Raw genomic sequence first — 60,174 nt, 5'->3', positions numbered from 1 at the left:
AGCAGAGATCGGTGCTCCGAGCCTTGCAGTGCTTAACCACTGACTGGCTGATCCAGGAAACAGATCTGGATAGACGCATGGGGGTAGGCGCTGACTCTGAGGACATCGGTGCCTCACATTAAAATTTACTGGGACAAATGAAGGGATTTCTCTGGGGACGTCAGGCAGTCCTTGCTCTCAGCTTCTCTAGCAATAGACTCAACAGATGGAGAGGTCACAGTGGCTTCTGTGAGGCTCTTCACTGGCTGACAGCATGGTTCTCTCATTCACCAAAGCAGGTGTTGTGCTACCTCTGCTGATCCTCCAGTGTGCCAACAACAGAGTTCCCTATGCAGCCATGTTCCGGGAGAATAAATGAGCTGACTGCATCAGGTTCCTAACCGAGCAGAGGGAGTATCTTCCTCACAGTAGTGAAGTTGCTCTGGATGCAGGCTTGCCTGTCCTGCCTGCAGGACCTCTCTCTGTCAGAGAGCTCCTCTACAAAGTAACCCGGGAAGGCTCCACCCATCTGAGAAAGAGAGTCAGCGTGGATGGGCTACTGAGGCCCCTAGCTGAGGCCCGGGAAGGGCAAAGCAGTGGACCCTGCAGGTCTTTCAGGGGTAAGGAACGAACAGCTAGACCAGCGGAGCTGCTGCTTGGGAGTAAAGAGAGTTCCAAGTGGGCGGTGGCTTAGGGGAGTAACCGCACTGATGAAAGAAATGGAAATTCAAAGTCCATCCAGATTGGTTCTGGCTAGATGTAACTTAGTAGCAGAGCCACCTGTCTGGTATAGTTGAGCTCCTTGGTTCCATCAAACTGGAGGGGAGGGGGCGAGAGAATAGGAAGGGAAGAAAGGGGAGGAAAGGGAGGAAAGGGCGGGGAGGGGGTAGAGGAAGGGAAAGGAGTAGACTGGAGGAGAGAGAGGAGTTAGGAATTAGAGTGAAGAAGGGAAGGGGAGAGGAGGGGAAGAAGAGAGGTGTGGGGGCGGTGAAGAAGAGGGAAGAGGAATCAAGGGAAGTAAGCCAGGCCCATTCTTGATTACCGAAAGAGTATACCTCCCAGGGTTGGATTTAACCTGTCTTAGTGGGGCTGTGAGGGACAAGCAAACTCACCCATTGCTGAAGGAAGCAGAAAATGTCATGGTCCCCACAGGAGGGGAACAAGGCAATAGCTAGCAAAATTACATACACATTTACCCATTTCTAGGAATCTCTCCCAAAAGTACGCTGCCAAAAACCTGAACTGACACTGGCACAAAGCTGTTTGCTGCCAGTCTTGTTTATGCTCACAGAAGACCCAGAGGATCGGCACAGAGAGAACTGCACCGCTCTGCCGAGGCCCTGGGGAAGAGGTTGGAGTCTGGACAAAACGCCGGGTGATTAATTTGTTTTTCACTAATGTGTGCTGAGTGCCTGCGATGTGCCTGGTGGTTTACACGTGCCAGTCCACTTAAACTGCTCAATCTGTAGCAGCAGTCTTTTACGCACGAGGTCTTAGAATATATCATGAAAACATAACCAAAAATGGTGAAAACTCTGTGTAAGATGTTTACCGAAATACTCTTCTTTGGAATTAAAAAATACATTTCGTCAAAATTATGCAGGCACTTGATAATTCCACCCTGAAACACCACACACACACACACACACACACACACACACACACACACGCGCAAAATTAAAACTATTAACTACATTGGTACCAATTGCAAAAGTACATGCAATGAGTAATGCTACCCAGAATCCTGTTCTGCACCTCCCTGCCCCCAGTCTAGTCTCCAAGGGCAACCAAGCCCTTTGAACAATTCCAGTTTTATATCTTCAAGGGGTTGCGTCTACATCTTTAAATAATGTGTTTGTGTGACTCTGACTTGATCGAGTTTAGATGTTATGGATTGGCTTCCAGCTATAAGTTAGATTAGGGCTTCTTCTAACGCAAAAACAACGTATTTCTCTCTAGAGACCCAGGATGTGGCCTTGGGACCAGCAGGGAGTGGGTGCTCCGTGAATATTGGTTAAATGAAGTGATAGCCCAAGGGGTTGTGGTAGGGGGAAACATTGGAAGCACAAAGGAAGATGGGGTGAAGGGGCGGAGTCCCTTTCTTTCTGACAGGACCTAGACTTTATTCAGGGTGACTGTGTACCCAGCCTCCAATGATCCTCTTGCAGAAAATAGAGACCCAGTGTCCAGGTTCTAGCCAAGGAGATAAGAGTGGGTGCTGGATGAAACCCCAGGGAAAGGGTTTCAGAGGAAACTCAAGGCAGGACACCTGTCCTTCAATGTTGTCAGTCTGTCTCTAAATTCCTCCTTCCTGGACCAAAAATCCAAATTGCAAGAGGCTTGGCAGCCATTTTGCACTCACATTCTAAAGACAGAACAAAACAACAGAGTCCACTGTGTTTCTGAAGACAGTATTCCATTCTGCAGAGCCCTGGACTGCAGATCTATATATTATGCAATCTTGGGGCTAAGAGTGCTTTGGTTTAAAGGCATATAAAATAGGCTTTCCGTTGGTTGCTACAGTGTATCTTCTTCACTGAGGGAGACGGTAAAAGAATGACCCAAGCAGTTGTGGTTGGTGCAAGGGGTAATTTCAGCATCCGCTCCAGTTTTGTTTACTTCTAAGATTTTTGCACAACAGAAAGATTAAAAGGAGGTTGCATGGCTCCCTTCTATTTTTGTATATTTCTAAAATTTTCCACCATAAGAGGCTTAACAGAACAGTGGAAGTAAACCATGTGTCTGAATCATCGCTGTGAGATGCAGACCAGAAGGGAGCTTTAAGGCACAATGGCAGGTCATAGCCAGGTTGTCGCTATGACATGTGATAGACTGTAGAAGTATTATAACTGGGGCTAGAAAGATGGCTCCACACTAGGGTACGTGCTGCTCTTACAGATGCCCTGGGCCTGGATTCTAGCAACTGCATGATAGCTGATAACCTTCCTAACTCCATTTCTAGGGAATTTGAGGTCCTCTGACCTCTGAGGGCACCAGACAAACGCACGGAAGACATACAGACCTGAGAGCAAAAGACTCACAGAATAATAATAATAATATTTTTTTAAAAATCTAAAAAGTGTTATTATTACTATTCCTAATGTTGTTGTATGTGTGATGTCCATGTATATCTATGCATACCACAGCTCCAATGTGGAGGTCAGAAGACAATTTTGTCTAGTCAGTTCCATCTTTCCTTCTTTATGGGGTAGAACTAGCAAACTCCCTAACTTTTCTCAGATACTATCATCTATGGATCCCTGGCTGGCCCTGAACTTTAAACAAGACTGACCCTTAACCCAAAGAGATGTGCCTGCCTCTGCCTTCCTAGTACTGGGGTGAAAGGGATATGCCACCACACGTGGCCCCAGACTTTGTAATTGCTATTTAAAAAGTCAGCAATTTGGACTGTTCCTCCTTCTCAGTGTTTTCCATTGATGCTGACATCTAAATCCTCACCTCAATTTGGGGGAAAGGTACAATGGCTTGAGACTCTTCTCTTTTTAGGCAGATGAGCTTATTAACTCGGCTTCCATACACTAGACACACAAAGTAAAGGAAAACGATTTTGTTGCTAGGTTTCTTATTTTAAGACAAAGACCTTTCTAGCTCTGTTAAATCAATAAACTAGTTGGAAGCTAAAGCAGAGGGTATAATCTCCTGCTGAGTCCACAGATGAGCCAAGCGAAAGCTGGTAGAATCAGTCTTCATGCATGCATGCATGCGTGCGTGGGCCACATCTTGGAGTTTGGTTCTCCAACAGTTGCGGCAGCAGAGTGGTGTGGGCGGAGCCCACAGCGCGGCTCCTCCTCCTCCTCCTGCTGAGCTGTTTCCCTCTTTCCACCCAGTTTCTCTGGTGTCTCCGGTGGGGAGTGCCTATGGTGGGTCACAGGCCCCCAGGAGGAGCACAAACCCTAGATGCTGTAGGAGTTAAACGTTCCAAATAGAAACATCACACACGCCTGGGAGCCAATGGACCTTTCTCCCCTCTACAGGTGAGCAACTCTATGCTCTGTATTATGGGATTAAATAAAACAAGTCAGAAACCCAGCCTTCATCTGGCTTTCCCTCTTCTAGATCCAGCAACTCACCAGTTGACTGCTCCTCTCATACCTACTTCTTGGGTTTCACTTCTTAGAAAACCTCTCAGTGTTCTACAAACAGGGACAGCTGGTCAGCGTGACAATTCCTCATTCCTGCACCCTGACATCGCCTACTAAGTAAATCTTCACGGAGGCGACTTCTTGACTCAGGCTGTGTTTTTAAGGGAACCCAGACTATGACAGGCAGTTCATCTGAGTCACCACGGAATGCCTGCCTCTTTCTGAAATATTTCTAACATACTCCGTACAACCCTGTACAGGAGCTTCCAGGAGCAGCTGTTGATCATCTATCTACACAGCATCAGCGGTGAAAATAGTGTTTCCTGGGCTGATGCTGGAGGCGTGGCCAGCTGCTCTGTGTGTGTGTGTGTATGTGTCTGTCTGTCTGTCTGTCTGTCTGTCTGTCTGCCGGTCTATCTTGTCTGTCTGGAGCTCAGAGGTGGAGTCTTACTTTTGAGGCCACAAGTCATCAGCAGATTGAATGAACTTTGTGTATCTGTCTTCTGGAACGACTGCATCTAATTTCTGGGTTATAATGTTATCTGATTAGAAGTTAGAGTGGTTTTTTTTTTTTCTTTCTTTCCTATTCCAATTAAGACCCAGCTAAATCAATTTCCCCCAGAGGCTCCAAGGAAGCAAAACTATCCTGTTCTTCACCAGAAACAGGAAACTTACGCCCCCTAGGGGATAAATAAGTGTATGACAGTTCGGGGAAGCCAGTGACTCACCCCCATCTCAAATATATGCAAGATTTTTTTCCTTTTCCTTCTCTAGGGAAAAATCCTATTGCTTAAATTTTATATACACAGATATTGTAATAATTGATTTTGCTTAACGGAGAAGTTTTCACCATATGTGATAGCCCAATGACTTTGAATGGACCTGAACCGCAGGGCTTGAAGTACAGAATCCAAGGTGATTCTAGAAAGCCAATAGGCATTGAGCTTATTTGTTTCTGGAAGACTGGCTTGGATATGCCATAGGCGGGGAAGAGATGTATTTGATATCAAAGATAGCTTGAAATTAATTAGACCTCCTCTGTGGACTTGTAGGCTGCTATAACTCCCAGCCTCTGTGGATTTCCCATTTAGAGTGGTTTTAAGAGACCAGTAAGAGCTCCCATAAATCAAGGATAAAGAGACTTGATGTGTCCATGGGGTGGGGTGGGGGTAGGAGTGCAAGTGGTAGGGGGTGGGGGAGGTTCAGAAATGAAGCCAAACCTCTGATACTCAAAGAGTGAAAAGCCCTTCAGGCTGAGGGAACAATAAAAGGAAATCAAACAGCAAACCTCTGCGTTTACAAAGAGACTCGAGGTGCAAATTGTGCTCTGTAATTTATGTTAATACATTTAAAAAGATTAAAGAAATTAGTCTTCAAAAGGATGTATCTTTTAACAGTTTTCTATTTAGAAAAACGAACCAGCTTGCAAATGAAAAAGAAGAAGTTGCCCCATTGAGTTAAAACCTTTGGGTAAAAGGTAAATTTCACATTTTTATAAGAACAAAACAAAATATTGTGTGTGTAAATAATCCTGAAAAACAAATTTGTAAATGCTAACTTAAGGAGGACTGTTCTTGCTTTCAAATCTAAGCCCCTTCTTATTGTTGTTGTTGTTGTTTTTTGTTTTTTTGTTTTTGGTTTTTTTTTTTTTTTGGATAGAAAAAGAAAAGAATATCTTTGGTTGAATAGCTTCAAGGTCCCCGCCTGGTTCTAAAATAAATATGCATGAAGATAAGCCCCGATAATATGTAAATTCGGTCAGGTCAAAAATTGGTAGTGTAGAAATTTTAGAAAACCTTTTAGTACTAAGACTTCTAATCAAGGTTTAAAGGATTCTGGTACAGACGTCTTTGATCCCAGCATTCAACCGTCAGAGGTAGGCAAATCTCTGTAAGTGCCAGTCCGATCTCCATATAGTTCTAGGCCAGGCCAGCTCGGGCTGCATGATGACTCCATCTCAGAAATAAGGCAGATAAAGCGCTTGCCTTGGATAGACCGCTTTGACTCGAGTGGGAGGAGCCAGGAGATGGAGATGGGAGAGAGTCTCCAGCAGTATAAAGGCCAACCAGCCTGGCACACACGACAGGGACCAGCCAGAGCCTGTTTCAAATAAGGCAGAAGTGAGGACTGAAATTTTCTTATCTGAAATTGTCTTCACATGAGTGCTATGGTACATATGCATCCAACACACACACATACACACACACACACACACACACACACACACACACACAGAGAGAGAGAGAGAGAGAGAGAGAGAGAGAGAGAGATCTATTACAGTTGTTCTAGAATTCACCTTGGACATCAGAATTCAAAGATGCTTATGCCCCTTCTATAAAATTTAATAGTATTTGCAGATAAACACTGTGTGCTTTAATCATCTCTAGATTACAATGACTCATACACTGCAAATGCTATGAAAACCATTGCTAGCCTGTATTTGTTAGGGAATAGCAACCCCCCCCCAAAAAAAAATTCTGTACATGCCTGAGAACCCCTGCCTTTTTTTTTTTTTTTTTTTTTCTGAGAAAGAGTTTCTTGGTGTAGCCTAGCCCTGCCTGTAGACCAGGCTGGCCTTGAACTCAGATCCACCTACATCTGCCTCCCAAGTGCTGTGATTAAAGGCATGTGCCACCGAAGTCCAGTGAGACACATTTTTTTTTTCCTGGATTGTGTGTGTGTGTGTATGTATGTTCATGCACACTCTGGATATTTTCAGCCTGCTATTATAGTAGGATCCACATGTCTAGAAGCCATAGTTACAGAGAGACAATTCTTATCTAAAATAAATATAAAGAGCCCTAGAGCTCTGACGTCAAACGGCCTCAGGCAGGTGCTTCCTCCAAGTCTGTGGAAGACAGGACTTCCTTTTGCTGCCCGGGCACATGACATATGGCCCAGTTTATAAATTATTGAATGCACAGAGATTCTACAGTCTTCAGTCAGAATTCTGTTGGGAACCTCCAAGTTGTCTTATCTCCTCTCTTGTTCCTGTTTTAAATTATCGGGACCCTGTGTAACTACCTAGAGAATCTCTGGGTAAATGACAAATGGTAATTTACAGAGAGCACTGACATCGTTCTTCAACTTATTAGTTCCCTTCCCTCAAGCATGTTTTCCTCTTCTTTGGCTTGATAACTCACCTTTCTGGGAGGCAAGCTCTGGGAAGCAAGATTCTAGTCTGCATGAAGTTTTAGACCTGGCTTGAAAGATGTCAGTGCTCCGAAAGGCTTTGTTAAATATGCACTGCGCCCTCTCGTGGCTACAAGTGCTCGCTGTAGACTGGAAATGCTAAGCACAGGCTCCACTGCCCTACATCCCAGAGCAGCAAGTAGGTCTCTAAGCTCCTAGGCGTCTCCTGACGCTTGACTCTTCGGATTCAAAAGAACATTTTGTAACCCAAATGTAAAACGACTCTAACCCACACGTAAAAACAGTAAAAACTGTGCCATCTTCTCCCAAACACACCTACTTCAGCCAGTCTGTTCCTCAATAGCTTTCTCTTCACCTTTTTCTAAAGTAAAAACGGGATCTATTCAGTTTAGATTTTAACTCTAACAGAAAGGCCTGCTTCTGCTGAGTGGGCATCTGGAATTTTAATTATCTCAGCTTTCCCCGGGTCACAGGGCAAAGACCTTTCGCCTTTCTGTGGTATGGGCTTACTGGAGCTATTAATACTGTGGGCTCTGCAACTCGTATCGGTCCTTGAGTACTACTGTCCTTCAGATATTGGTTTGGTTTGACCGAGAACCTTAGCAGAATCCTAACATTTTGGGTACCCCGAAAAGCTCCTAATGTGGAGGAGGAGCGAGTTTCAAGTATGAATATGCATCTCCTGTAACCCGTCTCAGTTGAGGGATATTTTAAACGTGTGTAACAGAAGCCCTCACAGTGAGAGTGGGCTGCCGCGGAGCAGATTCATTCGAATTCAGCCTACTGGTTCAGATTTGCTGTGTTTTGAAGACCAAGGAAGAAAAGAAAAAGAATAAGAGCCATCAAATCTTGCTCAAGCATGCCCTTTATCAGATGGAGTTCTGGTTAATTGTCTCCAGGTCCCCTAGGTATCTCCTAACAATGCACTTTCATCAGTTGGGATTTAGCCGGTAGATCTCTCAAAGCAACAGACATGAAGTTGGGAAAAATTAAAAACAACAAAGAAATTAAATGACAGTGCATGTGCATTTAGTAGTCTTCATTAAAGCAAAAGCTTTGGTGGGAATGCACCATGAATTTTAGTTAAAAGAGAACTGTGGGTCTTCCTCCCACACAGTAGAAACAAAAATGTAAATGTGATATTTTAGTTCCTGAAGGACCTTAGGTTTCAATTTTTAATGTTTGAAGGAGGCAAATGAAGTGCAATATACAAATTCCATGGTTTTTTTTTTCAGTTACTGACATTCAAGAGACAGTGAATGCAAACATGAGTATTCTGCTAGCTGAATTATTCTGAAGAATCAATATTCTATAAACTGGTTCTTCTAGGTTCGTATAATACATATTCAAAATATTCCACTTGAAGTAAATACTTTTGTCACTATCTTTCTCTTAGGATCTCTTATTATCATACCTGCATGCATCATGCCCCAAACCTTCATAATCAAAATGATTGATTTAACAGTATTTTTCTAAAATTTAGAAATGTTTCTCAATCATAAATGATGAGATAATGACGACGATGATGAGATGATTATGATGATGACAACAACGATGACGACAATTTTTGGATTTTCAAGACAGGACTGCACTGTGGCGCCCTGGCTGTCCTGGAACTCATTCTGTACACCAGGCTGGCCTTGAACTCACAGAGATCTGGGATTAAAGGTGTGTGCCACCACTACTTCCACAGAAACAATGAGACAAAAAGTTACTCCTAATTACCTGGAGACCTTTTTGTTGTTTGTTTTCTGCGACAGGATTCCTCTGTGTATCTGGTGGTACTGGAACTTGCTCTGTAGACCTTGAAGTCAGAGATTCACCTGCCTTTGCCTCCCAAGTGGCCACCACTGCCCTTACCTGAAGTCTTTTAAAGAAGCTAAAATCAAAAGAAAAGTAACTATGCAAAAACTACATGACCCTCAGGGATGGTGGGGCATGCCTTTAACCCTTGCCCTGGAGACGCAGAGCAGGTCCATCTTTGTAAGGCTAGCCTGATCTACATAGTGAGTTCCAGGCCAGTCAGGGCCCCTGGAATGGAGAGCTAAAAGCAAACAAATAAAACCTTACATAAGCCCAGACATGTTTCTGACCCATGTATTTAATTTTCTCTATATACACACTTTGGGTCTCTGACACTTTCAAATTAAGACCATAATACAAGTCCATGAACTCTTCTTTGTAACATGCTTGATTATATCCATTAAAACTTTCAGACCAGCAGTTGTCATTGATTGTATTGGTATTACCACACGGGAGTGTGTGCACAGCCTGAGGCAAGTCATGAGAAAAAACCGACTCTAAGCAGCAGGGTGGGATCAGGAGGGGAAGCAAGCAAGGAGAGAGCCAGGCATCTTGGTGCAGACACTGCCCGGGGCCAGAGCTGTGCGCTTCCCAGGTGATATCAGACCTGGCTTCCTGGGGAGCAGAAGTGACACGTTTATTCTCTTGACTTCCATCCTCCTTTGGTTAAGGGCTGTCCTGGGGAACTTGAACCATCCCACACTTGTGGGTCGCACAAATATGAATGCAAAGTGGCTTTTCCCGGGTGTCCTGGGCCTCCATGTGAGAAAGCCTAAGGGCAGAAGGCACTGATTAGGTCATGAAGACAGAGCTTCCACAGATGGGCTATGTACAGAGGGACCCATTGCCGTAAGAGGACACAAAAGAATGATGGGTAACGATGGGCCAGCAAAGAGGCCCTCATCAGAAACCAAATCCAGTGACTCTTTGATATTGGGCTTCTCAACACTCAGAACAGAAAAACAGGTGTGTTATCTTGTTTTATTTTTACAAATTCTTCTCTCTCTCTCTCTTGGGGTGTAAGTGGAGGTAGTTTGGTTATGTATGCCACAGGACAACTTTGAATGTTGTTCTGCAGGATTGGTTTACCTTGGTGTTTGAGGTAGAGTCTCCATGGCTAGGGCTCTCCAGTTAGGCTGGGCTGGCTGGCCAGCAAACCTCAGAGGTCACCCCGTCTGTGCCAGCCTGGCACAGGCACTATAAGTACATGCCATCATCCCCAGGACTGGTTTTTCTTTAAGATTTGTTTCATTTGTGTAGTGCTTTGCCTGCCTGTGTGTGTGTGCACCAAGTATGTGCATGTGTGCCTGGTATCTGTAGAGATCAGAAGAGGGCAGAGGATCCACTGGAACTGGATTTATGGATTTATGAGCCACCGTGTGGGCACTGGAAACCTAACCGAGGTCCTCTACAAGAACAAAGGCTCTTAATTGCTGAGCCATCTCTCCAACCCCATCTATCCCTGGCTTTTCAGTAACCAAACTCAGACCCTTGTGGTTGTGTGGCAAGAACCTGATGGAGCTGTGTCCCCATGCCCAGTTCTTGTTTCTAATCCTCCCAGATCATGATGGCTTCTTTGAGCATTCTAAATGAACCACGAATCTCATTACACTCATGTTACCTTCTTCCAGAGCTACCTGAAAATCAGCTTCCCATGATTAATTACTGAGTAAGTTGCAGTGTTTACTGGACTCACTGATAATCAACTGACATCCTTTAGTGCCCCATTCATATGGTCTCCTACTCCAGCAGCAGGCCCTGTATCTAGAACCTTCAGGAGCAGGCTGGATTTTTTCCCTAAGCCATCTTTTAGTAATTCCAAAAGAATTAGTTGGTACCAAGGATTTTCTTTCTTACTTGTCTGGTGATTTTGAATGAGAAATGTCTCCCATAGGCACCTGTAGTCAAGCCCTCAGTCTCCAGTTTGTGGTGTTGCTCAGAGAAGTTATGAAAATTTCAGGACTTGGAAGCTTGCTGGGGATGGGCTTTAGGAGCTTACAGCTTGGCCCCCCTTTTAGTGTCTCTTAGCTGTTGCTTCTTCTTCTTCTTCTTCTTCTTCTTCTTCTTCTTCTTCTTCTTCTTCTTCTTCTCTTCCTCCTCCTCCTCTTCTTCCTCCTCCTCTTCCTCCCCCTTTTCCTCCTCTCTCTCCCTCCTCCTCCTTTTCTTTTTCCTCTTCCTCCTCTTCTTCCTTCTCATTTTCCTCCTCGTCCTCATCCTCTTCCTCCTCCTCCCTCTTCTTCTTTCTCCTCCTTCTTCTTTTGACATTTAAAAAGAATTTTAATTTTTGATATTTTTATTTTTAATTAATTATTTTATTTATTTACATCCCAAATGTTGTCCCCACCCACCCAGGGAAGGGGGATGCATGGGCATCCTCTCCCAGGTTCTTTTTTTTTTTTTTTTTTTAAGATTTATTTATTTATATGTAAGTACACTGTAGCTGTCTTCAGACACTCCAGAAGAGAGAGTCAGATCTCGTTACGGATGGTTGTGAGCCACCATGTGGTTGCTGGGATTTGAACTCCGGACCTTCGGAAGAGCAGTCGGGTGCTCTTACCCACTGAGCCATCTCACCAGCCCCCTCTCCCAGGTTCTTAATCGCAGTTGAGCTGTGACCTCCCAGCTTCCTGCTCCAGCTACCTCCTGGCATGTCTTCCCTGCCTCTTGAGCTATAAACCAAAATATACTTTCTCCCTCGGGTTGCTTCTGGTATTTTATGGTACTTTATTACAGCAACAGAAAAGTGACTAATCTACCCTGTATGTATAAACTCTGTGCTGCTCCCATGGATGAAAAAAAAAAAAAAGACTTCCAGGTAAGTTTAGCACATGTGAAGTGTTATCAGAACTTAATACTTTAAAGAAAAAATATATATATATATACACATATTGGATTTTCGAGACAGGGTTTCTCTGTGTAGCCTTGGCTGTCCTGGAACTCACTCTGTAGACCAAGCTGGCCTTGAACTCAGAAATTCGCCTGCCTCTGCCTCCCAAGTGCTGGGATTAAAGGTGTGCGCCACCACTGCCCGACAAGAAATATATTTTCAAGGCTATGGTGTAAGAAAAACCAACAAGACAAGAAGAGAAGCCAAGCTTCCCCCCAGGCCAAGAAGCAAAGTCTGCTTTTGTACAAGGGGAGTGTTGGCTGCCCAAACACATTTAATAAGCAGATGCACTTTTGAGGCTTACCCAGTGCAAGTGGTGATGCACCGTCTGTTGGCAGAGTTCTCAAAGTTTTCTGAAGGTTTATTTTTAAGCTTAGATCACTCTCATCTATTATTAGTTGCCTCTCATCATATAGGATCAGAAAAGATAGTGAAACTTTACAATGGAGTTAAAAAAGGATGAACCCCTCTGGGAACCTAGACAAGGGGGACCAGCTGCCCATCCATAGCTCTTGCCATACACTGAAAACCAAGGACCAGGACTCTTCCCACATGACCGGTCTCAGCAACATTATCATGATTTGGGGTATATAATTTAGCTTTAGGTTCATGTGTTTGAAGACTACCTGGCAATGCTTTTTGGGGTGTGGAATCTTTAGGAGTTGGACCTAGTTGGAAGAAGTTGCCTGCTGGGGTGGCAGAGCTTGCAGTATAGAGTCCAACTCTTGTTCCTGATCACGCTCTACTTTTGGAACTGCCTAAAAGAAAGCAAGCAGCCTGTTTCCCCTGCCACGAACTCAACCACTCCTTCCTCTGTGCCTCTGTCACCTTGATGCATTGGACTCTCAGCCAAAATAGATCTTCCTTCTCTTAATTTGCTCATCAGGTAGTTGGTCACAAGAAAAATGACAAGTACAGAAAAATGTGGCTATTGCTATGATGAAACCTGACCACATGGTATTAAACAGCTAGCTCCTATGAAGTCTTCAGTCTGTTACTGAGGAGAGGGCTAGCCAGCACTATGGACCTCTGAGAGTCCTGACTTCTCACTGGGTTGAGGATGCCACATATTTATTCTTTGAGGTCATCCTTGATTTGTCCCATTGACTCCTCTATCACAGCATCAGTCAGTTGCCACGTTACTTTTTGAGACAGTCTCTTGCTGAACCTGCAGTTTACCTAGTTGGTCACCCAGCAAGTATCCAGGCTCCTTTTATTTTTTTTCTCCACACTCAGTTCTGGGATCACAGGCACACCCTGCCATGACTGGCTTTTTCCACAGATGCTGGGAACCCAAACTCAGGTCCTCAGACTTGGGTGGCAAGTGCTTTGCCAACCGAGCTACCCCCAGTGCCTATGTATTTTTATCTAAAAAGTCTTCTTGGCTCAATGAGAGTATCGGCTAGTTTATAAGGTACAACATATAAGTTTCTAATAGGAAAGGAGTAAGACATAAACATATGTCCAATAAGCTCAAAGGAATTCTTACTGTAAGTAGGTAGGTCACAAGGGGGTCAAGAAACATGTTGATTATAACATGGTTCAAAACTTTGACTTTGGGATTTTCTTAGAGAAAGGGGTCTAGTCCTTTGTAAGTTTAGTCAGTTGTGTTAAACTTCTTGACTCTCAGCCAACATGATACTTAAACCAGATCCAAGTGGTGGGCTCTTTTTCTGTGTCCCCTCTCCGTTAGTTCCACTGTCATCTTAGCCTACTTCAATAGAACTTGTCTAAGTTGTGGTGGTTTGTGTAGGCATGGACCACAGAAAATGATGTGTTTAAATGCTTGGCTCACAGGGAGTGGCCCTATTAGGTGTGGCCTTGTTGGAGGAAGTGTGTCACTGTGGGCACAGGCTTTATATATGCTCTAGTTATGCCCAGTGTGACTCATAGTCTCTTTCTGCTCCTGCAGATCAAGATGCAGAACTCTCAGCTCCTTCTCCAGCACCATGTCTGCCTGCATGCTGCCATGACGATAATGGACTAAACCTCTGAAACTGTAAGCCAGCCCCAATGAAATGTTTTTATTTATAAATGTTGCCATGGTTAGCTGGGTGGGGGTGATGCATGCCTTTAATCCCAGCACTTGGGAGGCAGAGGTAGGCAAATCTCTCTGTAAGTTTAGCCAAAGCTACATAAAGAAACCCTGTCTTGAAAAAGATAATAATAAAAGAGTTGTCATGGTCATGTTGTCTCCTCACAGCAATAAAGCTCTAACTAAGACAGAAGTTATGAAAAAAATGTCATTGACTTTTTATTCATGTAGTTGTTTGTGGGTGTGTGTGTGCAGGCACATGCACAGTGACATGTGTGTGGAGGTCAGAGGGCAACCTGGAGGCAGTGTTCTCCCTCCACCATGTGAGTCCTTCTGATGTAACTGATGAGAGTTAGTTAGTTAATTGGCAGATGTTGCACTATATTGGTAGCCCTATCTTGAGAATGAAATCTGTAAGGTGTTTGTCACAGTGAGTGCCCGATATACGGTTAGTAACCAGTTCGCTTTAACTGTTCATATTTGCTATAGTTTGAGGGTGAAAGCTTGAATACTTAGTTCCCAGGTGGCAGCATTATTTGGGGAAGATGTAGGGAACTTTTGGAACCCAGGGTTTGCATGGCTTACCAAGAGTTATAGCTTGGCCTCGCTTCAGGCACAAGCTCTCTGCTTCCCGATCTGTGCCCCGGATAAACTTTGTGCTATAGACATCTACTGCCACAAACTCAAACCCCTCCTTCTTCTTCTTTTTTTTTTTTTTTTTTTTTTTTTTTTTGGCTTAGTGAACCAGAGAGTTTACTGGGCTACTTATAGAAACACAAATACTCAAGACAGTTGCTTCTCCAAAAAGCCCTTCTGAGCATGGGCAAGACTTTATGAAACTGAATTCCTCAAGCCCCCTGCTGGTTTCAAGATTGCTGGACCAGTGCAGTCTCCCTCCCACAGTCATTGTTACTGATTATACAGACTTTGGGGGGAACCTTGTGAATCGTGTAACTTTCTGGAACTCCCTGCGACTTCTTAGTTCCTTCTTGAGCCATGCATTTTTCCCTTTTTAATTTATTCTTCTCTCATATATTACAGCCCAACACAGTTCCCTTCCCTCCCCTCCCTCCACTCCCCACAGTTTGCCCCCACTTCCCCTTCCCCCCAGATCTACACCCTCTCTCCACCTCCTCTCAGAAAAGAACAGGTCTTCTAGGGACATCAACAAAATACAGCAAATTCTTTCATATAAGGGGAGACAGGGCAATCCAGGAGAAGGAAAAGGGTCCCAAAAGCTGGCAAATGAGTCAGAGACAGCCCCTGTCCTGACTGTTGGGAATCCTATAAGATCACCAAGCTACATAACCATAAGATACACACACACCAGGGAACCTAGGTCAGACCCCTACAGGCTTCCCGATCTCTGTGAGCTCACTTGAGTCCCAGTCAGTTGATCCTGTAGGCCATGTTCTTGTAGTGACTCTGACCCCTCTGACTCCAACAATCCTTCCTCCCCTTCCTCTTCAGGACTCCCCAAGCTCTGTCTAATATTTAGCTGTGGGTCTTTGAGTCCTCTAGATGGAATCTTTGTTTTGTTTTTAAGACAGGATCCCTTTATGTAGCCCTGGCTGTCCTGGATTTCTCTGTGTAGTGAGGCTGGTCTCAAACTCAGAGATTTGTCTACACCTACCGCCATAGTTCTGGGATCAAAGGTCTGTGCCACTATGCCTGGCAACTAATGAACTCTTCATGCCCTGAATATTGAGCCAAAATAAATCCTTTCTCCCTTAAGTTGCTCCTGTTGATTATCTGATCACAGCAGTAAGAAAACTAATTAACACAACATTGTTATAATTGTGCTGGTTTTGTTTCTCTTTGACTGTGCTTTTCGTGGTCTCAAGAAATATTTCTCAATGAATCAGGTTTGTTCTAAGTGACCTCCCTTTCTTGCCCTTGCAGACACCTTGAAGGCATTTTTTGAAGCTCGAGATAGCTGGGTGACTTGCTTTGATCACTGAACTGTGTCTGAAGAGGATAATATCATTATGAACAGTGATAAAGGAAGACCCAGGGATCCAGTCACACGTTCGTATATCGTCCCCTTATCTTGCCTCAGAAACTGTGGGAGAATGGTCGTGTTGGTGTCCCAAGCATCCTGCATCCAGGAGTGACTATGAACAGAGCCCTGGGGGGTCTGAATTAGGCATGGAGAAGAAATAAGCCTCTCCTGACCCCCTCTTGTTCTGATGATAAATATTTTTCTACATTTTAGTAATAATTTCAGAGGTTAATTTTTTTTTTACATTTAAACCTTTAATTTTTCAGGATAACTTAAAAAAAGATTTATTTATTTTATGAATGTGAATACACTGTCTTCAGACATACCAGAAGAAGGCATCAAATCTCATTACAGATGGTTGAGAGACTTTGTGTGGTTGTTGGGAATTAAACTCAGAGCTTTGGAAGAACAGACAGTGCTCTTAACCACTGAGGCACTTTTCCAGCCCCTTTTCAGGAGGACTCTTATGTATGGTGTCTTGAAAAACAGAGAGAGGGGGAGGGGGAGGGAGAGGAGGGAGAGGGGGAGAGGGAGAGAGCAGGTTTAGTTTAGACATCAAATTGGCCTTTTAGTATCTACTCCAGAGCCAGGCAACATCTTGTTCCACAAAACAGAAGGAGTCCGCTATCCTGCTGAGCAGTGGGAGCTGGTTTCAGAGGCAAGAAAGAACTGGTCAGCTGGGGCCTGGCACAGAAGTCTTGTTCCAAGTAGTGGTTTACCATGAATGTTACTTAACAGGCTCGTGTAAGGATCTGAGAGCCAGGTGCCTTCATTCCATTCATTGAATCTACTTTCCTACCCTGAGGTTTTTTTTAATTTTTAATATTTTTTTATTATGTATTTTCCTCAATTACATTTCCAATGCTATCCCGAAAGTCCCCCATACCCTCCCCCCCACTTCCCTACCCACCCATTCCCATTTTTTTTTTTTTTTGGGCCCTGGCGTTCCCCTGTACTGGGGCATATAAAGTTTGTGTGTCCAATGGGCCTCTCTTTCCAGTGATGGCCGACCATAATCAGCTTCCAAGCCCTGACACCATTGCATACACTAGCAAGATTTTGCTGAAAGGACCCAGATATAGCTGTCTCTTGTGAGACTATGCCAGGGCCTAGCAAACACAGAAGTGGATGCTCACAGTCAGCTAGTGGATGGATCACAGGGCTCCCAATGGAGGAGCTAGAGAAAGTACCCAAGGAGCTAAAGGGATCTGCAACCCTATAGGTGGAACAACATTATGAACTAACCAGTACCCCAGAGCTCTTGACTCTACCCTGAGTTTTAAAGGCCACCCCTGCGATCCACTTCCTGTCTGTGCTTGCGTGGTTCAATTTTTTTGACTCTATCGACAATGTTTTGTTGTTGCTGTTTTTTTTGGGGTATGTGTGTGTGTGCTTGTTTGTTTTGTTGTTGTTGTTGTAATGTTGTTGTTTTAAGGCAGGTCTCATTATGTATCTCTGGCTCCCTGGGAACTTGCTACATAGACCAGGCTGGCCTCAAAGTCACAAGATTCTCTTGCCTCCGTCTCCTGGGTCCTGGGTGTGCACCACTGCAACCAGATCATCTTGTTTCGTCTTGCACAATTAAAACATTGTCTGTTGCTTACTGACAAACAAGACAGGATTATCTTCATGCATGGAGAGTGGGGAAGGGGGAGTAAGGGAATCTTTGTTCACGTGAGCTGAACCCACCCTTGGTAAATACAGGGCACAGACTTCCTGACCCATATATGCCTCAAAATGTGCCTGTCTGGGAGGTGAGCTGGTTCAACGGTTAAAATGCTTGGTGTGTGAGCTGAGAACCTGAGTTTGATTCCTGGAACGTTCATAAGGGTGGAAGGAGAGAGCTGATGCCCTGAGTTATCTTCTGACCCTGTTATGGGGTCTGCTTAGATCCAACAGAACTCAAACACCAGGCTGAGGCAGATGACAAAAACTCTTTGTAATCAAGCTGCTAAGGATAGATCAGGGCTGCAGGACAGACTCAGGAGCTGAACTCCAACCCTGAAGGGAAGTCAGACAGCATATTTAAAGAATGAAATCATAAATCGAGGGAGTGTGTGGTGGGCTGTAGCATTCTCCAACCATATTTTGGCATAAGGGAGTTTCCACTTATGTCAGGATAGGAGTTGGTTTCTGGGCCTGGGAATATGAACTTAGTTTGGCCCTGCCAAAAAAACAGAGAAGTTGCCCCTGAGATAGCTGAACTCAGACAACTGTCACCTTACAACAGACGCTGTTCAGCTATTGGGAAGTCCCCAGCTTCCCTAGGGCTGGGGCCTTGAACTTAGTTTCCCCCTATGATTAAGTGGAGTTGGAAAACAAAATGGCAGCACTTAGAACAAGTCTCTTTTGCTTGCTCCCAACAACCCCTACCCACATTCTGAGGCATGAGCACACCCACATCATGCACATACAGAAATAATACAATTTTAAAAATTAATGTCCTTAGCCAGAGAGTGGTGGTGCATGCCATTAATCCCAGCATTCAGCAGGCAGAGGCAGGCATATCTCTGTGAATTTGAGGCTAGCCTATTCTACAAAGCAATTTCTACTACAGGCAGGTGTGTTACACAGAGGAACCCTGACTCAAAAATTAATTTGCTTAATTATGTCTTTAGAGACAATCAAGGTTATTCAAGTAAACTGACAGGGCTCAGTAGCTGGTTGTATTTCTAATGGGGTAGAGTAGGGAGTAGATTTTAACTGGATCAAAACTTATGTTTATGGCTCATGGAATTTGTCCTGCAAGAGCATCTGTGAGAAATATGGCATATGAACTTTCTCAGCTGCAGAAGTGTGGGAATCAGATTTCATACTTTAGAAGAGCTTCTCAGACAAATAAAATTTATAGAAATATCTAGTTACAAAGCAAGCTGTGATTATAAATTTTTATTTCCCTAGAATATAAAATTCACCACGAATTGCATACTTTAAATCTCTTACGTACAGCTGACAAGGCAGATAAACATTGCTTTTTGATCATAGCAAAGTGTCGAAGAGTCATAATTTGAAGTCAGAGTGCAAAGTTTCAAGACAGACCCAGAAGATACCTTGGACGCTTATAGAAGTCATGAATGCTAAAGCAGACCTCCCCTGAAAGGATCCCACCCTTTCCCCTTCCACAGATCTTAAATAACCAAACAGGGCTTGCCCCCTTGGCCTCCCTTTAACACTACGACCCACAGACTGCACACAGGAGAGGGCTACAGCTCAGCAAGAGTAAGCTGCTGGACCAGAAGACCGAGGAGAACCACAAGGAACAGGGATGCACAGCTCTCTCTGGATTCTGAAGAAGGGAGGAGAAAGAGAGTGTTCAGTGTGGGATCTCTCAGGGCATGGATAGCTCCCCTAAACATCCCGAATTTTATATATAGCTCAAAACCCAAGACAGTAGGCTCTAGAGGGATAGGGTGCCTGGCTAGACTCTTCCAGCACACTCAGTACTGTTGATGAAGTACTCAAATTCCAGGAGAGTGAGCAAATGGATGGATTCCCACCATGTCCCAGGTTCCGTGCTCTAAGATCCTGTCTAGAATAATGATGATGATGATGATGATGATATAAAGCCTACATGGCTTTGCCTTCTTCACCTAAGAAGAGGATTCTAGGTATAAAACTTCTGAAGGTCTACTGTTGAAGCATCATGTATTCTATACTAGCTGGTGTGTGTGATCTAGAGCTTATCTGTGCCTTTCAGCCTGGACATGGGCCATTTGCCCCAGAAGGGCAGCATCTTTCTTGGTGGACTCTGTACCTGAGTAGACATCATGGTTTCCCTGTGACTGATCCAAAATCAAAAGGTCTCTATGCAAGCACATAGAATCCCTGTGACAACTTCCCCTAGTTTTCCTTCTGCCTCCCAAGACTTCTCATGTTTGCAGAAACCCTTCAGAGTGTTAGGGCCACTTAGACCAAAGACTACTCTGTGCGCACTCCTCAAACTGTAACTCATTTCAAGTTGGCTCCTTGGGTTTTCAGTCAAACTTAACATCCTAGACAACATTAGGTGGAGCCAGGATGTAAGCCAGACACTCCCCAGATCCTGAGTGGTGGGTGATAGGAGACAAGGTCCCTAGATTGTAAGCAAGAGATTTTTCTGTAAGTATTGAGTTCCTCATCAATATGAATTTGAATCAAATACCTGAGGAGTGAACAGTGTTCTTCATATTTAAAATCAAACAGCATTTGTTGAACGATATATACATACCAAGTAATATATCTTGAATGAATTTCTTTTAATTCTCAAGGCAATACTACTAGAATATTCGTTATTTGGGTCTTTAATACTGAAATGGAAAAAAAAAAAAAACAGAGGCACCGATACCTGGTAACTTGCCAATAGTCTCACAGAACTAGTAGTGTTTGAACCAGAGAACCACTGAGTCTGACTCCAAAGCTATGACAGAGAGCATGGTACAGTAGTTTTCTCTGGAAGTATTAAGGAAGGATTACTAAGATATGTGATACTTGAACTGTGCCTTGAAAGTAATTACCATGATAAAATTGATGGAGTCTTTGCTTCCATTGAATGAGATATCTGGTCAAGGGATGAAGAGAACTCAGGCCACAAAGCATGATGTGTATACATGCTTGGAGACCCCCCAAACACGGGCATCTTTAGTTTGAAAGGATGGAGAAACAGCTGCAGATGACACATGTCACTCATCATGAGGAGTCCCTAGTAAGAGCTTTTTCCTGAAGTTGTTCACTGTTTCAATCATTTCTGACACACTGTCACTGAGCTGCATGCCCTGGGCTTATCAATGCTACCATTCACCATTCCAGGCATCCTAGCCATGGGCAAGATCTACCATGTGGCTTCTAGTAGGGAGCACCCCCTCTTCCATTCCATGAGGTCCCCTGCCATCTCTAATGCAGACCCAGTCTTACCTAAGCTGCTAATTTTGACTGCTTGAGTAGAACCGCTATAGACGCAATTGAAGTTGCTCTTCTTCCTTTCCGGGGAGTCTAGAGAAATTTGGATATACCCTTTGACAGTTTGTGTTGTGACTTTGTGATATACTTCATAACCTGGAATTAACACCTCCTCTTCATTAGTCTTGTAGGAACAACGTTTGATGTGAACCCCCAAGCAGGTGTTGATGATAAATACTGTCCCCTGTCCATTGAAATATGGTTGAGAAGTAGCTACTTTCCAGCTTAAGGAAGAGGATGTGAATTGCCCGAATCGCACAGAGCCCGTCCCAGTGTAAAGAAACTTGACGTTAGTACCTCGGTAAACTGCACTACAACGCTGGTCACTCAAAAGCTGAAGAGCTCTTGTTAAGTAGTAATGGAAGGCCTTGTAGTGGAAGTTACCAGGATTCACTTTGAACTCTCTAGTAGCCTCATTAAAGCTTCTGAAGATTTCCCCAGTGTAGGCAACTAAAGCTGTTCCATGGAAATCATGGAAACCTTGGGGATAACTCATACAATTTTTGATCTCCTTCCATTTTATCTCTGCTTTTTTCCACTCAAGTTTTAATTTCTCATTCATGTTGAAGTCTTCTTGTAACAGCTGGGGTGCCCTTTTCTCCATGTCTTCGACACAGCCCTCATACTGATCATCAAATGCATTGGGAGCCATGTCTAGCATGACAGGCCCTGTCAGGCCAGTCACCTGAAAGAAAGAAGCAGGGTCCTCTGTTACCACTAAGTTTGCTAAGTTCTCAGCATGTGCTGGATAATGTGGAGCGTGAAGCATGAGATGTCACATACACCCACTTCACACATGGCTCAGGCATGGACACAATCTCATTCCATCCTAAGAAGGGAGAAGGGTAAGGCTGAGCGCTCTGACTCCTTTGTGCACACAGATACTATACTTCCTTCTTTACTCAATTAGCTCTTTAGTGAGCACACAAAACAAGAGGCCTCATCATGACCTTTGCATAGTCATATGTCATTGCAGATTGTTCATATTCACCCCCCCCGACACACACACAGCTCTCTGATATTATCTCTATATTACTTCTTCAAAGGTTCATGCTCTCCAACATCCGCTACCACAGACTCAACCGTGGGAACTGTCATATTGCAAAGAGGTGGGCAGGGGAAAGAGAGGTCAACAGGATGTGGGTTGAGAATATTACCTGCTGGGTTAGCCACCAAGTTAGGAAGAACTTGAAAATTTTTGATGTCATCGTCAAGTTCAAAAACAACTGCAAGCAAATATAAGACAATGAAAGAGGTGTGCACACAGTCGTTTAACAGTCTGTTGATGGAGCAGCTCTGGGGTCATGACTCAATGTCTATGTCCCATCCAGGCTCCTGCTCACACTGCTCCCAGAATGGCAAATCAGGACTCTGTGAACCAATCTGCTTGGGTCCCTTACAAGTGATGTGGTCATCAATATCTTCTCTATCCATCTAGTAAGGAGCTATTAATCATTAATCTTGTTAATACTCAGAGATGCACAGATGTCCTGAGGAAAACGGACAAGACATATGTTTGCAGATCGCTGATAGTCTGTGGTGTTTTTCTTTGCCCAGATATGTAAACTGTTGTCTGTGTTGGATTACCTTGGGGCTTTCAGTCAACTTGATACCTCTGAATGAAGTCTTTTAATCATGTCAGTATTCACTATGTTCTATATTGGCTATGGCTATCCTCCAATGGCCAGTGTGCCCATATGGAGGTAGTGAAACCTTTAAGAGGTGAGGTCTATTGGGAAGGGACCAGGTCCTGGAGGGCAACACCATCAGAATAGATCAATTGAGTCTTGTGGGATCCTACTCAGTTCTTGCAAGAGCAAGTCTGGCCTCAGCATCTCTGGTTTCCTCTCTTGCATGTACTCCCTTCTGCACATGGCAGTGGCTTCTCTGCCACATTGTGACTCTGCCAGGAAAACCCTAACCAGCCAGCACAGCCATGGTAGTTAGACTTTACAGCCATCAGACTGTGAACTAAGTGGACACATTGATTGTAAACTTTACAGCATCAAGAATTTTGTGAAAGTAGTAGAAGACACAAACTGAGGAGATAGCTCAGTGTGTACCATATTTGCCTTGCAAACATAGACCTGAGTTTGATTCCCAGAGCCCTAAGGAGAAAATCAGGGTACGGAGAATGCACTTGTAATTCCAGCAGTGGGAGTTGGAAAGAAATGGATTTGTGAGATCCCCCAACCTCACTAGACAGAGTAGCCTACTCGATATGTCTCAGGCCCGTGGGAGACCCTGTCTTTACAAAACTGGTGGACAGTGCCTGAGTGAATAGAGCAGAGCTTGTCCTCTGCTTCCACATGCATGTCCCCACACATGCAAGCACATGCATGAGTAGGTGTCATGTACACACATAAAGAAAAGGAGAAAGAAAGGCAATAGACCAACACAGCCTGCCTTCTTTAGAGTTGTGGATGTTTATTGTTTTCATTCCTCCCTGGGGGGGGATATTTAATGTGTCCCCTGAGTTGCAGGAATAAGGAAGAGCACTCACTCACTGTGGCCTGCCACCCATCCATTCATTCCTTCCTACCTTCTGTCTTTTGGGAAACCACAAAAACTCTACTCCATAATTACCTAAGCCTGTTGTGTTACTTTCCACAGAATTTCTACTGAATCTGACAAGACAAAACTCTCCCCACATCCTGAGAATGGCAGAGAGGAGCTGCACCATGTGGCTAAGGAGTTGTTCTTGAGGAGGCTGCAGTCCTGGCTCCTCCTCAGCTTGCCTTCTCCTGCCCGAGTTTTTAGGGAACACCGCAGAGCCAACAGACTGAGGAGTTCTGCACTGCAATGAAAGTTCCCACTTCTCTACACCCTGAACTTTAAGCAATTATTAAACACTGTAAAAGAACTATAGTCAGCTAAGTAAGAGCTGAGCACAGTGTCGTATTTGTTTGCATACAGTTACTACTCTCAAGTACATCAGATAGTTTTACTTCAACTTCCTGTCAGGATAGATTGCACATCCCAGGGTAGTAGCACCCAACTCATGGGAGGCATAGGTAACTCTGCCAGTTGCAGGCCTGCCTGGTCTATATAGTCAGTTCCTGGCCAGCCATATCCTTCCTTCAATAAAAGATATACTAGAAAGATATCTACAATTATATTTTTTTGCCAAAAATAATTGTATTGGGCAAGGCCAAAAAAACAAAAACCCCAAATTAAAAGCTAAGCAGTGGTGGCACATGCCTTTAATCCCAGCACTTGGGAGGCAGAGGCAAGAGGATTTCTGAGTTCAAGGCCAGCCTAGTCTACAGAGTGAGTTCCAGGACAGCCAGGGCTACACAGAGAGAAACCCTGTCTCAAAAAACCAAAAAGTAAAAAATAAAAATAAAAATAAAATAAATAAAAATGTCATAGAAATTCAATAATTAAAAAAGAAAAATACATCAGTATCACCCAAAATAAACCAGGGTTCTGGAGGGATGGCTGAGCAGTTAAGATCAGGTGCCAGAGGAATTGGTTCAATTCTTAGCACCAGGTCAAGCAGCTAACAACAGCCTGTAAACCTACCTCCAGGATATGATGTCTCTGGCCTCTGCAGGCACCTGTACTCATGGACACAGATATGCACATACTGGCTGTGGTGGCATGACCTGTAATCCTAGTCTCTCACGTAGAGACGAGAACATCAGAAGCTCAAGTCACTCTTGACTATATGGTGAGTTTCAGGACACAATAGGCTACATGTGACACTCATCTCAAAACAAAAAAACAGTGCCAGATTGGATGATGTACACCTTTAATCCCAGCACTCAGAGGGCAGACCTCGGTGGATCTCTGTGAGTTTCGGGCTGGCGTGGTCTACATAGAATACTCCAGGACAGACAGGACTACATTGCAAGAGAGAGCCTGTCTTAAAAGACAAATACAAAAAATTAATACAACATATATTGTATCTGATACATAATTACAAAAACTACTAACTTAATATTTTTATTAACCTATACCTTGATTACATCACTCCCAAAAGCCTTAATTCACTGTTGGAATTTTAAAATTATGCCATTGAGATAATGGATATTTGTATTGTTTCAACATTTCTCTATATAGAAACAACTAAATTGTTTTTCTTTAATTGCAATATGTTCCTATTGATTTCTTTTATCCTCAGGCAAAGATGTGAAACCTCATGTGTCCTTCTTTAAGGAGTCTCAAGACTCTAGCCATCCTTTCTATTTTCTTAAAATCTTCCTGGATAAATCAGACATGGCCACACATCTGTGATCTCAGCTTTTAGGATCACATCTCAAGCCCCAGGCCAGTTTAGGATCTAATGAGATTCTAAAAACAATAACAATGGTAAAATTGAGCTCTGGATAGCAATAGAAACACAGGTGATTTCCTCTGGCCTCGTGTATTGACCAGAGCCATTTAGGATTCCACTATATTCTCATAATGGTTGCTAAAGTTTAGTTGTGTAAGAAGTTCCCTGTAAACTTGTCATCACAGAGAATCTTGGACCCCAGTCTCAAAGCTGTGCATTGAGGATTTCTAGTGGGCTTCCTGCTAATTTTTCAGTTTGCTTCTTTTTTTTTTTTTTAATAAAGATTTCTTTTTCTTAGCCGGGCAGTGTTGGCACATGCCTTTAATCCCAGCACTTGGGAGGCAGAGGCAGGCAGATTTCTCAGTTCGAGGCCAACCTGGGCTATAGAGTGAGTTCCAGGTCAGCCAGGGTTATACAGAGAAACCCTATCTCAAAAGACCAAAAATTTAAAAAAAAAAGATTTATTTTTCTTATTTTTAGTAATGAATATGCATATATGTCTGGAGGGGTGTTGGTGGTGATATGTGCACCTGAATGCAGTTGCCTTCTCAGGCCAGAGGTGTCAGATCCTCTGGAGCTGCAGATGCAGGCTCTTGTGAGACACATGACACGGGTGATGGAACTGAACTCTGATCCCCCTGCAAGAGCAAGCACGCGCTCTTAACCACTGAGCCTTCTCTCCAGACCACAGTTGGCTTTGAGAAAGTACTGCCCAGCATAAGATTCCAATTGACAGTGCTGAGGGTTAAACCCAGAACGTGTGCAGTCCAGGCAAGCGCCTTTCCACTGAGCCATACCCAGATGGAGAGTGAAGCCTCTTGACACAGGGCAAATCTCCACTTTCCAGATCTTTCTCCAGCCTCAGCTAGAACCACCCCTTTCTTGACTTAAAGCTGAGGCTTCAAAGCTCTATACTCGAGGCAGCAAGTTTGAGAAATCCCAGATTCCAGAGCCAGCAGAATCATCTGTCAGCACAGGGACTTTCTCATTCAGGACACATGGCTCAACCAGCCTGGGGTGGCTTTTCAATTCACTTCTCCCCTCTCTAGTTCCTCAGAGTGGTTGATGCAAATGCCTGTCTCTCCCAAGGCTGCTGTCTCCTTCTCTATGGACTGCTAGGTTCAGCCTCAGTCTCTGGCATCAATGCCCCTCACAGCCCATACAAGACTGCAAATGTGCAGCAGGAGTCACTTCAGCCCCACTGTGACCTGGAATTTGTGTCTGACAATTAAAATTCCCCTGGAAACATGGTTAGCTAACACCTTGGACCTCAATATAAACATCCACATCCCTCTCTCATCTGTCATCCCCATCCCACTTCCCTCCCTCCTTCCCACTCTCTGTCCATCCTGCTTCAATCTCCACGATCCTGCACTAAAACAAAGAATAAGTTGATGTTCTCAACATGCAGGAGATCTGGTGCAGGAGGACCTTGTGTTCTGCATTAGACTGGGCTATACAGCAAGAGCTGTGCATCTTTTTAAAGCATACCTTTTAAAACTCTGGAATTAAAAATGGGTAAATAAAGCAAAGAAGAGATGCAAGCTGATGTTTCTGTGTAGCTAGGAGGAAATGGAACTGCTTAAGGATAAACATATTCTGACTTGAAAATCCAGGATGTACAAGAAGAAAAAAGTCTAAATACATGAGAGACTGACTATGTAGCTGGATGCCCATTGAATCCTGCAGGACCTGGGAGGTAAACTGTATGGTCCTTTATATTTTTAAGTTTCTAGAAACACTTATCGCCTCATGCCTGGCCTGCCTTTCTCTAGATCTGACCCCATCACCTACCAGGGTTATTTCTTATCCAGAACTGACCTCTGGCTTTAACCCTTTACAGTATCCACTCAGCCCTCAGATTTTCCTCATGTCCTCTCCACTTAGGGACCTTCCCCTTCACAGGTCAGAGTTCAGAGTTGTTAGGTACCTGAGAAGACGTTTGGCAGCCGGATCTCTGTCCTCTTCTAAAAGCAAGTGTTGCAGAAGGCAGTGCTGGGGGGCCCTTTTATCCTCTGGACAGTGTGCTTTCACTTTCAGTTTAGGATTGGAAGGGCATCCAGATGGTTTCTGAACAAGTTAAATTAGATAGGTTGTATTTGTTAGTGTACCTTTTCCATTTTCCATCTCCTTTTTTGTGCTGAGTTTTTTGTTTTTGTTTTTGTTTTCTGTTTTGTTTTTGTTTTTGTTTTTAGAGGAGTCTCTTGTTTGAGACCAAGTCCCATTAGCCCAGACTAACCTCTAACCTGCTATGCAGCTGAGGATAATCTGAATTCCTGATTCTCTTGCCACAGAACTGGATTTATTGATGCTGAAATAGAACCCAGGGCCTCATGTTGTTAGGCAATCATTCTACCAACCCAACCACACCACTACTGCAGCACCTTTTCCTTAAAGAGTTGGGGCCTTTCTGTTATCTCCACAGGAGTGTGTGTGTGTGTGTGTGTGCGCGCGCGCGCACACACACACATGCGCATGCTATGTAGCTACTAGAGAAGCATTAGTTGGTTGACCTTTGCCCTAAACTCCATTTTTACAAATACATCAAAGCCTATTATGGTTGCTTACTCCTCAATCCGAGGACTTGGGAGGCTGAGACAGAAGGATCTCTGTGAATTTGAGACCAGCCAGGATATACACAGTGAGACCCTGGCAACAAAACAAAACTACCACCATGTCACCTGATTCCTTTAGGGGACTCAGGGAAAGGTGAACAGAAGTGACCAATTTTAAAGCTCATTTCTACATCCTTAGTTGCTCCTGGTTACAAATTTCTCATATGACTAGAGCACATGAACTGTTAACTTTAGAGTGTCCTCTGGGAACTACCTGCTTCTTTCAATCCTAGATCCTTACAATGAATCCATCATCTTCCTGGGTCCTTACACACAGAGACCAGGTGGCCAAAGTCCTGTAACCTCATGTTCTACCATGTGTAGGGAAGATAGATGAGAGAGAGAGAGAGAGAGAGAGAGAGAGAGAGAGAGAGAGAGAGAGAGAGAGAGATTCCACTGAAATAAAACAATCCTGGGACCTTTTGTACATCCAATTTTGGGTTTTCTTTTTGTTTGTTTGTTTGTCAGTGAACTTTCACATAAATAGACCTTGGAAGAGTGAATGCTTATATGCCACACTCCAATGGAGTCTCTGTGACAAGTCCAAAAGCTTGGCTGCAGTCCTGAGGCAAAAAGTTTCACAGAAACTGGTCTCCTGGAGTCTTTGGCGTCCTATAACACAGATGTGGTCCAGATATGTCCTTGAGATAGTCGGTGAAGGGTTTTGTGTGCTTTCTTTCAGTATTGTTTTGTTATAAGTGCCTCCAAGGAATGATTTGACAAATAGCTAAGTTAGATTGAACATTGCTTCCTGGCCTCCACCAGTATTCCAATATCCTAGGTAATCATTGAGCTGACCTTTGAATTTGGTAAGAATGTTACTTATTCAGAGGAAATGCCTCCAGTGTTGAAAGAGAGATGGTGAAGGAAATCAGGTATTACAGTTTACTGAATTAGAGTAGAAATCTCAGGGCAAGTTCTACAAAGGAAACTTGGAATTCTCATTATAGTCATGTATGGCAGCCTACATTCCATATTAGAAGAAAGTTGGTGGGCTTCTTTGATAAATGGAGGGTCCCTACAGATACTTAAAATAACAACTAAGTCATTCCCATATGCAGGAGTTTACAATGGTCTAGGAAGAAGGTGGGTTTTGTTCTAAGAAGGAACTAGAGTAAATACTTAGAGTAACAGCTGAGTCACTCCCACATACAGGAATTTACAAAGGTCTAGGGAGAAGGTAGATTATACAATAGACTAGAATTGAAACTATAGCATGAAGCCCTTGCCCCTGGCTTCTAAGAATAAGCTGACCTTAGGTAGGGCTGATTTTTATCCCAGGTGTAAACACTAATTTTTATCCCAGTTGTAAACACTGATTTTTATCCCAGTTGTAAACACTGCCTGGTTCCTTTCTGCTTTTATATATGCATTTATCTGTTTTGTGTAAAGAGTCGTTATGCATCAGATGACCTTAATGTGTCACCAACTTCCTTGTTTTCTTCTGTAATATAAGTCTGATGCTCGCTTTGAGAAATTACATTCAGATCCAACACTCTCTGGTATTCATGTCTGCTTGTTACTCCCCAACTCCTTGCCCACTCGAGTACCAGAACCCTGAATTCTCCCATGGGTTGAGGAACTCCAGCTGAGCCAACCCTCGGCACCCATGATCTCTGGGGCTAATATGAGTCATGGACATTTACAGACCTCCCCGAATCCCGACATGGCCCTCAGTGGCTACATTGGCAGGGACTTCACCATGGCCTCAAGGTGGCTGGGATGACTACACACAACAGACTATTCCTCTCCTCCCTCGCATCTCCAGTTCCATCTCCCTTCACAATGCTCAAACTGTGCTGCTTCTCTTTCTTTCCACAATTGTACTTTTAGTGGCTCCTGCTGCAGGTTGGCCAAGTGGTTAGTGGGCCTCTGGTGGTGGCAAATATGTCCCTAGGTATCTTCAGTCTGCCCCTGTGGCATAGAGCTGGGAGGGTCTCTGAACATTTCCCCCTCCTGCACTGTGTGGTGAGAAGGCAGACTGGCCTCTGTGTGTCTATGGCCTGCTGGAGCCCTTCAGTAGAACTCAGGTCTCTGGGTCTCGCTCTCTGCCAGTGACCCACAGAAATGACGGTGGACTGGTCTTGGGATGTCTAACTCCAACTAGTCTGTGTTGCATGAAGGCAGGCAGGGCTCTCTGTGTGTCCTGTGCCTGCCAGCTCCTTGCAGTCGAGGGCGTGTCTCTATGATCGTCTTTCCCCACTAAGTCAACTTGGCATGGCCGTGGGCAGCAGCACGGATGTCTTCCTCCTCCTCCTTTTGTTCAGTGTGGTGACATGCAGGGCTCTGTGTCTATGGTCTGACTGTGCTGAGCATGGAAGGCTGGTCTGTGGGTGTCTTTCCATACCTATGCCAGGTGGCATGGCGGTAGGCAGGACTCTAGATGTGGCTTTACTTTTAACCTTCATTGCTTCTGCACAGCCCTGGGATGCTGCAATGGTCTCCTTGTCACTGACCTCAGCACAACAGTCAGAGGTCACAACCCAAGGTAAGTCAGGGCAGTAACAGTTCAAAATAGGTGATTTGTGATAAATGTTGCAATCTAAGGAAATAAACCATTTATAACGACATCTTGCTTTCCTGTGACTAGGTATTTCTATAGACTGTAGCCTTTGTTTGAGAGACTCCTCTAAGGCTAGAGGTCTGATTCCCACACTTCTACAGCTGAGTAAGCTCATGTGGCACATTTCTCACACACAGATGCTCTTGCAGGGCAAATTGAATGGGCCATAAATATAAGGGCTGACCCAGATAAATGCCACTCTCTAGTCTATCCCATTAGAAATGCAACCAGCTACTGAGCCCTGTCAATTTCCTTTAATAACTTCGGATTATCTCTAAGAAAATGGGTAACTACACCTATTTTTAAAATATTACTACCGTATGTGCACGATGTGTGTGGCCTCATGCCTTGAAATGTGTCTAGGGGGTCAGAAGATAACCCTATGGTATTAGTTCTCGCCTTCCAACTTTGGGTAGGTTCCAGGGATCATACTTAGGCTGTCTGTTTGCCCATGAAGCATTTTTTTAAATGTTAAGCCATCTCACCTCCCAGACAGACACCTTTTGAGGTGTCTATTGATCAGGAAGTCTGTGTCCTGTATTCACCAAGAGTGGTGTATAAAGTTTCCCTTACTTCCCATGTGATGGAGTAAGAGAGCCCTGGAGAAGAGCATAGACTCCATTTGGATTACAATTGTAATTAGTTACATTTATTGTAGCTGCCAGCAGGAGAACAAGATCTGAGCCAAGCCAGAGACTGTTGAGCCAAGTGGGGTGGATTGAGAAAAAGGTTTTAAATGTGAGATTCATAAGAAGACCTTGAATATCTGTACAAGCAAAACAAGAGTTGTCCAGATCTCAGAAAGTTGTCCTTGAATGTCTGCAGAAGCAAGTCACAGGAGCCAGAAGAGCAGCTAGCCGTATAACCATAACCAACAGAAGAGGTGGCCATGGCGGGACATTTCTGGGTGAAGGTTACTGAGTCAGGGTTACTGGGAACTTATTTCCCAGGGACTGAAGTCAGAGTGAAATTGCTATTAGGTACCAAGATGGATGCTGTGGTGGTTTGAATATGCTTGGCCCAGGGAGTGGCACTATTAGGAGGTATGGCCTTGTTGGAGGAAGTGTGTCACTGTGACTGTGGGCTTTAAGGTCCTTGTCCCATCTGCCTGGAAGCCAGTCTTCTAGTAGCCTTCAGATGAAGATGTAGAACTCTCAGCTCTTCTTGCACCATGCCTGCCTGGATGCTGTCGTGCCGATTCTCTCCACTCCTAAGGCGGTGAATGTAGCTGGCTTTACACCATGGATCCACCACACCCACGTCAAGAAATTGGAAGCCACAGATGCTGCTGGCAAATGGACTGTCTCTCACAATAAAGGCCCATTAAACTTAAGGTTTTATTGAGACCTAGGCCCTCCCACCCATGCTGCTCTGCTTCCTCCTGAGTCTTATTTTGTTATGAATACAGGATCACAGTCCACCCCCCACCCCCAGCCCTCAGGCCCGGATCCGGGAACTGAGTAAGATGGAGGGAAGGCGATAACTAATGTAGCTACAGACCAGCAACCCATATTTCATCTTGTCTTTTGCTCTCTGATGCCCATTTTAAAAGCCCGGTTGTACTGGAAAAAGGAAAGACATGGAAGTTTATCTTTTGAGATAAGAATATAGAGTTTATAATTTTGTGCATGCCCTGTGTCTGGACTCCCTAGTTGTCAGGAACAAGGGAGTCCTTTGCAAAGGGACTTGTAAACTTGGAGTTGTAAAACAGGCTTCCTGAAAACACATGGATGAATAAAGAAAACCTCTCCTAGGGAATGTACAAAAGAAACGTGGAATCCAGTGGCCATAAGTTAAAAATCTGAAAACCCCATTAGAAAGATTCTGACCTTTGGGTAACAGGGGAAACCTGAAGAATCAGACTCTATGCTGCAGGAAGGGACTCTGGGGATAGAGTTGATCATTCCCAGCCAGAAATTAGCTAGGATTTTGGTTACACTTAGACACCCAGCCCCAAGACTACATAGGGATAAGGACTAACCAGACAGTCAGTCCAAAATACATTGTAACTGGGAGCAGACTAAATTAATGTTAGAGGACTTACAAGGGGCTGGAACTTGTCTAATACACAAACCTAGGCAGGTCCCCTTATTCTGATGCCTGCTATTTTGCTTTGCAGGTTAATGTCTCTGCACAACAGCAATATTACTGGGCCCCTGAGACTGCTTGGTGGGCATATACTAATGGCTTGATTAAATGTGCCCTTCTGATGCTTTATATAGTAGAAAAAAGAGAAATGATACATTTTAACATGAACTATGGACAAGAGACAGAGAGAGAGACAGAGAGGGAGAGAGACAGAGAGACAGAGAGGGACAGAGAGAGAGAGACAGAGAGGGGGAGAGAGAGAGAGAGAGAGAGAGAGAGAGAGAGAGAGAGAGAGAGAGAGAGAGAGAGAGAGAGAGAGAGAGTTGTTCCTGTCCTCATCCCCACTTCTGGCTGAGCAGTCATAGCCACCTCAACAGCTATCAGCACATTAGCCTTTGTCATGGGAGATAAAGACAAAGTAGACAGGTTGATCAGGACCTACAAATATTAAATTTTCCATTATTGAGCAAAAACAACAGTTAGACTCCTTTGCAGAAGTGGTCTGCAAAATCAGAGAGTCTTAGAGAAAAGACTATGTATGGCTTTGAGAGAAACCTGTTGTTTCTATACTAGTTGATCAGGAGTAGGTGGAAAAAATTTGTCATGATTGGGGAAGATGTGAAAGAGAGAGAGAGAGAGGAGAGAGAGAGAGAGAGAGAGAGAGAGAGAGAGAGAGAGAGAGAGAGAGAGATGAGATAATTGGTGCTCTCTGTTCCCCCAGCTAAGTAAGGACTCTGCTACTGCCCTTTAGTTCTCATTCTGATTAGATAAAGTGAGGGGTCCCGCATCTTACTACAGAGCAGTATGCGTCCATGATTTGACTCATTCACGTAGACTAGTGGGGAATATAAAAGGACCCCAGACTTTAGCACAACGGATTCCATGTTAGAAGTACTATTAAAGCCATAAAACCCAGCACTGTAGACAGCACCACCTGCTAAAATAAAAACAAAGATCTGATCCATCCAAGGTCATAGTTCTGGGAAAGTCTCTAAATGTAGCTTAGTTCTTGGTTCTGTAGTTATCGCATTATATTTTTCTTGGGGAGTTGCTACACCCTCTGTTATTTCTTCTTTTTTTTTCTTCTTTTTTTTTTAATTCATGTTTTTTTAATTAGGTATTTTCTTCATTTACATTTCAAATGCTATCCCAAAAGTCCCCCATACTCCCACCCACTCCCACTTCTTGGCCCTGGTGTTCCCCTGTACTAAGGCATATAAAGTTTGCAAGACCAAGGGGCCTCTCTTCCCAGTGATGGCTGACAAGGCCATCCTTTGATACATATGCAGCTAGAGACATGAGCTCTGGGGGTACTAGTTAGTTCATATTGTTGTTCTACATATAGGGCTGCAGACTCCTTCAGCTCCTTGGGTACTTTCTCAAGCTCCTCCATTGGGAGCCCTGTGTTCCATCCAATAGCTGACTGTGAGCATCCGCTTCTGTGTTTGCCAGGCACCAGCATAGCCTCACAAGAGACAGCTATATCAGGGTCCTTTCAGCAAAATCTTGTTGGTGTATCCAGAAGATGTCCCAACCGGTAAAAAGGACACATGCTCCACTATGTTCATAGCAGCCCTATTTATAATAGCCAGAAGCTGGAAAGAACCCAGATGTCCCTCAACAGAGGAATGGATACAGAAATTATGGTACATTTACACAATGGAGTACTACTCAGCTATTAAAAAGAATGAATTTATGAAATTCCTAGCCAAATGGATGGACCTGGAGGGCATCATCTTGAGTGAGGTAACACAATCACAAAAGAACTCACACAATATGTATTCACTGATAAGTGGATATTAGCCCAAAACTTAGGATACCCAAGATATAAGATACAATTTGCTAAACACATGAAACTTAAGAAGAATGAAGACCAAAGTGTGGACACTGTGCCCCTTCTTAGAATTGGGAACAAAACACCCAGGGAAGGAGTTACAGAGACAAAGTTCGTAGCTGTGATGAAAGGATGGACCATTTAGAGACTGCCGTATCCAGGGATCCATCCCATAATCAGCTTCTAAACGCTGACACCATTGCATACACTAGCAAGATTTTGCTGCAAGGACCCAAATATAGCTGTCTCTTGTGAGACGATGCGGGGGCCTAGCAAACAGAGGAGTGGATGCTCACAGTCAGCTATTGGATGTATCACAGGGCTCCCAATGGAGAAGCTAGAGAAAGTACCCAAGGAGCTAAAGGGATCTGCAACCCTATAGTTGGAACAACATGATGTACTAACCAGTACCCCGGAGCTCTTGTCTCTAGCTGCATATGTATCAAAAGATGGCCTAGTCGGCCATCACTGGAAAGAGAGGCCCATTGGACTTGCAAACTTTATATGCCCCAATATAGGGGAATGCCAGGGCCAAAAGAATGGGAATGGGTGGGTAGGGAAGTGGGGGGCGCTATGGGGGACTTTTGGGATAGCATTGGAAATGTAATTGAGGAAAATATGTAATAAAAATATTAAAAATTAAAAAAAATAATAAAATAAAATAAAATAAACCACAAAAAAAAATCTTGTTGGTGTATGCAATGGTGTCTGCTTTTGGAGGCTGATTATGGGATAGATCCCCAGGTGCAGCAGTCTCTAGATGGTCCATCCTTTCGTCTCAGCTCCAAATTTTGTCTCTGTAACTCCTTCCACGGGTGTTTTGTTCCCAATTCTAAGAAGGGGCAAAGTGACCACACTTTGGTCTTCGTTCTTCTTGAGTTTCATGTGTTTTCTGTTATTTCTTAATATCTGTTAGGGTTATCTTCCCCACTTTTTCAGTTTAGCTCTCAAGAAAATGACACAAAGATACTAAAATGTATTAATAATCTGTACTATGCTGGGCAGGTTCTCAGCCAGTCTACACCTCCCAATCTGTTAAAACCCAATTAAACGCCCCATCACTTGCCAATCAATCCTTCCTGGGCAGCTTCTGCTATTGTCTATCCTCAGGGTGAACTCCTCTTCAACATGCTCCTAGCCCATCCTGTCTCATGCCGATGTCCTTCCCCTTCCATCTCTTCCTCCTTCTGCTCGTGATCTCCCTTGAACCTCATCTCCCTCTCCTCAACTCATTCCTAAGTCCCTTCCTGTCCTCTCTGCCCAGTCACAGGGTCCAGCCTTTTATTAACCAACCAGGGACTATTGGGGAGCATTCTTTACAACATATTGGTTTGTATAGTGTCCCAAGATCAGGTTTCAGTCTGGACAGGGGCACAGAGCTCAGCTTCTGAATATACAGCTCACAGACTAACCCCAACTTCTCCCTCTTTTATATCAATAAAAGTCTTTTTGCCCTACAATAATAAACTACACATAATAAAAGCAATTATGAAACTATTATGCAACTATTATGAAAACTATTGTGTAAGAGTTTTACTCGAATTGTCCAGTCCATTTGAATTTGGTAATTTAGGGGGAAATTCTCTGTTATCTATCCTATCTTGGTGAGTTTGAAGTTCTGTGCCTAAATGATTTCTGTCATTCTTTTTGTGTCCTTTTTGTTGTCTGCAGCTGAGATCTTCAAGGGGTCTTCCCCTGTCATATCTGATTTTTATCATTTGTGAAGGAATCCAGTGCTTCTCTTTTCTTGTGGAAACATATACAAAGCCTCTTCCCCAGCAGAACACATTTCCTCCCCTCCACTTGGAAGTAAAGGCATTTTTAATGTACACAGGCTGGTTTAGTTCAGCAGTTTCTTCCATGATCCAATGCCTCTCAGTTTGTTTGTTTGTTTGTTTGTTTGTTGTATGTGAGTACACTGTAACTCTCTTCAGACACACCAGAAGAGGGCATCAGATCACATTGCAGATGATTGTGAGCCACCATGTGGTTGCTGGAAATTGAACTCAAGACCTGTGGAAGAGCAGTCAGTGCTCTTAACCACTGAGCCATCTTTCCAGTCCAGAATTCAAGACATTTAAAGTCAATAAAGCAGTGTGTAATCTATCTATGGGAAAGTTGTTCCTCCTTTTTGTTTGTTAAGCATCTCCTTTAATTCACAGGTAGATTTCTCTACCATTGTTTGTCCTGTAGGATTGTGTGGATACCCATAATATGTTTTACATTATAATATGCAAAAACTGATTCATTTTACTAGAGACATATGCTGGAACATTTGTACAGGTATTCCCACAATGTCCATAACTTCTAATAAATGCTAAATCACAGAATCAGCCTTTTTAGAATTTAAAGTAGTTGCCCGTTAAATCATCTGTGGTATGGTGCACAAACTTTAGTTTACCAAACTCTACAAAGTGAAACATCCCACTGGCCAAATTTATTTGGGTACCTTTAGGGTTACTCCCTGCAGGAAATAGAGTTTGGTTATATTAAGCACAAGTAGTAATGTCCTTGGCTTGCTGACAAATGATAGAAAAATCTTTCTTTAAATCTGTCCTGTTAACATGGTATTTTTAAAAATGAAATTCTGAAGTTTCTAGTGTATCTCCTAGCAACAGCTGATCAATTTTTTAATAATCTTGTACTGGAGGGACTGGTAGACCTGTATAAGATTTGTTATGTATAATGGATGATTTCTATTTCTGATGATTTATTACAGTTGAATAAATAGTGAAGTTAATTATGATTCATCCTAAATAGTTCAACAGTCTCTATCTGCAAAACCACTCTTTCTACATATTGAGAGTCACTTACTATATTAAGATATTTGAAAATCTAATAACACCACAAGAATTACATATAATTCTGATTTTTTAACTAAATCATAAGGACTCTTAACCTTATCTTTTTTTCTGATGTATACCCTGCCTTTCTGATTTTTTACATTAGTCCAAACTATAGGGGCACCAGAAATTGGAGTCTTTTTTTGAGAGAGAGAGAGAGAGAGAGAGAGAGAGAGAGAGAGAGAGAGAGAGAGAGAGAGAGAGAATCCAATTAATTCTTGTTGCAAATAGAAGTTCCTTCCTAGCCGGGCGTGGTGGCGGTTTCAGAGGGATCTATTCCTGCTAACTGACAAAGTCTCATTTCTCCCCTTTTAGGATCAATTCAGAAACTTTTTTTCTATATAGGTTTTTGGTTATTTGCTCTGTGTGCTAAGAATCTATTCTAAGATAGGATATTTCATCTGCATAGGAATTCCCACGGGAGAACGAGTAGAAAGCAAGACAACTAAAATCCAGGCCATCTTTGGATCAAGAAGATTTACATGTGCAGCATGTAATTTCTTTTCTACCAGAGCCAATTCCCTTTCTTGCCTCAGCTGATAATTTTCTTGGACTATTTAAGTCTTTAACACTTGTAAGGTTTGAAACAAATTACCTTGCTCTTGAGTAGTTAATCTAAATATAAGTTGTAACCAGTTAATATCTCCCAGCAGTTTTTGGAAATCATTAAGAGTTCTTATGTGATCTTTCCTGATTTGCACTTTCTGTGGTCAAATATTTTGTAGACTTATCATATATCCTAGATAACTAGTAGAATCTCCGCTTTCTGCTTTTTCAGGAGCAATTTGTAATCCCCGACATGTAGTTCCACTTCTGTCAAATCATACTTAGTAACCGAAGTATGTCAACCCAGAATATGGTTTTTTAATTTAAAAGCTCACCCTGAGAAAGGCTTGGTACTGCACTGCAATCCCTAACACTCACAGCAGGTCATGACTGTCTAAGAAAGACTTCCTGTTGGCTTAAACCCAAGTGTGAGCAGTCTTCTCTGATAGATACCCCACAGCTCCTTTTCAAATCCTTGACTCTAAAGCCCGAAGCAAGTGGCTGAAGCTGCTAAATTCATACATTTAACATACATTTTCTCTCTCTCTCTCTCTCTCTCTCTCTCTCTCTCTCTCTCTCTCTCTCTCTCTCTCTTTCTTCTTTCTTTCTTTCTTTCTTTTTTCTTTTTTGGTTTTTCGAGACAGGGTTTCTCTGTGTAGCTCTGGCTGTTCTTGAACTTACTCTGTAGACCAGGCTGGCCTCAAACTCAGAAATCCGCCTGCCTCTGCCTCCCAAGTGCTGGGATTAAAGGTGTGTGCCACCACTGCCCAGATTTCTTCAGCTTTCTGTTTTCGATGGTTTTCTTCACTGCTTAAGCTTTTTCTTAATTCCTTTTCTTGAGTTGGAAGCTTAGCTGGGTGAGATTAGCTGGGTCATCCTTCCCTTTATTCCATTTGGCATCAGGCCTTTCTTTAAACTTTTTATCTCCTTCAGCACTGGTCTTACCTCCATCACACCTAACATCCTGGTGCTCTTTTTCTCCTCAAACTACATATTGTGTTTTTCCTTGCTCAGCTTGCTCCTTTTCATTATAGATCTGCATAAGGGTGGTGGTCACTAGCAACCATATGACACAATCAATTCTAGAATGCCTTGAAACCTCCTCTGCCAATGCTATTAATTTAAAGCTCTTCAATTTAGTCTCAGACAGATTTGTGTGTGTGTGTGTGTGTGTGTGTGTGTGTGTTTGAACAAGGGCAGAAAGCAGCCACATCTTTTGCCAAAATATTACAACAAAGTCCAGTAAGTTATATTCTTCTCTGAAACCTACTGAGCTGGGGTCCTCACTGCTCCCATCACCCTCAGCACCACTGTCTCCCATGTTCCTAATAGGATGGCCCGTTAAGCCTGGCTTAAAATGTTGAACTGCTTTACCAACCCCAACTCCCCGAGCCCACACTATACCAACCAGCAGCATGGTCTGTCCTGCCACAGCAATCCTCCACCCATGGCACCAACTTCTGACTCAATCACTTTTCTATTTCTGTGAAAAGAAGTCATGACCACAACAACTCTTGTAAAAGAAAGCATTTAATTGGGACTCACAGTATCAGAGACTTAGTGCGTTATCAGCATGGCAGGAAGCATGTTAGAACTCAGACAGAGAGGGTCCTGGAGAGGTAGCTGAGAGGTCTACACCCATATCCAGGGGTAGCAGTAGGAAAGAGCCTCTGGGTGAGGAATGGGCTTTTTGCAATCTCAATGCCCACTCCAAGCGGTACTTCCCCTCCAAACAGACATCACCTAATGATCCTTGCAAATAGTGCCACTTTCTGGTGACCAAGATGTAAATGTATGAACCTATGGGAGCCTTTCTAATTCAAACCACCACATACCTAAACTCCACTTATGCACCTAATCACCCACCATGTGGCTGGCTCCCATCATCAGTTAAGGTGTGTGTGATACAGCATGTTGAGTTCTAAACTCTCTCAAGACTTTTTTGTCACCTCCTTTTTACAGACACCTTCTTCTTCCTCACACCCTGGCATATGAAGGTTTTGTCTCTTCTGCCCCTGAGAGTTTTCCGATTTAGGCTTTGAGCATCTTCGTGCTACAGTAGCCTTTCTTAACATCCTTCCTATTTTTAAAAAATATTTTTTTAGATAGGGTCTTATGTAGTCCAGGCTGATCTCAAACATGCTATGTAGTCAAGGCTGTTCTTGAACTCCTGATCTACCTGCCTTCACTTCACAAGTGAAGGGTTACAGATATATAAGTCACTACATCTGGGAACACTTGCACAGATTTCAGGTTGGCATTAGGATTTCATGCCTCTCGTTCAATGTCAATCATAAGAAACATACAATGATATGTTCTGCTCAATATAAAAGTATGGGACAGTAAAATGGTGTTAGGGCAAGCCAAGGCAGTAAAGTCTGCTGAATCAAGATTGTTACATAGATCTAGAGCAAAGGGAGAGTTAGAGCCAGGAGCAATAGTATTTTCGTCTCAGCCATTGAGGAGGCTTGAGAACAACATAGCAAGGCCCTGTCACCAAAAAGAAGGATGAGAAAGATAAGGAGAAACAGCAGCAGGAGGAGAAGGAAGGGAGGAATGAGGGAAGGGAAATAAGAGGAGGAAGGAAGTTAGATTTCTCACTTGTAGGATCTGAGAAACCGAGTTCCCTCGAAATATACACCAGCACAAGTGCCGCAGGCTGGACTCAGTTGATCCCTCAATCCGGGGGGAAAATCAGGGTCCCAGTACTCAGGTGGGCAAGAGGTCTGTGAGTGACAGACAGGAACACAAGGGAGTGCTGGATCTGAATGTAATTTCTCAATGCGAGCATCAGACTTATATTACAGAAGAAAACAAGGAAGTTAGGTGATACATTAAGGTTATCCAATGCATAATGACTATTTACACAAAACAGAGAAATGCATACATAAAAGCAAGCAGAAACCAGGCAGTGTTTACAACTGGGATAAAAATCAGTGTTTACACCTGGGATAAAAAAATCAGCTTTTGGACTTGTCACAGAGACTCCACTGGAGTGGGTGTGGCACATGGGAAGGTCCTGGGTCTGGGCAGCAGTCTCCCTAGCACCACATGGATGTCCAAGAGCCTGTGAGAACTGTCCTTGCCCCTAACTGGCTCTGGAGAGTTGGTTCCTCCTCTTGCCCATGAGCAGCAGCAGTTAGGAGAGACCCTTAGAGTCGGCCCTACATGTTGCCTGGTCAGCAGGTCCAGAGGCTGATTATGGCAAAGCTGACCACCCCCCCCCCACATCTGCCATGAGGCCATGAGGTGGCATGACCACTGGGGTGATGCCCTACCCCAACTCACCGTTCACCACCTGCAGCAGCTTGCCACAGCACTGGGTGGGGGGAGGTGGGCGGAGGTCTTGAGAGCAAAGAGCTGCCTCTGACCCCTCCCTGGCTGAAGCACTAGGGGGAGTAACCCCACCACTCATCTCCTGTGTGGCCTGAGCAGGGGTATGATGGCCTCTGCCCCATCACCCCTTGCCACCTTGAGGTAGTGGGGAGAGCTGACTCGATGGGGTCACTAGAGCAAGTGAGCTGGAAAAGCAAGTTCTGTCCCTTGCTGGCTGCAGAACTTGGGAGAGTGGAACCACTCCCCCCGACCCCTTGCCTGGCAAGCATAGTAGAGCTGGCACTAGTGATTAGGGTGCAGGGTAGATGGCCCGATGGTGTGAGAGCAAGACAGCTGTCCCAGCCCTCGATGACTTCTGGGCCCTGCACCTCAACTGGGAAGCACAGTGGAGCTAGCTCTGAAGTTATGGATGCAGGTAAGTTGCCCTAAGGGCGTGAGGGCAGGAGAGGAGACCCTGACTCCTGCCAGTGACAGCACTGGGTGGCCTAACCAGAGAAGTACTTGAGGAGATTGCCCTGATGGTATGGATAAGGGAGAGCAGTGGGCTGACCAGCTCAGCAATCACCCAGACCCAGCTGCAGGGCTTCAAGTTGGTCCACCCCAAAATCTACATTATCTGTGAACTGTTAGGATGCTGAAAGGGCCAGTCCTGCTGTATCAAAGCTTCAGGTCACTGGGCAAAAACAGGATAACCAGGAGGAGTCCTGGTGAGGATCCAATATGGATGATGTCGCAGGATCCAGAGACCTGGATCCAGCTCAATAGCTCATTGCATTGAAGATGTGAGGTCAGAGGAGAATCCTGTGGGACACATACCACCTACATAGCAGCGCTTCCTCCATGAGGCGGATTCTATGCTTTGTTTTGCGTTCTTTATTTTCCTTGTTTGTTTGGGGTTTGTGTGTGTGTGTGTGTGTGTGTGTGTGTGTGTGTGTGTGTGTGTGTGTGAGGGGTGGATATGAAGGGACAGGAAGATGAGTGGGTCTGGGGCACGTGATATTAAACTCACGGAAAAAAACCAATCAGATGTTTAAAAAACAACAACAACAACAACAAAAACCTCTTACTGCTGACCGTGCAGACATACATTGCTTTTTGATCATAGAAAACTGTAAAAGGATAGTAAAATTAAAGTCAGGTGTAAATTTTAAGGACTGACCCAGTGGGTTGCTAGGATGCTTATAGAAGTCATGAATGCTAAAGCAGACCTCCCCACCCTTCCCCCTTCTACAGCTCTTAAACAACCAATCAAGTGCTTGCCCCTTAGCCTCCCTTCAACACTCAGCCCACAGACTGCACACAGGAGAGGGCTACAGCTCAGCAAGAGTAAGCTGCTGGACCAGAAGACCGAGGAGAACCACAAGGAACAGGGATGCACAGCTCTCTCTGGATCCTGAAGAAGGGAGGAGAAAGAGAGTGTTCAATGTGGGATCTCTCAGGGCATGGATATCTCCCCTAAACATCCCGAATTTTATATATAGCTCAAAACCCAAGACAGTAGGGTCTAGAGGGATAGGGTGCCTGGCTAGACTCTTCCAGCACACTCAGTACTGTTGATGAAGTACTCAGATTCCAGGAGAGTGAGCAAATGGATGGATTCCCACCATGTCCCAGGTTCTGTGCTCTAAGATCCTGTCTAGAATGATGATGATGATGATGGTGGTGGTGGTGATGATGATGGTGATGATGGTGGTGGTGGTGATGATGATAATGATGATGATAGGAAGCCTTCCCTACCCAGAGTCTTCCCTCTACTTCTAGGGAATACTGCAGGCTTTCCCTTCTTCACCCAAGAAGTGTGAAACTTATGAAGGTCTATTATTGAAGCACCATGTATTCTATACTAGTTGGTGTGAACTAGACCTTCCCTGTGACTCTCAGTCTGCCTGTCCTGGACATGGACCTTTTGGTCCAGATGGACAGAATCCTTCTTGATGGACTCTGTACCTGGGTAGGTCTCATGGTTTCCCTGGGATTAATCCAAATTCAAAATTTCTCTATGAAAACACATAAAATCCCTGTGATCTCTTCCCATGGTTCCACTTCTGCCTCCAAAGACTTCTCATGTTATCAGAAACCCTTCAGGGTGTCAGGGCTACTCTGAGTGGTAATAGTTTTTTCCTGATGTTGCTCACTGTTTCAATCATTTCTATGTACCGTTACTGCAGCACATGTCCTTGGCTTTACCAATGCTACCATTCACTGTTCCAGACCCCCACCATGTGCACTGTCTATCATATTGCTTCTGGTAGGGAGCACCTGCTCTTCTATTTCATGAGGTCCCGTGCCAGCTCCATCCCTAACACAGACAGACTCACCTGATATACTGAAATCAATGTTGACTATTTGAGCAGAACCATTATAGAAGCAGTTGAAGTTGCTCTTCTTCCTTTCTGGGGAGTCCAGAAATATTTCGTTATACCCTTTATCATTTTGTGTTGTGACTTTGTGATATACTTCATAGCCTGGAATTAACACCTCCTCTTCACGAGGGAATGAGGAGAATTCTTTGATATTAACCCCCAAGCAGGTTCTGATGATAAATAGTGTCCCATGATTACTGAAAAAATCTGAAGAAAGAGCTACTCTCTTTGTTAAAGATGAAGAACTGAACTGCCCAAATCGCACAGAGCCTGTCCCAGTGTAATGAAACTTAGTCTTAGAGCCTCGGTAAACTGGATGACAATCCTGGTTACTCAAAAGCTGAAGTGCTCTTGTTAAGTAGTAATGGAAGGCCTTGTAGTGGAAGTTATCCGGACTTTTCTTGAAGTCTCTAACAGCTCTGTTAAAATCTATAGCGAGGTTCCCAGTGTAGGCTAAAAAAGCTGTTCCATGGAAATCATGGAAACCTGCCGGGTAACTCGTACTGTTTTTGATCTCTTTCCATTTTATCTCTGCTTTTTCCCACTCAAGTTTTAATTCCTCATTCATGATGAAGTCTTCTTGTAACAGCTGGGGTGCCTTTTTCTCCATGTCTTCGACACAGCCCTCATACTGATCATCAAATGCATTAGGAGCCATGTCTAGCATGAAAGGCACTGCAAGGCCAGTCACCTGAAAGAAAGAAGCAGGGTCCTCTGTTACCACTAAGTTTGCTAAGTTCCCAGCATGTGCTGGATGCTGTGGAACCTGCAGCATGAGATGTCGCATACACCCACCTCACACATGGCTCAGGCATGGACACAATCTCATTCCATCCTAAGAAGGGAGAAAGGCAAGGCTGAGATCTCTGACTCCTTGTGCATACAGATACTATACTTCCTTGTTTACTCAATTAGTTCTTTAGTGAGCACACAAAACAAGAGGCCTCCTCATGACCTTTGCATAGTCATATATCATTGCAGATTGTTCATATTCACCCCCCCCACACACACAGCTCTCTGATATTATCTCTATATTACTTCTTCAAAGGTTTATGCTCTCCAACATCCGCTACCACAGACTCAACCGTGGGAACTGTCATATTGCAAAGAGGTGGGCAGGGGAAAGAGAGGTCAACAGGATGTGGGTTGAGAATATTACCTGCTGGGTTAGCCACCAAGTTAGGAAGAACTTGAAAATTTTTGATGTCATCGTCAAGTTCAAAAACAACTGCAAGCAAATATAAGACAATGAAAGAGGTGTGCACACAGTCATTTAACAGTCTGTTGATGGAGCAGCTCTGGGGTCATGACTCAATGTCTATGCCCCATCCAGGCTCCTGCTCACACTGCTCCCAGAATGGCATATCAGGACTCTGTGAACCAATCTGCTTGGGTCCCTTACCAGTGATGTGGTCATCAATATCTTCTCTATCCATCTAGTAAGGAGCTATTAATCATTAATCTTGTTAATACTCAGAGATGCACAGATGTCCTGAGGAAAACGGACAAGACATATGTTTGCAGATCGCTGATAGTCTGTGGTGTTTTTCTTTGCCCAGATATGTAAACTGTTGTCTGTGTTGGATTACCTTGGGGCTTTCAGTCAACTTGATACCTCTGAATGAAGTCTTTTAATCATGTCAGTATTCACTATGTTCTATATTGGCTATGGCTGTCCTCCAATGGGCCAGTGTGCCCATATGGAGGTAGTGAAACCTTTAAGAGGTGAGGTCTATTGGGAAGGGACCAGGTCCTGGAGGGCAACACCATCAGAATAGATCAATTGAGTCTTGTGGGATCCTACTCAGTTCTTGCAAGAGCAAGTCTGGCCTCAGCATCTCTGGTTTCCTCTCTTGCATGTACTCCCTTCTGCACATGGCAGTGGCTTCTCTGCCACATTGTGACTCTGCCAGGAAAACCCTAACCAGCCAGCACAGCCATGGTAGTTAGACTTTACAGCCATCAGACTGTGAACTAAGTGGACACATTGATTGTAAACTTTACAGCATCAAGAATTTTGTGAAAGTAGTAGAAGACACAAACTGAGGAGATAGCTCAGTGTGTACCATATTTGCCTTGCAAACATAGACCTGAGTTTGATTCCCAGAGCCCTAAGGAGAAAATCAGGGTACGGAGAATGCACTTCTAATTCCGGCACTGGGAGTTGGAAAGAAATGGATTTGTGAGATCCCCCAACCTCACTAGACAGAGTAGCCTACTCGATATGTCTCAGGCCCGTGGGAGACCCTGTCTTTACAAAACTGGTGGACAGTGCCTGAGTGAATAGAGCAGATCTTGTCCTCTGCTTCCACATGCATGTCCCCACACATGCAAGCACATGCATGAGTAGGTGTCATGTACACACATAAAGAAAAGGAGAAAGAAAGGCAATAGACCAACACAGCCTGCCTTCTTTAGAGTTGTGGATGTTTATTGTTTTCATTCCTCCCTGGGGGGGATATTTAATGTGTCCCCTGAGTTGCAGGAATAAGGAAGAGCACTCACTCACTGTGGCCTGCCACCCATCCATTCATTCCTTCCTACCTTCTGTCTTTTGGGAGACCACAAGAACTCCACTCTATAATTACCTAAGCCTGTTGTGTTACTTTCCACAGAATTTCTACTGAATCTGACAAGACAACACTCTCCCCACATCCTGAGAATGGCAGAGAGGAGTTGCACCATGTGGCTAACGAGTTGTTCTTAGGGAGGCTGCACTCCTGGTTCCTTCTCAGCTTGCCTTCTCCTGCCTGAGTTCTTAGGGAACACCGCAGAGCCAACATACTGAGGAGTTCTGCACTGCAGTGAAAGTTCCCACTTCTCTACACCCTGAACTTTAAGCAATTATTAAACACTGTAAAAGAACTATAGTCAGCTAAGTAAGAGCTGAGCACAGTGTCGTATTTGCTTGCACACAGTTACTACTCTCAAAGACATCAGATAGTTTTAATTCAACTTCCTGTCAGGATAGATTGCACATCCTAGGGTAGTGGCACCCAGCACATATATAAATGCAGAAGTTTTCATTTATAATATTTAAATTATAAGCTGAGGATGCATCTCACTAAAGGGGCAACCTGATACCCAGGAGTTCCTGAAATGAATCTCACCACAGCCTAATTACTAGCGGTGGTGGCACAAGCTGTAATTCCAGCTCCTCAGAGGGAAGACAGGATCATCAGACTTTCAGGTCACCCTTGACTATAAGTATCAGGACATCATGAGGCCCTTGTCTCAAAACATGAAAAGCATGTCATCTTGGATGGTACACACCTTTACCTCAGCATTCAGGAGGGAGAGGCAGGTGGATCTCTATTAGTTCCATGCTGGCCTGATCTACAGAGCAAGCTCTGGGACAAACAGGACTACTCTACATGGTGAAACCCTCTCTTAAAACAAACAAACACACACAGACACACACACAAATATTTAATACAATACAAATTGATATCTGACATACAATCCTAAATAACTACTAATTTAATTATTTCATCATTTTCTACCTTTATTTCTCCCAATATTCTTATTTGACATGTAATTTTTTTAATTATGGCATTGAGATAATGAATATTTGTGTTGATCCAACATCTCTCTCTATAGAAACAACTATTTTCATTAATTTCAATATTCTCCTATCAATTTCTTCAGCAAAGTTGCGAAACCTCACGTGTTCTTTAAGGAGTCTGAAGACTCATGCTATCCTCTCTAAATTCTTAAAGTTCTTCTGTGTAAACCAGGCATGGCCAAACACACCTGTAATCTCAATCACTGGGAGGCAGAAGCAGGGACATCCCAAGTCCCAGGTCATTGCAGGATGTCATGAGACTAAAACCAAAAAGGTACTAGAAAACAAAGGACAGCAATAGAAGCACAGGCAATTTCCTCTGGCCTTGTGTACAGACCGGAGTCATTAGGATCCCACTACTTCCTCACAATGGTTCCTAAAGTTTGGTTGTATAGAAAGTTCTCTGGAAAGTTGTCATCAACAGAGATCCCTGGACCCCAGTCTCAAAGTTGTGCATTCGGTTGTTATTCTGGGCTTCCTGCTAATTTCTGACAGTTTGCTTGCTTACATTTATTTATTTTTATTTCATGTGCATTGGCGTTTTACCTGCTCGTATGTCTGTGTGGGAGTATCAGATCCTCGGGAATTGGAGTTACAGACAGATGTGAGCTCCTATGTAGGTGCTGGAAATGGAACCTGGGTCCTCCAGAGAGCAGCTAGTACCCTTAACTGCTGAGCCATCTCTCTAGCCCCAGTTTGCTTGTTCTATTCTCTTAGTTTTACTAATGTGTGTGTATGCATATCTGAGATAGGGTGTGTGTGGGGGGAGTATGTGCAATTGGGGACAGGTGCCCTCTCAGGCCAGAGGTGTCAGATCCTCTGGAGCTGGAGATGCAGGCTCTTGTGAGACACATGACACGGGTGATGGAACTGAACTCTGATCCCCCTGCAAGAGCAAGCACGCGCTCTTAACCACTGAGCCTTCTCTCCAGACCACAGTTGGCTTTGAGAAAGTACTGCCCAGCATAAGATTCCAATTGACAGTGCTGAGGGTTAAACCCGAAACGTGTGCAGTCCAGGCAAGCGCCTTTCCACTGAGCCATACCCAGATGGAGAGTGAAGCCTCTTGACACAGGGCAAATCTCCACTTTCCAGATCTTTCTCCAGCCTCAGCTAGAACCACCCCTTTCTTGACTTAAAGCTGAGGCTTCAAAGCTCTATACTCGAGGCAGCAAGTTTGAGAAATCCCAGATTCCAGAGCCAGCAGAATCATCTGTCAGCACAGGGACTTTCTCATTCAGGACACATGGCTCAACCAGCCTGGGGTGGCTTCTCAATTCACTTCTCCCCTCTCTAGTTCCTCAGAGTGGTTGATGCAAATGCCTGTCTCTCCCAAGGCTGCTGTCTCCTTCTCTATGGACTGCTAGGTTCAGCCTCAGTCTCTGGCATCAATGCCCCTCACAGCCCATACAAGACTGCAAATGTGCAGCAGGAGTCACTTCAGCCCCACTGTGACCTGGAATTTATGTCTGACAATTAAAATTCCCCTGGAAACATGGTTAGCTAACACCTTGGACCTCAATATAAACATCCACATCCCTCTCTCATCTGTCATCCCCATCCCACTTCCCTCCCTCCTTCCCACTCTCTGTCCCTCCTGCTTCATATTTACCCCCAATCTCCACGATCCTGCACTAAAACAAAGATTAAGCCAATGTTCTTAACATGCAGATCTGGTGCAGGAGGACCTTGAGTTCTGTGTTAGACTGGGCTACACAGCAAGAGCTTACCTTTAAAATTCTTAAATTAAAAATGAATAGCCAGACAGTAGTGATGTATACTTTAATCCCAGCGTTTGGGACGCAGAGGCAGCTTGATCTCTTTGAGTTTGAGCCCAGAATGATCTACAGAGATTGTTCTAGTGCACCTCAGGCTAGAAAAAACAAACACTGTCTCAAAACCTGTCCTCCTCATTTAAAAAAAAAAAAAGAAAGGATAAATAAAGCAAAAGAGAAGAGGATAAAAAGGTAATGTTTGCGTGGAGCTAGGAGGAAAATAGCACTCAGAGTTGTTAGGTACCTGAGAAGAAGTTTGGCAGCCCGGTGTCTGTCCTCTTCTAAAAGCAAGTGTTGCAGGAGGCAGTGCTAGGGCCCTTTCATCCTGTGGGCAATGTGCTTTCACTTTCTTTTTTGTTGTTGTTGTTCCTTTTTTAAAAAATTAGGTATTTTCTTCATTTACATTTTGAATGCTATCGCAAAAATCCCCCATGTCCTTCCCCCCACTGTCCTGCCCCCTCCCACTTCTTGGCCCTGGCGTTCCCCTGTACTTAGGCATATAAAGTTTGCAATACTAATGGGCCTCTCTTTCCACTGATGGTCGGCTAGGCCATCTTCTGATACATATGCAGCTAGAGACACGAGATCCGGGGGTACTGGTTAGTTCATATTGTTGTTTCACCTATAGGGTTGCAGATCCATTTACCTCCTTGGATGCTTTCTCTAGCTCCTCCATTGGGGGCCCTGTGTTCCATCCAATAGGTGACTGTGAGCATCCACTTCTGTGTTTGCTAGGCCCAAGAATAGCCTCACAAGAGACAGCAATATCAGGATCCTTTCAGCAAAATCTTGCTAGTGTATGCAATGGTGTTTGGAGGCTGATTATGGGATGGATCGCCAGGTATGGCAGTCTCTAGATGGTCCATCCTTTCGTCTCAGCTCCAAACTTTGTCTCTGTAACTCCTTCCATGGGTGTTTTGTTTCCAATTCTAAAAAGGGGCAAAGTGTCCACACTTTGGTCTTCGTTCTTCTTGAGTTTCATGTTTTACAAATTGTATCTTATATCTTGGTAATTCTAAGTTTCTGGGCTAATATCCACTTATCAGTGAGTACATATCATGTGAGTTCTTTTGTGATTGGGTTACCTCACTGAGGATGATGCCCTCCAGGTCCATCCATTTGCCTAGGAATTTCATAAATACATTCTTTTTAATAGCTGAGTAGTACTCCATTGTGTAAATGTACCACATTTTCTGTATCCATTCCTCTGTTGAGGGGCATCTGGGTTCTTTCCAGCTTCTGGCTATTATAAATAAGGCTGCTATGAACATAGTGGAGCATGTGTCCTTCTTACTGGTTGAAACATCTTCTGGATATATGCCCGGGAGAGGTATTGCGGGATCCTCCGGTAGTACTATGTCCAATTTTCTAAGGAGCCACCAGACTGATTTCCAGAGTGGTTGTACAAGCTTGCAATCCCACCAACAATGGAGGAGTGTTCCTCTTTCTCCACATCCTCACCAGCATCTGCTGTCACCTGAATTTTTTATCTTAACCATTCTGACTAGTGTGAGGTGGAATCTCAGGGTTGTTTTGATTTGCATTTTCCTGATGATTAAGGATGCTGAACATTTTTTCAGGGGCTTCTCAGCCATTCGGTATTCCTCAGGTGAGAATTCTTTGTTTAGTTCTGAGCCCCATTTTTTAATGGGCTTATTTGATTTTCTGGAGTCCACCTTGTTGAGTTCTTTATATATATTGGATATTAGTCCCCTATCTGATTTAGGATAGGTAAAGATCCTTTCCCAATCTGTTGGTGGTCTTTTTGTCTTATTGATGGTGTCTTTTGCCTTACAGAAGCTTTGCAATTTTATGAGGTCCCATTTGTAGATTCTCCCTCTTACAGCATGTCTTAGTCAGGGTTTCTATTCCTGCACAAACATCATGACCAAGAAGCAAGTTGGGGAGGAAAGGGTTTATTTGGCTTACACTTCCGTGCTGCTGTTCATCACCAAAGGAAGTCAGGACTGGAACTCAGACAGGTCAGGGAGCAGGAGCTGATGCAGAGGCCATGGAGGGATGTTCTTTACTGGCTTGCCTCCTCTGGCTTGCTCAGCCTACTCTCTTATAGAACCCAAGACTACCAGCCCAGAGATGACACCACCCACAAGGGGCCTTTCTCCCTTGATCACTAATTGAGAAAATGCCTTACAGTTGGATCTCATGGAGGCACTTCCTCAACTGAAGCTCCTTTCTCTGTGATAACTCCAGCTGTGTCAAGTTGACACAAAAATAGCCAGTACAATTGACCCCTTGTCAACTTGACACACAAACACATCACTAGTAAGCCTCAACTCTTACATTCTTATTCATCCCCAAGATCTAAATAACTTTAAAAGTCCCACAGTCTTTACATATTCTTAAATTTTCAATCTCTTTAAAATATCCATCTCTTAAAATCCAAAGTCTCTTCACAATTAAAAGTCTCTTAACTGTGGGCTCCACTAAAACAGTGTCTTCCTTCAAGAGGGAAAATATCAGGGCACAGTCACAATCAAAAGCAAAAGTCAATCTCCAACCGTCCAATGTCTGGGATCCAACTCACGATCTTCTGGGCTCCTCCAAGGGCTTGGGTCACTTCTCCAGCCATGCCCTTTGTAGCACACGCGTCATCCTCTAGGCTCCAGATACCTGTACTCCACTGCTGCTGCTGCTCTTGGTGGTCATCTCATGGTACTGGCATCTCCAAAACACTGCATGACCCCTTCAGTCCTGGGCCTTCAATTGCAACTGAGGCTGCACCTTCACCAATGGCCTTCCATGGCCTCTCACAGTGCCGAGCCTCAGCTGCTCTGCGTGACCCCTTCATGCCTTCAAAACCAGAACCACCTGGGTGACCCTTACACATTACCAAGTCCCGCTGCAGCAGGAGTACAACCTTGGCCATCTCTGGAACACAGCCTCTTTGTGCTTTCAGAAAACACTTCCCAGAAGATGTCACCTCAATGATGCTGGTCTCTTCTTAATCACCGCTAATTTCTTAGCTCCAGCTAACCAGCATCAATAGTCCCAGTAATGCAAAGTTTTTGCTTTAGTAGTTCTGGTATCTTGTTAATCACAGCTGATTCTTCAGCCCCAGCTAACCAGAACTACAAAATCTTCACAATAAAAACAGCAATGGCCCTGAAGAGAGTCTTTAATTTTCCCTCTGAAATTTCACAAACCAGGCCTCCTTCTTCTGCACTGTTCTCAGCATTATCTTCCAAGCTCCTACACAACATCTGACAGAGCTCTTAACAACGAATGGATCTTCAAGCCCAAAGTTCCAAAGTCCTTCCACAGTCCTCCCCAAAACATGGTCAGGTTGTCACAGGAATACCGCACTCTGCTGGTACCAATTTGTCTTAGTCAGGGTTTCTATTCCTGCACAAACATCATGACCAAGAAGCAAGTTGGGGAGGAAAGGGTTTATTTGGCTTACACTTCCGTGCTGCTGTTCATCACCAAAGGAAGTCAGGACTGGAACTCAGACAGGTCAGGGAGCAGGAGCTGATGCAGAGGCCATGGAGGGATGTTCTTTACTGGCTTGCCTCCTCTGGCTTGCTCAGCCTACTCTCTTATAGAACCCAAGACTACCAGCCCAGAGATGACACCACCCACAAGGGGCCTTTCTCCCTTGATCACTAATTGAGAAAATGCCTTACAGTTGGATCTCATGGAGGCACTTCCTCAACTGAAGCTCCTTTCTCTGTGATAACTCCAGCTGTGTCAAGTTGACACAAAAATAGCCAGTACACAGCACAAGCCATTGATTGCTGTTCTATTCAGGAATTTTCCCCCTGTGCCCATATCTTCGAGGCTTTTCCACACTTTCTCCTCTATAAGTTTCACTGTCTCTGGTTTTATGTGGAGTTCCTTGATCCACTTAGATTTGACCTTAATACAAGGAGATAGGGATGGATCAATTCGCATTCTTCTACATGTTAACTGCCAGTTGTGCCAGCACCATTTGTTGAAAATGCTGTCTTTTTTCCACTAGATGGTTTTAGCTCCCTTGTCAAAAATCAAGTGACCATAGGTGTGTGGGTTCATTTCTGGGTCTTCAATTCTATTCCATTGGTCTACTTGTCTGTCACTATACCAGTACCATGCAGTTTTTAATCACAATTGCTCTGTAGTACAGCTTTAGGTCAGGCATGGTGATTCCTCCAGAGGTTCTTTTATCCTTGAGAAGAGTTTTTGATATCCTAGGTTTTTTGTTATTCCAGATGAATTTGCAGATTGCTCTTTCTAATTCGTTGAAGAATTGAGTTGGAATTTTGATGGGGATTGCATTGAATCTGTAGATAGCTTTTGGCAAGATAGCCATTTTTACTATATTGATCCTGCCAATCCATGAGCATGGGAGATCTTTCCATCTTCTGAGATCTTCTTTAATTTCTTTCTTCAGAGACTTGAAGTTATTATCATACAGATCTTTCACTTCCTTAGTTAGAGTCATGCCAAGGTATTTTATATTATTTGTGATTATTGAGAAGGGTGTTGTTTCCCTAATTTCTTTCTCAGCCTGTTTATCCTTTGTGTAGAGAAAGGCCATTGACTTGTTTGAGTTAATTTTATATCCAGCTACTTCACTGAAGCTGTTTATCAGGTTTAGGAGTTCTCTGGTGGAATTTTTAGGGTCACTTATATATACTATCATATCATCTGCAAAAAGTGATATTTTGACTTCTTCCTTTCCAATTTGTATCCCCTTGGTCTCCTTTTGTTGTCGAATTGCTCTGGCTAGGACTTCAAGTACAATGTTGAATAGGTAGGGAGAAAGTGGGCAGCCTTGTCTAGTCCCTAATTTTAGTGGGATTGCTTCCAGCTTCTCACCATTTACTTTGATGTTGGCTACTGGTTTGCTGAAGATTGCTTTTATCATGTTTAGGTATGGGCCTTGAATTCCTGATCTTTCCAAGACTTTTATCATGAACGGGTATTGGATTTTGTCAAATGCTTTCTCTGCATCTAAAGAGATGATCATGTGGTTTTTGTCTTTGAGTTTGTTTATATACTGGATTACGTTGATGGATTTCCGTATATTAAACCATCCCTGCATCCCTGGAATAAAACCTACTTGGTCAGGATGGATGATTGTTTTGATGTGTTCTTGGATTCGATTAGGGAGAATTTTATTGAGTATTTTTGCATCGATATTCATAAAGGAAATTGGTCTGAAGTTCTCTATTTTCGTTGGGTCTTTCTGTGGTTTAGGTATCAGAGTAATTGTGGCTTCATAGAGTGAATTGGGTAGAGTAACTTCTGTTTCTATTTTGTGGAATAGTTTGTGAAGAACTGAAATTAGATCTTCTGTGAAGATCTGATAGAATTCTGCACTAAACCCATCTGGTCCTGGGTTTTTTTGGTTGGGAGACTATTAATGACTGCTTCTATTTCTTTAGGGGATATAGGACTGTTTAGATCATTAACCTGATCTTGATTCAACTTTGTTACCTGGTATCTGTCTAGAAATTTGTCCATTTCATCCAGGTTTTCCAGTTTTGTTGAGTATAGCCTTTTGTAGAAGGATCTGATGGTGTTTTGGATGTCTTCAGGATCTGTTGTTATGTCTCCCTTGTCATTTCTGATTTTGTTAATTAGGATGCTGACCCTGTCCCCTCTAGTGAGTCTGGCTAAGGGTTTATCTATCTTGTTGATTTTCTCAAAGAACCAGCTCCTTGTTTGGATGATTCTTTGACTAGTTCTTCTTGTTTCCACTTGGTTGATTTCGCCTCGGAGTTTGATTATTTCCTGTCGTCTACTCCTTTTGGGTGAATTTGCTTCCTTTTGTTCTAGAGCTTTTAGGTGTGTTGTCAAGCTGCTAGTTTGTGCTCTCTCTAGTTTCTTTTTGGAGGCACTCAGAGCTATGAGTTTTCCTCTTAGAAACTCATAAACTGCTTTCATTGTGTCCCATAAGTTTGGGTATGTTGTGGCTTCATTTACATTAAACTCTAAAAAGTCTTTAATTTCTTTCTTTATTCCTTCCTTGACCAAGGTATCATTGAGAAGACTGTTGTTCAATTTCCACATGAATGTTGGCTTTCTATTATTTATGTTGTTATTGAAGATCAGCCTTAGTCCATGGTGATCTGATAGGATGAATGGGACAATTTCAATATTTTTGTATCTGTTGAGGCCTGTTTTGTGACCAATTATATGGTCAATTTTGGAGAAGGTACCATGAGGTGCTGAGAATAAGGTATATCCTTTTGTTTTAGGATAGAATGTTTTGTAGATATCTGTTAAATCTATTTGTTTCATAACTTCTGTTAGTTTCACTGTCTCTGTTTAGTTTCTGTTTCCATGATCTGTCCATTGATGAAAGTGGTGTGTTGAAGTCTCCCACTATTATTGTGTGAGGTGCAATGTGTGCTTTGAGCTTTACTAAAGTTTCTTTAATGAATGTGGCTGCCCTTGCGTTTGGAGCATAGATATTCAGAATTGAGAGTTCCTCTTGGAAGATTTTACCTTTGATGATTATGAAGTGTCCCTCCTTGTCTTTTTTGATAACTTTGGGTTGTAAGTCGATTTTATTAGATATTAGAATGGCTACTCCAGCTTGTTTCTTCATGCCATTTGCTTGGAAAATTGTTTTCCAGCCTTTCATTCTGAGGTAGTGTCTGTCTTTTTCCCTGTCTTTTTCCTGTAAGCAGCAAAATGTTGGGTCCTGTTTGTGTAGCCAGTCTATTAGTCTATGTCTTTTTATTGGGGAGTTGAGTCCATTGATATTAAGAGATATGAAGGAAATTGTTGCTTCCTACTATTTTTGTTGTTAGTGTTGGCATTCTGTTCTTGTGACTGTCTTCTTTTAGGTTTGTTGAAGGATTACTTTCTTACTTTTTCTAGGACGTGGTTTCTGTCCTTGTGTTTTTTTTTTTTTTCTGTTATTATCCTTTGAAGGGCTGGATTCGTGAAAAGATAATGTGTGAATTTGGTTTTGTCGTGGAATACTTTGGTTTCTCCATCTAAGGTAATTGAAAGTTTGGCTGGGTATAGTAGCCTGGTCTAGCATTTGTGTTCTCTTAGTGTCTGTATAACATCTGTCCAAGATCTTCTGGCTTTCATAGTCTCTGGTGAAAAGTTTGATGTAATTCTGATAGATCTGCCTTTATATGTTACTTGACCCTTTTCCCTTACTGCTTTTAATATTCTATCTTTATTTAGTACATTTGTTGTTTTGATTATTATGTGTCAGGAGGAATTTCTTTTCTGGTCCAGTCTATTTGGAGTTCTGTAGGCTTCTTGTATGTTCATGGGCATCTCTTTCATTAGGTTTGGGAAGTTTTCTTCTATAATTTTGTTGAAGATATTTGCTGGCCCTTTAAGTTGAAAATCTTCATTCTCATCTACTCCTAATATCCATAGGTTTGGTGTTCTCATTGTGTCCTGAATTTCCTGGATGATTTGAGTTAGGATCTTTTTGCATTTTGCATTTTCTTTGATTGATGTATCGATGTTCTCTATGGAATCTTCTGCACCTGAGATTCTCTCTGCTGGCATCTATGGTTCCAGATTTCTTTCCTAGGGTTTCTATCTCCAGTGTTGCCTCACTTTGGGTTTCCTTTATTGTGTCTACTCCCTTTTTAGGTCTAGTATTGTTTTGTTCATTTCCATCACCTGTTTGGATGTGTTTTCCTGTTTTTCTTTAAGGACTTCTACCTGTTTGGTTGTGTTTTCCTGTTTTTCTTTAAGGACTTGTAACTCTTTAGCAGTGTTCTCTTGTATTTCTTTAAGTGAGTTATTAAAGTCCTTCTTGATGTCCTCTACCATCATCATGAGATATGCTTTTAAATCTGGGTCTAGCTTTTTGGGTGTGTTGGGGTGCCCAGGACTGGGCGAGGTGGGAGTGCTGGGTTCTGATGATGGTGAGTGGTCTTGGTTTCTGTTAGTAAGATTCTTACGTTTGCCTTCTCCATCTGGTAATCTCTGGAGTTAGTTGTTATAGTTGTCTCTGGTTAGAGCTTGTTCCTCTGGTGATTCTGTTAGCCTCTATCAGCAGACCTGGGAGACTAGCTCTCTCCTCTGAGTTTCAGTGGTCAGTGTACTCTCTGCAGGCAAGCTTTCCTCTTACAGGGAAGGTGCACAGATATCTGGCATTCGGACCTGCCTCTTGGCAGAAGATGAAGGCCCGAAACAGGGCCTGTCCCAGAAGCTGTTAGCTTCTGTAGTCCACACTCACACCTGTGCACACTAGTCTCAGAGGGATCTGGGAACCAAGATGGAGCCCCCCAGGTGCTCCAGCAAAGCCCTCCTGGGTGGGGCGGACACTCTCCTCTGTCAGGGAAGGTGCCTGGATGTCTGGAGCCCTAAATGGGGTCTGCCTCAAAAGCTGTCCTCTAGGGACCTTGGGGGTGTCCGCCGACTCCGTGCCCAAGGTGATCCAGTGCTGGCGCCGACCAGAAGGGATTTGTGACCCTGGTCAGGCTGGCTTTTCTGCTTCCCTAATGCTGTCTCAGCTTCCACGCAATTGGATTGGAACAGAAGTTGTGTTCCACTCACTGGTGGTCCAGAGATCGCGTGGAGAGTCCTCTAGGGGACCTTGGGGGTGTCCACCGACTCCGTGCCCAAGGTGACCCGATGCTGGTGCCGACCAGAAGGGATCATGCTTTTACTTTCTTTCAGATTAGCGTTGGAAAGGCATCCAGGTAGCTTCTGAACAACTTAAATCAGGTAAGTTGTATTTGCTACTAGGCCTTTTCCACAGTCCATCACTTTTTTGTTCTAAGATTTTAAATTTTGCTTCTGTGTGAGACAAGGTCCCATTAGCCCAGACTGACCTCTAACTTGCTATGTAGCTGATGATAACCTGAACTCCTGATTCTCTTGCCACAAAACTAGTTTTATTGGGGGGGGGGCAGGTGTTGTGTCGATAATGGAGAAGCAGAAGTTAGTTGACATTTTTGCTGTATACATCTGCTCTACAAATTATGTTATAATTGCTCACACCTTAATCCTAGCACTTGGGAGGCTGAGGCAGAAGAATGTCTATGAATTTCAGATCAGAAAGGACCAAACTGTGAGACCCTGGCAACAAAACAAAACTATCACCATATTACTGAACCCTTTTAGGGGACCTAGGGAAATGTGAACAGAAGTGACCAATTTTAAAGCTCATTTTTGAATCCTTAATTGTTCCTGGCTACAATTTTCTCATATGACTAGAGTATATGAACTAAGTGTTGACCTTAGACTTTCCCCTGGGAACTACCTGCCTTTTTCAATCCTAGATCCTTACAATGAATCCATCATCTTCCTCGGTCTTTAGACCCAGAGACCAGGTGGCATTGTATACAGAAAACACAGTAACAGATCAGATGGCCAAAAGCCTATAACCTCCTGTTTTACCATGTGTAGGGAAGATAGATTTAAAGAGAGAGAGAGAGAGAACAGTTTCACCGATGCAATACCCTGGGACCTTTATGCATCCAGCTTTCATCAGTGAGCTTCACATAAATAGAACTTGAAAGAGTGTATGCTCATGCTAGTGTATATTTGGAGGGAACTAGGTTCTCGGAACCTACGAGTGAGAAACCAAATTTCCTCCTCTTCTTTTCTTTTCCCTATTCTCCCCCCTCCAACACCTCCTCCTCCTCTTTGTACTTTTAGGTGGCAGGGTCTTGCTATGTTACCTAAGATGGCCATAAAGTCTTGTTCTCAAGCCTCCTCAGTGGCTGAGACTATAATATCATTGCTCCTGGGTCTAACACTTCCTTGCTCTAGACCGATCTAACAATCTTGATTCAGCAGAATTCTGTATCTTGGCTTGTTCTAACACTGTTCTATAATCCCATAATGACATATAGGACAGAACATATCACTGTATGGTCCTGATGATTGATATTGAATGAAAGCCACAAAATCCTCCTGGCAAAGAAATGCCAACCTGAAAGCTGTGCAAGTGTTCCCAGGTGTGGTGGCTTATGTGCTTGTAGTTCATTACTTTTGAGGTGAAGGCAGGTAGATCAGGAGTTCAAGGACAGCCTTGACCCTATCTCAAAAATAGAAAAATAAGTAGGAAGGATGTTAAGAAAGGGTACCATAGCAGGAAGATGCTCAAAGCCTAAATCAGAAAACTCTCAGGGGCAGAATAGACAAAACTATCAAATGTGATAGCCAGGGTGTGAGGAAGAGGAAGGTGGTTGTAAAGAGGAGGTGACACAAATGTGGTGAGGGTGTTTTAAAACTCAACAGGCTGTATCATACACACTTTAACTGATGATGGGAGCCAGCCACATGGTGGGTGATTAGGTGCAGTAGAGTGGGATTCGGGTTCTTCAATGGTACAGGCAACTTGTAAGAAGTTTACATCGAATTCGACTCAAACGTAGTCTGTCTGACTATCAGAACTTTTGATCAGCCTTGTGTACCTTCTTGCTCTGGACTTACTCAGAAGGGCATCCTTTTATAACTTGGGGTAAAGAGGAATCTAAAGGAGGAGCTTCTCTTGGTAGTGCTGTTCTTGGAGGACCAGTTGATGCATCTGTTTATGTGCTGAGACTAGCCTGGACTACATGAGGTCCTCCAGATCCAGCCTCTTAAATATAAGATGACTAAAATGAAATGTATCAACATGAAATATCAATGTTCCATTAAAGTAAGAGTTGAAACCCAAGGGAATCCAGAAAGAGAATTACCTTTCAGCTCTGCAGCACTGCTTGCTTCTTGGGGATAAGACGTAGAAGCCCTCCAGAGACTCTCTTGATTACTTTTAGCGTGGGAAATGCACAACCCCAGCATTTTACCTAATGGTCCAAACGGCAGCCTATTCGGGTGGAAGTCCATCCCATCTGTCTACAGCACTGGTGGTCCTTTGAGATATGTGGAGCCTTTAGACTGTAACCTGCAATGATTCTTTAGGTCCTAAGAGAAAAAAGTCAACAACCAAGCAGCTTAGAATCAGGAAGATCTGGGTAGTCACCTTTGTCTGGGTAGTCACCTTTGTTGTCAAGGAGAGAAATTTGAGAAAGAGGGAGAAATACTAAAGAGTGAATTTGAAGAACTGTGGTCAGATACTGAGGCAAACTGGGAGAACTGAAAATCTGGTGAGTGTTGAAGGTCAAGTTGTGGTGGCACAGGCCAGCACTTGGAGGGCAGAGGCAGGTAGATCTCTTTAGGTTTTAGGCCTGCCTGGTCTACATAGCACTTACAAGCCAGCTAGGACTACACAGTGAGACCATGTCTCAAAAAGATAAAAAGAGTAGACAATTTGGGCATTTTTACAAAGATCCAGTCCAATTTATAGGCAGTTACCAAAACCGATTGCTCCATAGCAAAAGTTAATTCCATTTTATAAGATAAGATAGAATGTGTATGTATATCAATGATCCACAATTGATACTGGAAGAAATAATGGAAAGACCATTAACAATGGCTGATTGTTTTAAAATGGAGTCTATGTAGCCCAGGCTGGCCTTGATGTTACAGTGTAGTGGAATGGAGAGCAGTAACTACGTTCCTGGTCTTCTTGCCTTCACCTCTCAAGTGC

General features: G+C 43.6%; 2 protein-coding genes and 1 long non-coding RNA gene across 11 annotated transcripts; 1 reads left to right on the top strand and 2 right to left on the bottom strand.

Moving 5' to 3' along the window:
• Positions 1-351: 351 nt before the first annotated feature.
• On the top strand, positions 352-24,063 carry LOC147002923 (uncharacterized). Of its 6 annotated transcripts, none has more exons than XR_015047839.1 (12): positions 352-599; positions 1,186-1,354; positions 3,828-3,974; positions 4,057-4,199; positions 5,480-5,559; positions 8,471-8,564; positions 8,719-10,004; positions 13,838-13,924; positions 15,863-15,988; positions 21,021-21,186; positions 22,229-22,334; positions 23,511-24,063. It is a non-coding gene; the product is annotated as an uncharacterized LOC147002923 (long non-coding RNA). The 6 variants fall into 6 exon arrangements; XR_015047840.1 differs by having other exon boundaries at positions 4,057-4,451; positions 8,719-8,903; XR_015047835.1 differs by having other exon boundaries at positions 4,057-4,451.
• LOC110298813 (T-cell ecto-ADP-ribosyltransferase 1) lies at positions 16,903-28,158 on the bottom strand. 3 transcript variants are annotated; one of them, XM_085841484.1, is made up of 4 exons: positions 27,107-28,158; positions 22,055-22,123; positions 20,853-21,582; positions 16,903-19,248 (listed from the first exon to the last, which is right to left on the bottom strand). In XM_085841484.1, exons 2-4 carry the CDS (start codon positions 22,103-22,105, stop codon positions 19,166-19,168), a joined length of 864 nt encoding a protein of 287 aa, XP_085697610.1. In that variant the 5' UTR covers positions 22,106-22,123; positions 27,107-28,158; the 3' UTR covers positions 16,903-19,165. The 3 variants fall into 3 exon arrangements, with proteins under 3 accessions (XP_085697610.1, XP_085697611.1, XP_085697609.1); XM_085841485.1 differs by lacking the exon at positions 27,107-28,158 and having other exon boundaries at positions 22,055-22,200; XM_085841483.1 differs by lacking the exons at positions 22,055-22,123; positions 27,107-28,158 and having other exon boundaries at positions 20,853-22,020.
• Positions 28,159-42,069: 13,911 nt separating this feature from the next.
• On the bottom strand, positions 42,070-44,574 carry LOC147002922 (T-cell ecto-ADP-ribosyltransferase 2). 2 transcript variants are annotated; one of them, XM_085842545.1, is made up of 3 exons: positions 44,524-44,574; positions 43,320-44,055; positions 42,070-42,394 (listed from the first exon to the last, which is right to left on the bottom strand). In XM_085842545.1, the coding sequence occupies exons 1-3, from the start codon at positions 44,572-44,574 to the stop codon at positions 42,312-42,314; spliced, it is 870 nt and encodes a 289-aa protein (XP_085698671.1). In that variant the 3' UTR covers positions 42,070-42,311. The 2 variants fall into 2 exon arrangements, with proteins under 2 accessions (XP_085698671.1, XP_085698672.1); XM_085842546.1 differs by having other exon boundaries at positions 43,359-44,055.
• Between the last annotated feature and the right edge of the window lie 15,600 nt (positions 44,575-60,174).

The sequence above is a fragment of the Mus caroli genome, unplaced genomic scaffold, assembly GCF_978045245.1.
Source record: "Mus caroli unplaced genomic scaffold, Mus_caroli_1 scaffold_8, whole genome shotgun sequence".
Taxonomy (NCBI): domain Eukaryota; kingdom Metazoa; phylum Chordata; class Mammalia; order Rodentia; family Muridae; genus Mus; species Mus caroli.
The sequence above is the reverse complement of the archived record's forward strand: the minus strand, read 5'-3'. Positions and strand labels throughout refer to the sequence as shown.

Bases quoted from the DNA above. Each gene is read 5' to 3' on its own strand.
- LOC110298813 (XM_085841483.1), bottom strand. From the start codon at position 21,666: ATGCTTCACGCTCCACATTATCCAGCACATGCTGAGAACTTAGCAAAC. The intron at 19,249-20,852 runs GTAAGACTGGGT...TCCCTTCTTCAG, and splicing joins AGTCAAAATTAGCAGCTTAG to AATCCAGAGAGAGCTGTGCA.
- LOC147002922 (XM_085842545.1), bottom strand. From the start codon at position 44,574: ATGACATCAAAAATTTTCAAGTTCTTCCTAACTTGGTGGCTAACCCAG. The intron at 44,056-44,523 runs GTAATATTCTCA...TCTTTCTTTCAG, and splicing joins CTTGGTGGCTAACCCAGCAG to GTGACTGGCCTTGCAGTGCC. The intron at 42,395-43,319 runs GTGAGTCTGTCT...TCCCTTCTTCAG, and splicing joins CATTGATTTCAGTATATCAG to GATCCAGAGAGAGCTGTGCA.